A 62,079-nucleotide genomic window follows, 5' to 3' on the forward strand; every position below is an offset into this window, starting at 1 on the left:
AACTTCAAATCAAAACAAGACTGGAAGGAACAATTAGGGTCATATAGTCACTATTTAATCTGGTGTACAGAACACCCACTCTGCACAATGCTACTCACTAAGTGCTTTTGGAATCCTTTAGCAAACTAACATAAGCTGATACAGAATAAAAGCAGTCCCCAAGGGAGTGGCATAGGATGCCAAGCAAACAGAACCAGCCTCACTTTCAAGCACAGCCTTTCCTCGACCTGGTGAGGTGTCTGAATGAAAAAATGCCTGTAGCCTTCTCATCGGGTATCTGGATGTACTGCTGCCAGCCTGTCTCAGAAGCAATGTGGTGCCTGCCCCACAGAAACCTCACAGCCCTGTAATCCTTCTCACTGGAAAAACAGCTTGAAGGGACAGCCAGAACAAATCTTGTGTAGCCATGGTGACTAAATCCAGCTGGTATCTATCGAAGGGTTCATCCCCTTTCCCTTACATGTATAAGTACATAGCCCATGTAATACATTTGACACCATTAGGTATTCCTGTCTTCGTGATTTTATCCTTCCTATTTTAAATTGCTTTGGTTCCCATGTAGCCTTTTGTTACTTAAGTAACATTTAGTGTTTCCAGAATACTATCTCCATCATCTCTGGTCCGTGGAGAGGGACAGTAAAGGAATAAGACATTAAAAGGATGTTTGAAGAAGGAAGACTAAAGTTTAAATCTGAATGCAATTCATCAGGTTTAAAGAAACAAAAGCAATCAAAAATCACTTCTGATTCACCTCTATACCTCTGAAGAACAGGTACCACCTAAATTAAAAAAGGAAAAATAAATTCCTTATTTGTAAAAATCAGTTGAATTTTACAGTACTATATACATAATGTCTGCATTTCATAGCATATCCAGTGAGAGATCACTAATCTCTGTCCCATCATTTCAAATATTTCCGTCTTCAAACTGGCTTCTTTTGTAAGTAGGCTTTTGTGTCTGATATATATATATTTTAACTGGACTGATATGGCACAGTAGAGACATCCAGTGGTTTGTTAGATTATTAAACTCATGACTGTCACTGAAGATATAGCACAGAGTTATTTCCATTAGCTAATGGTAATTTTAATTTCACTTCAAACACAAATTTAAGATTTTATAATAATCAGCACTAATTTGGGAACTTGCAGCAATCTGACATCAGATATTTAATTTGCCACACATCTAGTTTCTAGTGATTTATGTGAAACACAAGCTCCATTTATACTAAGGTATAAATTTCAGTCATAGTCAAAGTAAAGATGATAAAGTCAATGGAATATTGTCAAGATACTGTCAGAGGATATGGGCCTATCTAGTTTGAAACTCATGCCTATTAGGATTCCTTTGAAGAAAACATTGGTTTGGCTTGACTTACATTCTCCATCTAGGTATGCTGGGAGACAGAACAAGAGTGTGGGTTTACCCATCTTTGTTAACTCACTAAATGGCAGCAAATACAATATAGCACTTGAGGATGGAAAGAAGATTGCTGGGAGCCAGCAAAGATCTGGCAGCTGAGAGAAAGAAGGCAGCCCAATAGACAGAGACAGAGATTTAGCAGCTGAGTGATGGGGCCAGAGCTCTGGAAACACAGAAATAAAAGAGAAATGAAATTTTGAAAGCAGATGAGGGGAAGAGACAAGCTGGATTGGAAAAAGACAACATCAGAGAATAAGAGTCAGTTCTGACTTACAATCTACAAAATTCTATTTAGGTTCAGTGAGGCTGTACAGAACATAAGTCAGGGTTGCTTGGGTAGAATAAAATCCTTAAAAAAGCAAAGAAAACCCTAAAACTAGCAGGCCATAGAGAAGCACAAAGGTATGCAGCTCATCAAAGAGGCTGCAAGACTGTGATTTATTAAAGTGCTGCCATTGCTAAGAGATTGATCTTAAATATGTTTAACCCAGTAGGAGTCTTTCCATGGACTCTGGATCAGGCTCTGAAACAGCATTGCTTAACTGGCTGATAAAGTGAATAACAGCATGTATCTTTTATATTGACAAAAGTGAAGAGGAGTTTTTTAATTGCTTTGGTTTAGACAAGTCATTTACAAACAAAAAGCAAAGCTGGCAAATGCACAGTGCCCTGTTAGAAGGACACAGAAGGAAGTTAATACCTATCAGTGTTAATTAGTAGTTGGCATATTTACACTATACTGTATTTACTATTGCCACTTTTTTCATCCTTGCAATAGATACAAATGCAGGTAGCAGAGAAGTGAACACTGGTTTAAACCAGTGTCCTCTTCCTTGTGGTGACTAAAAGCATGCAGCCAGGGAGAAGTAAGAAAAGGACCAGTATATCCCTGTGTCTCATTCTACCACATATTTTTTGGTCACTACATGCCTCCACATGAAACAATTTTTTTAATACAATTGGAAATAAGCAGCAGAGTTTCAGAGACCAAAAAGCAGAATATTACATTGTGCCAGGAGCATTCTCAGTTCTGACCCTTTTCTTATAGTTAGACCTACATGTAAATCTCTCAAGACCCTCTTACTCTGCAGATAAAGTAAAATTGCAATGTTTTTTTATTGAATGGGCTTTGGAAAGCTACATATCAGGAGAAACTGTAAATAATCTCTGCAATGTAAGAATTTGGCTTCATTCTCAGACTTGACTTGATACTATACAATTGCTTGCAAGACCTTAATTTCTGGACTTGATTTCTTAAACACAGAACTTTTCACGCAGACTTGTTAGCATAAGCCAAGAATTCTTGTATCTCTGTCAGAAATGCATTCACAGACCTGAATTTGAGGGCAAGGTAAATGGAGGGATAATTTCTTCAACTGAACAAAATAGCTCTGCCTGCACTAATGCTTTTTAACATCTGCAAAGTGAGGCCAAACTTCAATAGCTGACAGAGCATTGTGTTGAAAGAGGTGACAGGGCAACAATTTAATTTTTATTGAACCGTGTTTCAAAAAATCAGTATGGGCACAAATTATAAGCTAGTACTCACAGTGAAAATAGATCACCAGGTTTCCAGCACAATTAGCACCTACCACATTCTTCTCCAGATACAACTGAAATATTACAGGTGACATTCAGCAGCAGTTTTTCTTCAGTGTCTAGTATGTGATATAAAGAATGTATCACGGGTTTTTTAAACCTCTGCTCAGGCAAGAAATAAAACAAAACAAAACCACAGCCTTTCTCAAGCTGCCTACCAACATCTCCGTATCAGCTGGGCAAAGTATGAGCAGCTTTAGGGACACTTTAATATTCAGTATCCATGCTTATTCACATATTGCAGGTTCTTCTGATCCCATGATCCTGTGGCAAATTATTCTCTTTACTGTCACCCCTGTTATTGTGGGGAACAGAACTGCCTCATATTTCCTGGCTCATTTCACATAGATATCAAATGAAATATTGTTCAAGTAAGCACTGCTGAAGAAATCATTTGCACCTTTATTAAAAGTTAACAGAAGCTGCCAGCACAGGAATGCACATATATAACTAACTTTGTACGTGGTCAGTAAAAACAAGTACTTGAACCCCTCACAGCTCATAGTGTTTCATTACAATATGTATTTGTGTAAAGACGCCTTTTTTTCTTTTAAGGAATCTTCTCATAGGTTGTTGACCAGAACAGAGAAATGGAGTCACTTCACAGAACCTTTAGATGGATGTTCTTGATTTCTATTTCTATTCTCTTAGATTTCCACATATGCTACTCAAAAGAAAATCTGAATTCAGTAATAAAATTAGGTATTAAATGTTGAGTTAAATTTGAATACCTTTAATTATTCTGATCCATTGGGAACTTAAAATCTATTACTTATGAAACAGACCAGAAGATTTAAGACAGAATTGTATTCCTGATGGGCTTTAATCAATAAAACTAAAGACAGAGAAACAGTGATTTGACCAGTGATACTTCCACCTCAGGCTGAGCTGGCCAGCCTTTATTTTAGCCCAGTCTTCCCAGCATCAGTTTTGTGAACATTTTTAAGAGATTTCTGGTAGAGCTCTGTAGAAAAATTATTTTGGACATATGTTCTTCATTTTGATGGCTGAGCAATAAATCACTATTGTTACACTGCCAGTGTTTATGAAGTTTTTAACATTAGAGTCCATTTAAAAGTAAAATTTCATCTTGGTGAGAGAAGAAAATTTCCTGTAATCTGTGCATTTATCATGAAAACCTCAGAAGGAAAACAACCTTTTCTAAATAGATGGTCCTTCATTCTACACCAGCTACAGAAGGTGCTAACAAAAGAAAAACAGCAGTTGAATACGTACGAAATACCAGACTGCAGGGCAGCCCAGGACACAGTTGAGGCAGCAGGAGATTGCAACTAGCTTCTCTTCTGAGCTCATGGATACTTTTCAAATATCAAGGGCTTTGATCTGGATTGTTCTATCTCTTGAAAGACTACATTTTACCACCTCTGTTCTTCATAACTGTCAGTCCCATCACAAAATATAATTCCCTGGATACTTACTTAGATCTGTAAATTATATGTAGTACAGTGGGTGGTAGAGGAAAGTTGCATTCTTTGCACACTGTACCCTAAAAGGCACAAGACAGGCTAAAGTCTACCAGGATATATATGCCTGACTTTCATCAGCTCAGAAGCTGAGCACTCACTGTCATTAGTGGTACAGGATCCTTAGAGCAAAGAGAAATTCTTCTTTTGCAAATAAGGAGCCTTGAGCAGAGGGAGTGTAAGTGATTTCCCCAGGTCACAGGGAATTCATGACACTCTTACAAGAGCTCTCTCTGAGCCTCCTCAGATTTCAGTTCAGGGCACTGAGGTTCTTCCACCTAATGGCCACCTCTCTGGGACACTTGCAGTCTTTCTCACTTTTAATTCGTATGTGGCTAGTTAAGAAAAAGGCTAAGGGATTTTTCAGACAACTAAATCTGCAACATACCTAGAGTCCTTTCAAAAAGCATGTTTTGAATGGAATGGACAGCTACATCAGAAGATATATGCTATGATGAGTTGAAGTATGCAGGGCTCAGATGATTCATTTGTCATCATAATCACCTCTGGAAACAGAGGGGAAAGGGTATTTTATTTTTAAATTTAATCTAGGTAATATCTAGTGCAGCTGAAGAATGTTTGCATTGTCTTCCACTACATGTGTGAGTAGAAGAAAATTAATGTGAGGTTTCTCATGTTTTCTGTGTGACAGAAAAAGACAGAATCAAAAAATGGTTTTGAATCTATATACAGGAGACCATTTATCACAGGACTTATGTTTTGAAATTGATTTAGAAGAGCAAATGCTGACTGGAGCTTTTCCCTAAAAAAAATCTAATTTTGAGATTTGAAGGAAAACCTGGTTCAGAAGGATAGAAGAGAAACAAGCAGATTCCCTGTTCCTTTCTGCTCCTGAACAGATCAATATCAGCAATTACTACCCATTCTGACAGCTTTCACAGAACTCTCAGCCCCATGTTTCAAAATCACGAACTACACATAGCTATGAAACTTACTTGAATTAGTCCAAAACCTAAAAATAGACAGGAATAGAGGACCTTGACAGGTGTGGCACAGCACTGAATAAAGAAGTCCTAAAAGGAGTTAAAAATAAATAAATAAAAATTTAAAAATTAAAAGTTTTAAGAAGTGAAATTGGGGAAATAAATGGAGCAATTATTTACCAAAAATACTTTTCTCTACCTTTTATTTACCTAACTATAACCAAGAGCTCAGGGCTATGCTGGCTACTTAACATGTGTGAGGAGCCAATTTATTTGTCTCAACCCGGGCTGTCTGCGGGGGACGGGTTGCACGTGTGCCACGTCCCGGAGACGGCCGGGAGAAGAAGGAGGAAAGCGTTGTCTCTGGGGGTGCCTTTGCCTGGCACCATTTCATGTCCCACGGGGGCCAGGCAGTCAGCAAGGGAACCCCGAAGGCTCTGTACCCCAGGGACGCTCTCCCGCCAGACGGCAGAAGGTCTCTGCCCGCGGGCTGCGCTGGCACACCGGCCTGGGCCGTGCTCTCCCGTCCGCAGGCGGATCTGGGGAGGAGCGGGGCGCATGGAAAGGAACCGCACCCCAAGCTCCGGGGGCTGTTCTGTCCCTTGCCTTTCGACTCTCTTGGGAGGGCTTTTCGAACTCGCTTTTGGACTCCTGCCTCGCTGGCCCTCGCGTCTGTGCTGCTTCCCTGAGTCCCTGGCCAGGCCCGGTCCGCTTCGTCCCTGCGTCCGGCCCTGCCGCCTCCGAGCCTGACCAGGCCGCTCCTGGCCGCGACCCTGCCCGATCCCCTCCCCTCGTGTCCCGCCGCCCTGCCCGGGCTCCGGCCCCATCCCCTCCCCTCGTGTCCCGCCGCCCTGCCCGGGCTCCGGCCCCATCCCCTCCCCTCGTGTCCCGCCGCCCTGCCCGGGCTCCGGCCCCATCCCCTCCCCTCGTGTCCCGCCCGCAGGGGCCGTGCCCAGGCCGGCAGCTGCACAGCGCCGCCTCAGCGGGGACATGGCCCGCACCTCCGGGGCTAACGCCCTCTGTCCCTCTGCTCCTCTCGCCTTCTCTCTCTACAGCCCCGCTTCTTTCCCATTTTTCTTCCTCTTGCTCTGTCTTCTCTAGGCCTCTTAAGTAGGGTAACTCCGTTTTCTTTTTGTTTATTTGTTTGTTTGGGTTTGGGGTTTTTTGGTGGGGTTGTTTGTTTTTGTTTTTTTGTTTGTTACCAATAAACGGTTCTCAGACACAATGTTTGCCTCGTTTGGCTTAATTTCGTTCCTGACCATCTATTTTTAAAAGAACTTCTTGCGGTTCCTCACAGCGGAATGCAACAACTTGCTACATATTATACTGTAAAGTAATGTCAAGTGATACAATTCAATTTGAACTCACACAGCATGACCATCAAGGCAAGAATACTTACAGAAGAAGCAGTAACAAAATAAACAGTTACCTGATGCTGAAATTATGGTAATTTAATCTAATCTAATTTTGGGAGATTGCTAAACTTGTGTTCTTGCTCAGCAATATTTCTTATAGGAAACTGGCAGAAATATGCTTATATAATTAGCAAGTTATACCAGACTTTCCTTGCTCAGTCCACCCATGTACCCTCTACCCTGGTTTGAGCCCTTTGACAATTAATTTCAGCCCCTTTTGCTTCCATATACATCCACTGCCATTTGAACCTTGTGGTTCTCAAAACCCCTGTCTGCAAAATCAATTTTAACCCATCCTGTATGCAGAAGAGCATACAAACTTGAAGGGAGTTTTATGCCCTATTTCCCTGCTCACCAATGTGAAGACATCTGCACTCTTCTGACTGTTCTCATTCCCACCAGCTAGCCTCAGCTGCCAGGGAAAAACCTGTCCACTTTGGGAACAGAAAGGGAAACCATTCTCCAGCCAACCACTCTTTATCATTGTGTTAATAACCACGTCCCCATCTGTCCTCCATGTCCATCTGCTGTCCTCTGTCTTACACTGGGCTTGGACAGTCCTTGGTGAATGCATAGCCCTTGGTGACTATATTTTTGTCATACTTCCAAATAACTGATTAGACTGAGCCTTGATCCATGCATAACAGATAATTTAAGAGAAAGAGAAGGAAGAATATTGTTATACAAAGTCCCTTGTCCCCTGCACACCATAGTATGGTCCCAGAAAGGCCACCAGCTGTCTGCTCCTGTTCTGAGAAGGGAGCTGAAAACAGGATCTCGTCTATCCCATTCCACCTGAGCACCAAACTAAAGACCCATAGCCACTTGATGGGATGTAAGTCAAATGGATTTTAGGGATCCTGAAGGCTGCCAAGGTGGGACAGCAAAATGACTGGCCAAAATACGAGTGAAAAGAAAGAGAATATTTTGAATGAAAACAGTGTGGGATCCATAGAAGATTTCATATTTTCCCAGGGGAGGTGGTAGGTAGGAGGGAGGGATTGTGATTGATTTTTTTTTATGGATCAGTGAATGTGGCAAAAGCAAGGACCTATGTTGTACCTATAGCCAACAAGTATCAGTGTGCTGGAAGTGTTTAGATTTATGGGCATTTTTTATGCCTATTTCAGTAATGGTGTGTAAGTCTTTAGATAAATGAATTTATAAGACCCTGATACCACAGTTTTAACAATATTTTGTGTTTCAGCCCTTTCAGCATACCCACAGGACAGAGTAACATTTGCAGGACAGTGACCATGAACTACTGGAAATTCTCAGGATGACACCCTAATTTCCATTATTAAAAAAAAAAAATCTGTCATTCTAAAGAGATGAACCAGAAAAAAATAAAATACTTTTTCTCTCCATCAATTTATTCTGATAAAGTCATCCAGTTGTAATATTCTGTTACTATTTCTGAAATCTGTAAATATCACAAAATGCGCAAAGACAATCATGTGAAATGCAAAAACCACAGGCAGAGCATTGTATTGCTCAACCCATTGGAATCTGCCACTGAACAAAGGAACCCGAAAAAAAAGAAAAAACCCACTGTGTTGGAGGAGAAAATGTTCATGCAGACGCACAAACCAATAAAAGCAAAGAAGTTCTGAATCCAGGTCACTGTGGAGTCCCAAACACAGGCCTATTGTGTTTTGATGCAGCAGAAGCCCATATGGTCTTCCATTAGAGGGTCTCAAAGCAATGGGCAATGTTACCATACCATATGTGCTGATTTGAACTACTCTGATGATTTATGTTAGTGAGCATAAGGAATTTTTTTGCCTTCCCATTTTTTTTCTTATTCTTGTTCTGTTAGCAGAAGCCTACAAATGGACAACCTTGTCATTGCGGGTTTCCAGCAATAATACTATATATTTCTCTGAAAAAAAAGAGCAAAAAACTATAAGGCCAACAGAGCAGGACTTCATGTTTAAAAGCGAGTTCTCTAACCTGGAACTACAATTTTCCACCAAATGAAAGATCCCAGTTTGTACTTCAGTTTCACACTGCTTCAAATCAATTCTCTGCTAGGAAGCTACAAAAAGGCAGTGGCCAAAAATGAACCTTATGGAAATTTACCTCTCAGAATCTGAGCCCTACAATGCAGGTTTGTTTCTCAATTTCGCATGCTAAAACAAAGCAACTGGAAAGATAATCAAACATTAAAAGTATCAGTGAATTTTAAAAAAAATCTTGCTTTCTGGGAGAAAGAAACAGTAATGTAGCTAAACAAAGCAATAAAAAAGCCAGCATCATCTCTCTTTTTATCCATAGTACAAACCACTGCTATCCATGACTTTTCTACCATGGATCGGTTCAGTGTATAAAAGTCACCACACAACACCCAACAGACATTATTCATCCTGTTCTGCAGAGTATTGCATACTTTGATGTAAGATCATAAAAAAGACAAAACAGCCCACTAAACAGAGGAGCAGATTTCTTTCTCCTTTCCATGCTGTTACAGCTCTAACTACCCCACCCCACCAAATGTCATTGTCAAGTGTAACCGCTTGGTGAAGACACTGGTTGTAATCTATAGACTGAACCAGCTGAATAATTAATTCAGCTGACAATTGTTGCTTTTCCATATTTATAAAATGTCAAGACAAAAATGGCATAGAAGGAAATTTCAACAGCACAAAGATAGGAGATATTCAATCCCTTATAAAATCCTGGGCAGCTGCCAGCCAGCCATAGCAATTGCTCTCCTCCAACACAATGCAACCCTCCAACTCAATTTTCCCTACACCTTTCTCTAAATCTCAGAGAAACACCAGGTGCTCCAATGTCAGATGGTGCTCTGAGCTGTTGATTTAAGAACGTGGAGGGGGAAAATTAAGATAACTCACCCAGTTATATGTGCATGGCTTTGTGCATAGAGATGCATATGGACTGTATGGGCAAACACACTGACAAGAGGTTGTGGTAGTTTTACAGATTCTTTCTTTATCATCAGCACATTTGCAATTGCCTATATACCATGGGAGATAAATCAGAAATCAAATAAGCTGTTCATATATTTAATAGAATTTACTAGCTAAAGCAAGGCACATTCTGCCAAAAAGCCAGTTGCAAGAAGGATCCACACAATCAACCCAAGGAAAGCCCATGGGGATTTCTGTTGGGGCCAGATGAAGTGAACTGGGCAAAGCAGAACAGACAAGCCAGAAAATATGTGGTTGTCCTGAAACATATGCAAAAACAAGTGCTTGGGGCCAAAGTGCTGGCTAGAAAATCAGCTTGCTTACCACAGGCAGAAAAGCACTCATCTCATCCAGGAAATGTAAATCATGTAAATCATGTCATTCCACTAAGTTACACTGAATCTACCAAATAGTGCTTTTAACAGAATCATAAATCCTTGTGTTTTGAAGCTGTTTAAATCCTTAATCTATTGACTTCCAAGTCCCAGATCTCAGGAAGGACGGAGCTCTGTTTGGTGTGAGGGGATGGCAGGGCTGGACGAATGCAGCGTATTCAACAGAAACAGCAGAGCATCCTTCTCCTGGAGTGAAGTCCCTCCCACGGTAAATAATGATCAGTTATATACTTCATCTCTATCTCCACCCAAGTGATGTCCCTCATGGGTCCATGCTGATGCTGTTGCCTTTTCCAACCTAGAAATGAAACTCAAGATAATTTTAATATGGGAGCTAATATAAAAGTGGATCTTTATTGAAGGTCTTGAGGGGCAGTTATGGAAAGGTGTCCACAGAAGCCCGCCCACATAAGGTGAATACAGTTTTTATATGTTTAGCAAATTAGCATAATTGACCAAAAAGCACAAGTTAGGGGGACAAATGATGATGGAATTTCCCCCCAGGTCAAGCTCCTTCTCTGGAGCCCCCCACCTTGGTGCTAGCTCTACTTTGTTAATGAAGATGTTTCTTGAAGAGTTGTTCTCAGCCTTGGTCCCAGGAAGAGAGGAGAGATAGGATAGGGGTTTTGTATCTCCCAGGTCTTGGAGCTCTGGAATTTGTTTTGTCTTTCTGCCTAGGAAAAAGCCATGGAAAATTACTGAGAAAAACACTAATACAATAGGCTACAGACCTACAAATATATGTGTGAAGAATACAGAAAACAATACATATAAAAGGAAAAAGGGCAAACCAAAACAGCATCAGAACCAGTGTTATTTAAAGTCTTCATTAATGATGTAGATTAAGGTATCTAGTACACCCTCAGCAAATTTGCTGGTGACACCAAGCCAAGTGCTGATGTTGCCTGAAATACAAATGCCATCCAGAGGGACCTGGAGAGGATCAAGAAGTGGATCCATGGCAACCTCATGAGGTTTAACAAGACCAAGTGCGATGTGCAGCACCTGGGTTGGACCAACCCCTGGTTCTAACACAGGCTGGGGGATGAACAGATGCAGAGCAGCCCTGGGGAGAAGGATTTGGGGGTGCTGGGGGAGGAGAGGCTGGACATGACCCAGCCATGGGCACTCCCAGCCCAGAGAGCCAAACGTGTCCTGGGCTGCATCCAAAGCAGCGTGGGCAGCAGGACCAGGGAGGGGATTCTGCCCCTCTGCTCTGCTGAGAGCCCACCTGCAGGGCTGCATCAGCTCTGGGCTCCCAGCACAGGAAGGAAATAGAACTGATGGAGAGAGTCCAGAGAAGTGCCACAAAAAGAATTAGAGGAGCTAAATAGTTGTCCTGTGAAGAAAGGCTGAGAGAATTAGGACTGTTCATCCTGGAGAAGAAAAGACTTTGGGGTGACATAGTTGCAGCTTTCCAGTACATGAAGGGAGATGCAGGAAACATGAAGAGAGACTCTTTACAAGAGTATGTAGTGACAGGATAAGGGGTGATGGCTTCAAACTGAAAGTCGGTAGGTTCAGATCAGATATTAGGAAAAACTTTTTCACTCTGAGGGTAGTGAGGCACCGGAGCAGGTTTCCCCAAGAAGTTGTGGATGCCCCGTCCCTGTGAGTGTTCAAGGCCAGACTGAGCACTAAGCCACATGGTCTATTGGGAGGAGTCCCTGTTCATGTCAGGGAGAATGGAACTAGATAGTCTTTAAAGTCCCTTCTAACCCAAGCCATTCTATTTTTCTAAGGTTCTATGATTCCATGACTCATTGAGCAAGTCCTTGTCTTGGCAACCAAATAGATAGGATGGATGGATGGATGGATGGATGGATGGATGGATGGATGGATGGATGTCAATTGTCCACCAAGCTTCTCCATCACTTCTGTCTTCCGTAGAACATGGGGGAGAAAAATAACACAGAGAAAAATATTGTGGGTAAAAATAAATGCAACTTAATAAAGCAAAAACAAATGCAACTTAATAAAGCAAAAACAAAGATTATGCACAGAAGCAAAGGAAAAGCAAAGTTTTGTTCTTTATTTTGCATCAGCAGACAACGCCCAGTTGCTTTCCAGGAAGTAAGGCTTCCAGATGCGTAGTGGTAGCAGTAAAAGACAAATGTATTAATAACAAATGCCTGCTCTCCTCTTCTCTCTTTCTCTTAGTTTATATTGCCAAGCAGATGCCATATGGTATGGAATATCCTTTTGGTCAGTTTGGGTCAGCTGCTTTGGCTGCATTCTCCCACCATCTTGCCCATCCTCACTGGTGAGTGGAGAAATGTTGGAAAGCCTGCAGTGATGCTGTGACAGCACTGCTCAGCAGTAGCTAAAACACTGGTGTGCTATCAACACCTTTCTGACCACCCATGCAAAGCATGGCACTACAAGGGCTGCTGTGGGGAAAATTAGCTTCATCTCAGCCGGAGCCAATACAGTGGATCAGTCCAGCTGCAAATTAGTCCTTTCATTCATTTTTGCATTACGACAGAATGCCTCACAGGGAAGCCTAAATAACTCCATTTTATCAGTTCTTAAAATAGAGTCAAATGTCATGCAGAATTTAATGAACTTGGAAAAGAACAGTAATCAAGCTGCAAAAAAATCTGATTTTTTAATCTCTTTTTATTTGATCCTAATCACTGTGTGCTATAGGCGGTCAGTAGACACAGGATTGGAAGATAAATAAATGCACCCTGGCAGCTGCCTCAGCTGCCACTGCAAGTGCTTTCTGACACATAATTAGAAAACAAATGGAAGATTAGCTTAATAATATTCATTAGCATCTAGCGAAACCAAGAGCGTTTCATGTTCAAAGCATGTTGGGCTTTTAGATGAGTTTAAGAAAATTCTGTATTTCCACCCTTCAGTTATGAGAAGACTGGGGGATGGGGAAAGAAAGGGAGGGAGGAGAGGTGGGGGGAGAGAGGGGGAGAGAGAGCTTGCACAGGGTTAACTCCTTTCTTTCTTGTCCATGCTATTTATTGATGTGGGTTTTTTCCACAAGTCTTTCTGCTAATCTTCAGGGCAGGAATAGTTAACAGAAAAGCAGGGCCTCCTTTCAGGCATTGTTGTTTTTCCATGCTCCCCTTCTTTTTTTTTTTTTTTCCCTCAAATTATCCTAAGTAAGGATTTTAATGATATTCAGAAATCACGGCTGTCTTGCTGGATCGCTGTAGGACTGACCTCCCTTGACAGTTCTTAAATTATTCAGCTATCAAGGGCCTGCTAAACATTAAATTAAGCATCCTCTCTCCCCTGTCCTAAACCATTAAGTTATGCAAATGCACAGATAATGGGGCATATGACAGCTGGAGGCATTAATCAGGCAGCTCTGTCTCTGGGCTGTTGTTATGTAGAAACCGCATCTGCCAACAGACAGAAGAGACACAATTAGATCTCACTTAATGGAATAAGAAGAAACTACCAAGCTCTCTACACTCCTGTTAGGTTGTAGACCTGGGAGGGAATAAGGCACTTGGGAAATCTCACTCGCTCTCTGTTTCTCTTGCTCTCCTTTTTTTTAATACCTGTTCTTCCAATTGAAATGAAAAATTACCTGTAATTGTTATCATTTGCAAACAAAGCCTGTCAGAAGACCCACCCGTTGTTTACAATGGATGTTTTTCTTGTTCCTTGCTAAGGTTCTTTGGGGAATTTTCCTTCATTTGTTTTTTTAACTAATGCTCTGTCTTTTGCTGGAGGAGGGTGGAGGGGGGAAGGAAGAAAATAAATGGGTCTCCCTTTACACCATTCAAATTACTGCTTTGAAAATGAACTGGCATGCTCAATCATAGCGAAAAAGCATATTGCTGAGGCATGACTCAGTTTGTCATTTTTACATATGTGATGATTTCTTTCTTATTACATGCTAATTATTGGAGACCAGTCTTTGCAGGCAGATTTTTCTGGCACTTTTTAACACGTTTTCCCCCACAAAATTTCTTCTCCGTCTAATGAGGGAGGTGGGGGTGGTGCCCAGAAGTTTTGGGATGTCCTATGAATTTCTTAAAGCAGTTTGGAAAATAGTCTAAATAATTTGATGCAGCTTACTTTAAGAGTGGCTTTAAAAATCCTTGTTCAAAATTTGGGCTGTGATGAAACATGGATCAAAAAATACTGAGTTAGTGGGTAAGTGTGCACACATGACTCACTGTGTTAGAAAGGAACCTCTTTCCTATAGAGACTAACCTTATGTAATCTGCTGGAATTTCTGAAAGCCTTCATTATTAATAAAGTATATGATGGAATTTTCTTACTACAAAGATCTTTCACCCATGGTAAACTCTTCCCTCCTCTCTGAAAGAATACCTACTAAAACATTCATTCATTAAATCCTTTAGACAAAATCTTTAATATAGGTATTTTCTCATGGAGAAGTGTCTTGGTTTGAAAAGACAAGTGTCTACTAAGGAAGGCAGGAGCCTCTCTTGAAATGGAAATGTAAACCCCCTCCCTCTGAATTATTATCGTTTTGAAATTAAGGGGCTTTTAGGCAAAGATATGGGAGCAGGAATAACAGTTCTTTATTAGGAAAATAAAAATTAAAATGCAGTAATAGAAAACACCACTGACAGAGTTAGAATACCAACTGACACCCTGTTGGTCAAGATGTTGGTAGCAATCCAATTAAATGGTGGCCGCAGTCTTTTTGGAGCGACAGATGTGGCTCTGTTGAAGCAGTGAGCCTGTAGAAGGGTGTAGTTTTTCTCTGAAGGTTCAGTCATGGTGCAGATGAGCCTGGTCTTCCTCTGGTAATCCAGTGGGAAAAGGCTGCCTGTGGTATTCCAAATCTCAGATTATATCCAGGTAGGAATGCTTGGCTCCCCCCACCCCGGGAGGAGCATCTCCCAATGGGATGATGTCATTTTATCAGTCATGCAGTGAGACTCAATGGCCCATAAACAGCAGATATCTCCTTGGAGAGAGGATGGGTCATGGAAGAGATAAAGAAAACCACCCCACCTGGCTTTAACAGCTGACCTACTCACAGAAGATAACTGCCCCACCTGGTTCTAACAGATGGCAATGGAATACACACCCCCAGCCACATCTTGCATCACAACCTTAGATAAGAAGCTGATTCCCATTTTAATTCCCATTATGTGTTAACTTATTTAATAAAAGCAAAGAAATCAATCTTTACTGTTATCAACTTTGATTTTAGAAAGCAGTGACTTTTTTCTGGGACTAATGTGAGGATTAAGATGTTATTGAAGTAGTGGAACAGGTTAGTGAGCATACAACAGATTGCATACTTCTACTCAAATGAGCCCAATATGTGCTGCATGCAATTAGTAATACAGGTAGTTTTCTGCCCAGCTGCCATGATCAGAACTTCTGCCAAAGGTTTTACAAGCCAAACTGCTACCTGAACATATTGGTTGAACTTTTAAAATTGATCTCTAACCCCACACAAAAAATCGTCACTACCTCTTTCACTACTGAAAGCCTGAGACCTTATGAGCTTAACTGTCACCTACAGGTGAGCAAAGCTAGAACCCTATATCTAAGGAGGAAGAGAACAAATCTCAGAATCCCAAAACACCAGGTCTTCCTTAGGAATTCACTTTGGGGGAAAAAAGGAAGCACTAGGACAAAAATTATAGATGGTCACAGCTGCCAGATTTCCACATTTAAAAGAAGAGAGAATGATAGAAAATGGAAGTTGCTTCTCTTATTCTGTGACTGCGTCTCTGAAAAGCAGCTGGAGATCTAAGACTTTAAAACAGCACACCATGAACCAGCAGTAAATTAATGATGTGACTCTCTAATTACTTCCATTCATTTTGTTTTTTCTGTTCTTTTTATCTCAGGAGTACTGGGAATTTGGGCCAATTTACTCCATCTCTATCTCCACTTTTTATGCAGAGGACAATTTTTCCTACCGGTCCAACAACCTTCAAGGTAAGAAAAATAGAAGCCAGGTAGAACATAACATGACCAAATCTTATTACTTTCATTTTAATTTTTGACAATCATGGTATTTCCGACATTACTTCAGCTGCCCAGATTGTTTGATGTGTTTGCTCCCAGCGATCATATAGACACAGGTATCATTTCTCTTGTTTACAAAGTGCTCCCAGAGATCTGGATTATGAAGCTCTTTATAAACTTCTCAGGACCAAAAATTACATGCTAGCTTCATGTTCGTTTCTTCATTATTGAGATGTTGGATGGCTTCTGATTTGGGTTTGCAAGTCTTTGTTGAGGTATTTTACTTTGAAGTCAAGTGTGTGGTCGTTTGACAGGAAATGGGATTTCTGGGATGTTGTGGTCAGGCCAATGGGTGCTCAGATTTTAATATTGGCACCTGGTTTGGCCATTGGGACATTGGATCCACCTCTGAGAACGCAGGATTAAAAGCAGGGCTCCCCCATGTCAGGTTCTCTTTGGATTTCTGGCGAAGGCAGCCGGTGAGACCTCCCCTGCCCAGCTCTCCACTGCTGGGCGGGGGATGGGAAAGCCACTGGGCCTGGGAGAAGTGGGCCTGACCCTGAGGGCCCAAGGGTGGAAGCATCGAAGAACTACTGAGACATATTCTCCTTCTGGGAGACTGAGACAGAGAGAGAGAGAGAGACAGAGCCATGCCTGGGAGTTACCTTGAAACTTGATAAACATGTGCAGCAGCAGGCAACACGGCTGAGAAGGAGGAAAGGGGGGGAAAGTAGGCAGTGATGTATCCAGCCATCACTTGTGGGAGCTTTTAACCCCTTTGTGGACAATGAAAACTTTACAGAACATTAACCCTTCCTAGAGGAGAGATAAGAAAAGAGGATGAAGAAGAAAATGGGCAAGTGATGAAGGTCTGGGCCAGAGAGAGAGATGTTGGAGGAATGGAGAAGATGGAGTGGCATTTTTTGCTGGACTCTTTCTTGTATAGCCATGGACTGTTTCCTTGTGATACAGAGACTGCTTCCAGGGGGAGGCAAGGCCTCAGAACCAGGAGGGTTCCGTGTGGGTACCCCTCGGCCCCAGGGGGTGCAAAAAATGTGGGGGGGACAGGAGTCCCGAAGTTGAAACTGTGCCTTTTTTGGAGTGAGACAAGGCATCCTTGAAAGAGGAACCCTAAAAGCAGCTCTGGTCCATGTGCAGTGGTGAGAGCACTGGGCATGGAAGGAAGATGTCACCATGACAAATGATCTCAGGGTGGTGCCACGTGTGACAGGAAGCCCATGGCACAAGGAGGACTCCTTCTCCTCCTGATGAACTGAGGATTGATTGTTTGAAGGGTGGTGCCGGACTAAGAGTTGTTGATTTGGGGAATGTATTGTATTGGAGAGTTGGGGAGGAGGAAATGTATTTGTGAAGTTTTCCTTTTGCTTGTGTTTTTTTTTTTCCTTCTCTTGTAGTTTGGTTATTTTCTTGTAGTTTAGTTAATAAAGTCTTCTTTATTTCTAAGTGAGAGCCTGCTTTGCTTATTCCTGGACACATCTTACAGCAGAAACCAGGGAGAGGGTATTTTCATGGGGGCACAGGCATTGTGCCAGTGTCAAACAATGACAAAGTGATACACAATTAACATCTTAGCTTTTCTATAAGGCTAGAAGTATTGTGTCAAATCAACAGTATGTGTATAAATTATTGTGCACAAATTCTATATCTATAAATTGCATGAATTTCTGAATCCTTCGCTGGAGAGGATGGGACAGATGCAGATAATCAAACCCACTGTTTGTCCCATATTGTATGCTTTGAGGCATTTAACTGCTTTCTAGTTCCGGTTCTGAAATTGTGCTGACTATGAAGCAGCATGCCATTAACAGTAAATAAAGTTATTTTTGAAATTCCTCCATGCCTATGCGTAACTTTTCAGTTGTATTTTTCAGAAGAAGCTAAATAGAGGTATCTGACCAATCTGAGTGCTTGTTCAGCGTTATGACAAGATAGATATGGCATTGTAATTAAATGCCTCTATAAAAATGCCTGAATAGAGCACTTACAACTGTTCCAAAATTTATCTAAGGTAGTCTTAGCCTATGATACTACTTACAGTCTAACTACAAACTTATACTAAGATATTTGCCTTTTCTGGCCACTGGTTATATTTTGACAAATATATGTGGGGATAATTTCCTGTGTGATCCTGTGTAGCAGGTGAACTGTAAGAAGACATACATATATATTGAATTCTATTAGAAGAGATTGAGCATATCAAGAGATAAAATACTTCATGATGCAGAAAACTTTTTCTTGCATGATGGCATTATACAGAAACTAGAGATCACAGCATACATCGGTGTTTTAAGTAAGAAAGTACATGCACACGGTTGTTGTTACTGCTTTTATTGGTGGCTCTCAATTTAATAAAATGTAATAAGATATTAAATAGGTTGCAGTAGCCATTCATGTTCATTCCTGTAATCACCTTGCTGTTTATTTGTTTCTGGCAGACTTGCAACCATACAGGCTGCTTTAGAAAGGAGCGTGGCAGCACTATCTTCACAGTCTCTCTTAGGGAAAAGTGTGTGTTCAGCAACACTTCCTTAAGTGAGACAATAGTGGAGAGAGCAGCACCGAAATTGTTGATTTGTGGAACAGCTATCTCAATCTTGTTCAAGAAAGCTTGTCCTGAAATGTTATTTTAAATTGATTTCTAAGCACCATAATTGATAAGCACCACTACAATAAGGTATTCTGCCAGCATATTTAAACATTTGGCATTTTTAGTATTTGGAATCCAAAAAAAAACTACTGCCATCTTCATATGTGTTTTACACCATATATATAGGTACATTTATTTTGAGATTTACTGGGAGTTTAAAATGTGCAAGAGCAGTCCTATGCTGAATTTCTAAATTTGAAAAGAGAATTTGCAACATGTTCTTCGTCTTGAATGTGCAAGTGCTTTTTCATATATTCTGAGTGGTAATATATCAAGCTAGGACTGAATATGCAGATTACTTTTTGAATGTAAGTTGACTATAAAGTTGACTTTTGAATGTATGTTGACTATGCATACATACATGCAAATAGACTCTTTGTTTTGTAATTTATCCATCCATCCAAACCCTATTACAATGTAATGACTGAACTGTTGTTTATATTTGCCCCTCCTTCAAAGACAATTTTTTGCTACTTTATTACCTGGGACATAGCCCAGACTGGGATGTTTCTCTAAAATTTAGTGCTAACTTTCAGAAATTCAAACCTTCTCTCACAGCTTTTCCACCAATTTCATGACAATAAGACTGTACCTAGTGTAGTAATTTGACACAAAATTACATTGGTTTAGCCTATTAAGGCAGTAAACAACAGCTTTCACTACTATACAGTGAGAAACAGTCACAAATATGTCACAATTTAAGTCATCTACATCAGCAGAGTTACTATATTGGTCATTCATGCTAAGCTTATTTCTGATATTAGCTGTTTTTTACTCACTGGCTCCAAAGCATAACCTGATAATTTCCTGCTCTGATGCTTTCCTTGATTGCTTTGACTGATTACCTTTTTCTCTATTCAGTACAACTTTTCTCCTCAAAATTAAGAATTGTGCCTGTGTCTTTACTTATTTCATATGTTTTCAGGTCTGGAACATTATAGTTTTCGAGCTGCACTTATTTTCTATTGAAGGATATTTTATACACGTCAACATTTCATACAGATTGCTATCTCTATTAGTAATCTCTGGTATGTTTGGATTTTATTGTTCTGAAAGGACATACATGCTTTTGCACACATTATTTGTCTGTGGACACCATTAGACCTTACTTACTGTTGCTCAGATACTGTATTTTCTTTTCAGGTCTGCTTTTTGCTTGGTTTTACAAAAAGCCAGTTGTTGAAATCCTGGTCTCTGGTGACTTCAGCCTACACTTTGATAAAGGATTTTCTCACTGTCACTTACCAGTTCCCTGAATTTCCCTTGCCACTGCTCGCCTTTGTCCTCACCTTTACACATTCTATCAAGGCTTGTCTTTCCAAAGCTGTAGGGACAGGCCACGTTTCTCCATTCACTCTCCTTTGGGAGTCAGCCTCCACCTGAGTACTCATGGCCCACCTGCTTCCAAATGCATCCAAAGATCAAGCAGATCCCCAGTTTACTGTCCAGAGAAATACAGTATTGGGCAGTTGCCTGTCTGGACAGGAGGAACAAAATTACCACTTGTGCTCATGGCCTATACACACAGGAAAATACTGCTGGCAGGTTTGCCTCAAGACTTCCTCAGTGTGAGTGCTTCCTGGACACTCACCAGCAGAATCCTCATCACATCAACAGATGCATCCTTCTCAAACTTGTCTCTGGTTGCCTCTGATCATTTTGCTTTTCACTGCCATCAGTCAACAGAAATGAATGCAAATCCACTGGTCTTCCACAAACTGATGATCCTTCATCAGTCATTCAGATCCACCCCAACAGATCAAGCAAGACCAGCTTCTTATCAGGCAAGAAATTTGGCCCTTTAATTAACAAAACTTTGCCGTACCTAATTTCACCATGACAAGGGAGTTTTTTTTCCACCTTATGCAGAGTATCATGGCACCCTCTCTTTTGTACTCACTCCTCACACTGCACTACAGTGAGAACTCTCACCCTGCACATCCTGGGCTACAGGGGACTTTCAAAACAGTCTGTCAGTCTGCTAAAAGTGTAATTTTCTAGGATGCAATCTGTGAATCTTTTAGTAGTTTGCATGTGAATTTACACAGAATTCTTTTCTGGGTTTCCATGTTTTCTATGAGACTTTTACAAATTTGTTAAACCATCCATTGGTCATTCACTTTCTATTTTCACCTGGGTGATTGATTTTTATAATGTCCCAGGCAGCAGGAGATTTCCAGTAAACACAAACTGGCTCACATCATTTATTTCACTCCCTTCCACCAGACCACTTACTCATTGCTTTTCTCAGATTGTTTTATTTCTGATAATATTAGACATTGAGATATCCCCCCCCCAATTTTTTTAGTCTATGTTCCATAATCACTGTAATGTATTATCTATATAGTTTGTATATACAAGGAGATATAAGATATTCACAGAATAAGATTTATGAGATAAAAGATAGCTTCTTTGTATTTTGTATAAAATCTGTCAGATATACACTTCTATTATGTATCTCATATATAATACATTTTTATGTCTTGACACCCATGTTCATTATAGATATCAGCATTTCCTGAGTGGAGAGAAGCTGAACTCTGAGCCCTCCGGCCTCCCTAAGTCCAGGGGCATACTGAAAATGATAATAATCCATGGTTTGTTTTGCCATATTACTTAATTAATCCAGCAGCTCTTGAATTGCATTCTTCTTTCACTGGATATTAAACCAACTTGTCAATTGTAATTGCAGAACTCCTTTTACCTTTTTTATCTCATTCAGGCCAGGCCTACTGAATCCATCTTTTCTTGCATGATATTGCTTTAGTTCAGTCATTTTTAGTCCAAAGCAAATATATGCTATAGAGAATTGAAATAAAAAGAAAATGGCCAGCAAGTGCATGAAATAATACTTGTAATTCATATATAAAATCAATTCATATTTCAAAATATTTTCATTATAAAGCTGTATCTGTTAGAAACATAATAAAACTTGTACAGATTGTTCTAATACATCAGTAGTCAATAACTTCAAGTTTTTAGGAAGTTTCCACTCTGATGTGTTAAAGGTGTATGAGTCTGTTAAAATGGAATGCCACTTGTACAGGAAAACAAGTACTTCCAAGGAATACCAGGTAACATTCAGTACCTGTAAAGTTGCTTCTTTCTCTGTACAAGCACACAAAGTTACTTTTAAAAATTAGTTGCATAGCTTTCTTGTCATCATTTAATTTTTGCCTTCCCTCTTCTATTGATGCTGAACAGGAAAACATATGCAGACACAAAGAAAACACAAGCAAAGCATTAACAAATTAGGGTAAATTAATGACATTAGATCCATCACTACTTGAACCGCAGGAATACCCACCTGGACATGGATATTCCTGGCCTTCAGAGAGACATAACCTTTGTGTTATCATTTGTGTTATTTTGCCCACCAAATATTCTAAAATCAAGACCTGTGAGTAGCTCCCTTGAGTACACAGAACTTCAACTTTTATCATAACTGTGAGTGAGATCAGGCTCAAACAAGCAGATGTGTAGTCACATAGTTTTGCCAGCTAGAGTCTGTAAGTGAGCATTATCCTTTTTTGTCCTTTTTACAGAACAGTCCCCATTTTCACTCCTTCTTGAAAGATGTGGTCTTCACAAATCTTTTCTCTTCAAGTATCTATGTGTCTGATGTTTAACACCAGTAAAGTTTTTTCATTTCCCAGGGAGCTGAAACCTAAAACCTACTGAATCAATGCTAACATGCGATCTGCTCATCTTGTTTATCTCTCTGTGCATTAGTTTTATTTATTTTCTCAAGCATATTTAATGTGCAGTCTTGGTGGAGAATTATGTATTTCTAAATGATGCCATATTGCTGACAGAATTTACATGACGGAATCACCGATATTGATGTGACAGCCTTAATGTCTCTCTGTTTATTATTATGAAGTATCTTTGCTACAATGCAGAAAGTAGTATTCCTAATGCCCTCTTCACTCTACATGATTATTTGTGGTGCCCTAAAATAAAATCGTAATTCATTCTGAATAGTGACAGTGATCTTGACAATCAGTAACACTCATCCTCAGTGTGATATCCATTCACTGACTATTCCTTTCGTTCCCCTTTCTATGAAGCAAAATCCCAGACTAGGCAGGTACCTCCAGTGCTCACTTGAGTCATCCGCATGAACCGCTGGCAGGCAGGGTGCCCCAGCCACGCAGGAAGCATGCTGCCACAAGGCACTAAAGATACTGTTACAGACAAGAAAAGGAAACCTGAACATCATAAAAGGGAGAAACTCAAGTGCTTATGTTACCCAAAGTGAGTTTTTTAGCATTTCTTAAGTGTTGTCTCAGCTAGAGCTCAGCATCATCATCTCATGTAGGCAGGAAGGCAGGCGGGAACTGTCTACAGTTACCTTTTCTTAAAATTTCTCACTGGTGCAATTGTTTTCTTGTAGTTCTGCCTGCCTGTTTATGGCTAAGTTTTTTAGATGCACAGAACTCAGCTGTCTAAAATTCCAGGAGATGGTGCTATGCTAATCACTATTGCCAGCAAAGATCTAATGCAGAACTGACATAGCAGTTGCTTCATTTTAGAAAATGGATTGTAGAGAGAGCAGTACTGGCTCTGCCACTTACCCCAAGTAGCTATTCCCAGACTGCCTGAGAGCTCATTTTGCTGTATATGTTAAAGGTATGGGCTCTGTTATGCGCTGTTTCAGCAACAGTAAATAAATAATAATAATAATAAATAGCTCCAACAGCTCCACCATCAATTTACAGTCAATATTGTTCTTGTTTAAGGAACAATTCCCAGTGCTGCCTCTCTTACCCAGCTGCAGATTCCCCATCCCTGGAAGTGTTCAGGATCTTGAATGGGCCTCTGACCAGTCTTGCTCATGACAGGAGGGTTAGAAAAAAATGATCTTTATGTCCCTTTCAGGCCAAACCATTCAATGATTCTATGATTTTATAATCCTATGATTCTGCTAGAGTACAGTGAATTTCTCTACACTAAAAAAAAAAAATTAATTTTAGTTTGGTTTGTTGATCTAAAAGTCACAGAGATGCTGCATTTGTGTAGTCCAAAATAAGCCACAAACTTACACTAAACATCTGGCTTGCGTTTTCTTTTCAATAGCATAAAAGTTAGCCACATTTCAAGAGGTTTTAATTGCCCAGTAGAGTAGTCCTTTACTTTATTTCTGTATATTTCTTGTCACTATGAATTGCTTTCATGTGTGGAAGTAAGACAGCTCTTTGATTCAGTCTGGAAATGTTGATTTCCTGGTTACAATTCATAACAAGACAAAACAGGCTGGGTGATTATGGATCTGAGAGAAGGATGTAAAATCATCCAGAATTTAACTGGTATCTAGAGTATGGAGTGGTACTGATGAATCTACCCAAATCATCACCCCCTGAATTTAATTTTACTTTGAAGTCTTTGGAATTATTTTTACACAATTTTACTATACCAAAATGTAAAGATTAATTGGTGTTATCATTTTAAAATGCCATAAGCAGATATAAAGCACAAAAGCAGTATTACAAGGATGGTAACCAACTTGGTAAAGCCCACATAGAAAACAACTCCTACCATTCAGAAGTTTGTCCACATTATCACTTTTTTGCCTTATCATATCCAGCTCTTTTCCACCATCTCTAAGTCAATTGATAGGATTCACTGCCAGTCAGTTTTGTTTTCTTTACTATATTGCTGCAATGAAAAGTCCATCCTGTAACTCTTGGTTGCCCAGTGTAAGAAGTCTCAGTTCAACTCTCAGCAAGTAGGAAAACATATAAGCAATCAGAAAAATGAGCTGACCTTCAATCTCAGCAGACAGACCTTGTGTGTACGAAACGAGGAAAATGAATTCAGAATGGGCTTCTTCAGAGATATGGCTAGCTCACACTGGCAAAGCCAGGCGTGTCGTTGTGCTTCTGCTGCAGGGAAAGAGGGCTTAGCTTTCCCAGGTAGCAAACATCCAACATTCCTCGGCTCTGCTCTCACTGCAAACTACAGAAGACTGTAAAAGTTGTGCAGTCATGCTGGCTAATTGTTTTATGCCAAGAGGCTTTGAAAGAAAACGGTTTATAATCTTTATCATATCAGTTCTTTGCTAAGAGTTCTCAAACAAAAGAAAGCACTGCAAACACTACATGCTCATGGCAAATGGTGCTCAATTAAAAAAAAATAAGTGCATCTTCCTTCAAATATTAGTGGCACAATCTGCAGGGGAAATATAACTTTTATGTGATTCAATGTAATTTTTCTATTGGCAAACATACCTCAATGTCAGCTGTAGGCAGAGACAAGGGAAGTCTATCCATGATATCAGTTCCAGAAATAGGCTAAGAAATTATCACATTTGAAGCAATTAATAAAGGAAAAAGATGTAGGGTGAACTATTTCTCAACAAATAATGTTAGGGGGAAATTTAGAAAGCAATATGATATATGATAAAAATATTATTTTAAATCAAACACACTACTTGTAAATCACTCTACCCATTTTTTTCCCGAAGTTTAGCTTTTAAACACGTTTCTGCATCTATCTTAACCAAGTCTTTGTCTCCCTCCTGTGTTCAGACTGTTATTAACATGACTTTGACAGAAACAAAGATCTCTTTCAAGTATTTACAGTCACTGCTTTAAAATAATTCTTTTTTAACTCAAGTCATATGTAAAGCCACTTTCATCTGAGAAATTAATATTTCTCAGATGAAGCAAATACTTCACAGATAAAGGCAAATTCACATCTGATAAAAACAGGTCAGAAAAAATTGCAAACAACTTAACAAAATAAATGTCATCCCTTTGCAATTTATGATTGATTATTTTCCCCCCTGCTAAGATACTGCATCTAAAATTTCTTGGTACTTGCAATATACTAATTTTCAAAAACTTGTCCAAGACCTCTAAACCTTTCTTTTAACTGTCAGACTGCTGAATTTACATGGTGTCATCAAGCAATGACTTTCAAAAGCATTAACATCAGAAGGGGAGAAATGATTAATGCATAGATGAAACATATCATTAAATCTTAAACTAATCAATTATTAAATTCTGCAATATGTAAGTAAAGTTGCTTGTTTTTATTTCCAAGGGATTATATGGAGCTAAGGTGGATATATCATACATTTTTGATGCACACACACATCTATGCTTCACTCATTAAGTAGTGTGAGACTGCTTTAAAATAAATATACTGCTACATGGGAAAGACCCTTAAACATGTCATATAAAATCTACCCATTGATTTTTCCTTTATTTCCCCTTTATTTTCCTTTTTCTCATATTTTCAACAGCCAGGACAACTGTCTTTGTGAAATCAGTATGTATGAACTAGTATGTATGTAGTTTGTTGCTGTATTTTTATATTTCTAGTGCTGAATGTGTTCCCCTTTCTAAGAGAATCTGCAGAGCAGAGTCTTTCTCTTTTGGTGTAAGAGAACAAGTTCCCAAGTCAAATCACATTATTTGGAAGGCACTGCATCTGATATTTGAATATTTGAACCTCCAGGGCAGTAGGAAAAGAGTTTCCAAATAATAAACACCGTTTCATACAAACCTTTAGAAACTTGTAGAAAAATGCTCCAAATATATATTAAAAAAAAAGAAAAAATATATACACATGAACAACTACTGTCCATGTATTTGGTGTAAAAAGATGTTTAAGAAAAGCTATAATTTCAATCTATTGGAAGTGTGGGATAAACCCACAACATGACACCTGTCTAGTTACTTGTCTCTTACTTGCTGTAAGTCTATTCCATCAGCAATGGCTTTTAGTCTTCCATTTCTCTTTGCTGCTATGTGTCTATCTCTTTCCAAAAGGAGAATGAAGACCTTAGGCCAAATCTTTTACTCATATCTGCTTTAGCCACACACACGCACCTCAAAGTCGAGCCTGGTAGATTCCTTTCCAATAAGCTGAGGCTGATGATCCAATTTTAAAAGTATTTAAAGCATTAAAAAATACCTTTTAAAATGAAAATTACTTTTGTAGCCCTTTTGTCAAGCTTGGATATATTTGTTATCATTTCTCTTCCCACTTCTTGACTGCCCATGAGATCACAAAAACTTCTAGATCATTCTTGGTTTGGTTTGGTAAAATAAGAAGGAACTGAACAAAAAGGTCTTTAGGCAAAGAATCTTTTATTTTAACCACCAGACTGTAAATAATTTGGTATAACATAGCCAATAATTATCTAAAATTTGCACATTCTTGTTATTATTGTGAATTACTTAGCATACATTAAATCATTGCAAACCTCTTGGGGATTGTACTCTAAAATGCTACCTCATGCTTACATTTTTGACCCAAAGGAGAAGTCAAAATTTTTCCCCTGTGTCTAACTCTCAGTTGCTCTACCAGAAAATATTAGCAGTTTTCAAATCCTTCTATTTTTTTCAGTCACTGGAATTCTCTCTTATTCAGCTATCTGTGATCTGATTTTCTATAAACCTCTACCTTCACTGACCCCTACAGAACAGTACACATCTCTCTGAAGTTGTAACCCATCACCCTGGTATGTTATCACCATTCCTGTTTCAAGAAGAAATGAAATAGTTGTTAGTTTTATGGCTTTGAAAATCCCTCCAATAGGGGAATAGAGAGTACATTGAAGTGTTTCTCACTATAACCTTTTCTCACCTAGCTAAAGAGAAAGGCAGTCTAGTAGAGCTAGAGTATGTCCTGTTCACAGAGATTTTTCAGCACTTATCTTCTATAGCATACCTGCATTTAAATATATTTTGTCTCCCTGAATCTTTGCTTTCCCCCTTTTCCATTTTCTACAATTCAGAAGGTAAACACAACCGCAATAATGTGTAAATTGGATTTGTAACCCATCCCGAGGGGGTCAACATTAAGTAGGTCACAAGAACACAGATACTGATGGGGTGAGGAAGAGCTCCTGCGCTTCTGTCACACACCTCTTCTAATGCAATGTGATAGAATGATCTTAGACTCAAAATATGAGTCAAGTAGGTTTTTCTTTGGCCTTCGGAGATGATTTTGCTTAAGTGTTGACGTACTTAATCCACCACTCAATAATAGTCTTGAGTAGTAACATTACTGAAAATTAGCTTTGAAATAAGCAGTAATATGAGTGCTTTGTTTGGCAATAGATGTTGCACAAATTCTGCTGCACTTAGACAAGCCAAGGTTTCAATTACTGCAGACGCCGTGGTGGAAAGAGGACCAGCATTTGGGCAGTAATTTTCATTGTTTGCTTTACTCCTGTATCCTTCGATAGCCAGCTGGTGATGGATGGGAGCAGTGTAATGATGCAGACTCTCTCCTCTGAAAGCCATTTTGTACAGCAATCCAGATATAATAAAACCCCATGAAATACCACATTTTTATGAACTGCTAAAGTGATGTGACTGTTATATGTTGATAATGATGAATTGAAGGAGTAATTGGCAATAATTTATTACCCTTTTCCTTGTGAGGAAATTACTCATACAGCTAAATTATACCAGTATATTATGAAAATGAAGTCATTCTCTTTCCAGGCAACTCCTCTTACAGCTAGAAGCCATGTCTGCTATTTTTATATCTTTCACTACTGTTCAGTTCTGAACTCCATGCAAAAAGAACTGCTCTTTCTCTTCTTTTTGTGGTACACAGAATGCTGTGATCTAGACAAGGATCACAGGATTAAAATCTTTTAACAGAAATAATAGCTCCAGAATAATTTTGTAGCCTAAGGATATTGAAAGAAAATATTTCTTTATACAGCATATAATGATACAGTCTAATTTCCTGAACAAGTAACTGATTCAAGATAGTAAAGCAACAAATATCCTACTGAGGAAAAAAGTTGAAAATTAATTTAAGAGGCAGAAAGAAATTATCTGAATAATTAAAAAGTCATCTCTAGTTGTTCAAAGTGAGATAAGCATACAGGAATATCTCTTTAGTTCTCATCTCTGAAAACAGATCAAAGATTACCTCCTTGGGATGAGAAAGAAATTCAATAGATCCTTAGTCATTCACTGGAATCATTCACTTCAACAAAATTTGTCTTCGGTCAAGTTTGTAATTGCAGAGATGTAATAAATACACAAATACCATGGAACATCTTTCAAAGAGCCAAAGGAAAGCTTTTGAGAGCCACATTGACAGTGGCATGAGGTCTCCTGAGCATTCTTTTTTATAAGAAATGTTTAATTGCTTTTTATTGAGCAGAACCTTTCCTTCTGCTTGTAAAAGAAATTATTGCTTTCTGCCTCTGGTTTAGTCAGAGGAAGTTAATAGTCCCAGTTTCCTCTGGCAAAAGACACAGTTAATGACTGGAAGACTATCATAAACAGGGTTTATTGCCCAAATTACAATCCAGTTCCTAACCAGCCTTCTCATTTCAAATTGCCCTCCTGGCATTTTGGTGATTTTGTGTCTTATTATCTGGTACACAGATAATAAGTTCTCTGATATTTTAAAACTTTACGTGCTTCTTTTTCTTCTTTTAAATTTTTTTAAATTGTATTCACATTGCTGGAAATTGTTAAGTTCAGTGTGAAAGGTATATTTATTGACTTCACAACACCAAAGTGCTTCTCAACAGAAGTGATTCTTCAGCATGCAACAAAACCTGTGTCCAAATACAAAAAAGAAATTATTCCTTCTCTGCCCTGAAGCTGTTCCTTCTGGTGTAATATCTAAGGGCAATTATTAGGGCATGTATAAAAAATATGATTGTATAGGAAAATACTTGTGAAATCTTTAAGGTAAAAAAGTTAATAGAATACTACATATGTGATAATTTTATTCTTACTATGACATCATGAATGTACAGAGAGATTTGCAGTTAAACTAAAATCCCTGCTTTGTAGTGCTATCAAAGAAGTCAAACATATTGACTAGGTGTAGCTGGTACTATGGTTGGAACATATTGTGAAATGACGAGACTTAAAGAAAAATTAAGTCAGATTTTCTGTAATTTACCAATTTAGCAATGAGAAGTTATACAAAGCAAAAGCTAAAAATTGTGTTTCTTTGAAGGGGATTTCAGAAAGGAAGATTTTGGGATTGCACACTAGACAATTTCTTTGCCATTACACCTCATACCTAGGTGTCAGATTTTCTAAATAGATAGATACATCCAAGACAGACATTAACTCAGAGTGAAATACAGTAGCAAGAAATGTAAAAGCCACCTTCCTGCCAGGACAAAGATATAATTACAAACACTGCATAAACCTAATCAATAAGTTGTATTGTCACAGATTGTCACAGAAATAACAAAAGTCTACAAAGAAAATAGGTTTGAAATGTGATCAAGTCTCATCATGAACTCTAAAAGCCATTACTGCATTTATATCAAACAAGTCTCTAGAATTTTACATTATTAAAAAATAAAAAAACAAAACAAACAGGATAGAGGGAAAAAATCTTAAATTGTGGGAGAAAACAGTGATTATTTTAATTATATCACCCACTCCCTAAACTTCTGAAGCATCTGAAGACTTCCAGTGCTGTCATGGCACTTCAATGATGCTGTCCTTTATAATTCAGACTGGTTATCTTTTAAATTTAAGTGTTGTGTAACCATCAACATTGCAATTCTGAAAATATTTACTATCATTGCATCAGGATTTTTATATCTTATATTGGCATTTTTATACTCTAAATAAAAATAAATATGTAACTTCTAATTTTTCATTGAAAATGAAGCGTCTGTAAAGGATTTCAAGACTTACAGGAAAAAACCCATCTATGTAGAATAGAGATAACATCTAGTTTGCTCATGGCTAAGGATTCATTCAAGGATATATCTATGTCTCTGTAAGAGGTGTTTAAACAGATGTAATAAAGATAGTAAATATTTTGAACAATCAGGCTAATCTATTAGAACACCTAATTAATATTAATAGAGCATTTCAACGTCACTAACTGTAGCATACTACAGGATTGAATTAGAAATCAACAGTAGCAACTGACAGAGGACTGTGTAACCAGGACATAAATAGAGAGTCTTCCAAATATTGCTTATTTTTAGCTATAGTAAAGATGGTAAAAATGTATTTATTATTTCTAAAAAGCAAAGAGTGCTTTGAAGCACAGAATTTTGTTTAAGTCCAGTTTCAGCCGCACTATATTCTTTCCTTACTGTGTCAGTATTCTCTTTGGCTCAGAAGCTATTTTGTGCAGGGGAGATACAGAATAATAATGCAGAAGACTGCCGCTGATGACCAATCCCTTAACATTTTTATTTTGTGTTATAGCTGTGACATATAATCAGTGATTTCCTGAGTCTGGTACCACACCAGAGAGTCATGGAGCATAGTACATGTACAGATTCTCCAGAAAAGCTGTCCCACTCCCTGGTTTCTGCCTGGGAATTGGAAGCTCTTCCACAACATCAGCAACAGCTGCAGCACAAACATACTACAAGAGTTGCATCAATCTGTGAGAAAAAGCCACTCTAAATTAACCCTGCTGAGCAGTGCCACTTTCAAGAGAGCTGTCCTTCAAATAAAAGCCATCAGACATTAAATTTGTCACTCTGTGTCTTTCAGTAATCAAGTGCCATCATTTCACTTTGACAGCAGAGAGAGGAATTAATCTCTATAAAAAATATCAAACAGACATACCTTGAGTAGTCCATGAAAGTGAAGTTGAGGGCTGGGTTGTTTTCTGCAGCAGGTACTTATTTCAACAATTCCAGCAAATGGAGAGAAAAAGGAAATCTAAAACCAAACCAGAGCCTTACAACAGTAACGGAATGGCCACTTCTACAGCATTTCTACTCCAACATGTCCATTTTAAGACTCTCAGTCTATATTTCAACCTGACTAAATCCTGAAAACCTTCTCTGAGTGACAGGTAGACAATCAGAGGACTCGGAAATCATAGCCTCACATGGGAAGAAGCATGATACAAAGATAGCACATTGCAGAGCACCCCTCAGGACAAAACTGCACCCTGATTTTTTCAGATCCCACAGTCTGCATAACACTTTAACAGCCCCATCTTATGTCTGCCCTACTCACAAAAAATGTCCCAGCACTCCATGCACCTACAATGCAGGCAATCTGATGATTGTCTCACAGCAAAAACCTGCAAAACAGGAGATGGATAACATGAGGTTGTGGGAAAATAGGAGAAGAATAACCTGGGCTTGGTCTCTCTAAGAGGAGATAATCCCTAGAACAGATTAGTTCTACATACTCTGGCACTTGAGCTCCCTCCTCTCATCCGGGACACAACAGATTGGCATTATGGTAAACTCAGTAGCCTGTACCTCTGTTGGTAAGAAAGGCAGAATGTGTGTCACAACTCCTACACTCTACAATTACTTTATGCATACCTGTTATGGGACCTTTATTTTTTAAGTGAAACAAAATCCGAACAGATTAATCTGATTTATCAGCCTTATAGCTACCATATGTTGGATAAGAAGATAACTGGTTTGGAGTTCTAAGAGTCATAAAGATCCAATTTATATCCACTTATTCCTGAACTAAAAGGATATATGTGGTAAGACAGTATAAAGTATGGTCTAATGGACTATTAACAGAAGCATGCTAAAACTGTGTGGCAGACAGCCTTTACTTTTTATCACTAAACACTTCATTAATGACCAATTAAAGAATCCCCCTGAATTAGCTCATTTGGTGCTAGAGGTAAGTTTTTAAAAAATATTTCAGAAAACTAAGTTGTTACCATGCAGCATATTGGAAAACATGGTGCATCAGAAAGACGTGCACCATTATTAATAACATGTCAATAAAGTCCATTATCATCCACCCAGTTACGCTTCCAGCAGTACTGAACATTACCTTGGGAAAATCAGATCTGGAACATTAAACACTCCCCTTAGTGACAGGAGTGGTGCAGCTGCATCTAACAGGGACACCACAGAGCAGGCTGTTGCTATCTCTCATAAGGAAGGAACTGAAATAACTTTCAGTGACTGCAACAAAATACACTGTCTTGTCTAAAGCCTTGCTTCACTGAAATATTTACAGATATCTTACATCAATGCCCATATGCTCAGTCTCAAGACTTCAGGTGATTTCATGGCATATTTTCAATTATTGTCTAAGGGAAAAAAGCACAAGGTGGGCATCACAGTTTCAATGCAGGACAGAGAGATTCATCCCCCTCTCTACAAAACAGCAGTCACAGCCATAAAAAGCCCTCAGCTGTGAATCTGAGCTATCTGCCCTTTGGCCAGTTTATCCCCAGTTGTCACAGATAAGGAAATAATTAAGAGAACAAAATAAAAAATGCATGTATCAGCAAGAGAATAATCAGGTCATTTGCTCCACAGCTCTTGCTAAAAGTGCAGGGCTACAGTCTTCTGAAGAGCAGTTTTTTCCTACAGGAGCATCCCACAGCCTGCTGCTACCTGAGCTGTGAAGAGACTGGTCCAAAGCATACGGCTGGAGCCTGTCTCTCACCCCTTGACTGATGGCAGATGCACTCTGTCTTTATACAGCACTATGATGAAATATACCTAAATTTTTGGCCTTTAAAGCAGCACCTCCCCAAGAGCACTGAACTTGAGAGCACCTGGCTGACCAATCATCAGCAGCAATGGCATTTGCTTACACTGGCACCCAAGCCATGACTTCTCACCCACTCCACTCATTCCTTCTCTTTTGCACTTCATATCAGTCTCCGTGTTCCCACACTGCAGCCACCTAGCCTTGTATCTCCTGCACAATTTTGATCTATCTCCCTGCAAAGGGAACACTCTCTGGGGACCTAAGCCATCAATGTGACTTCTGAAAAATTCACAGCATGCCCAAGTTTAGGGAAGGAGCTTCAGCATTTCGTTGTAAGGACTTTTACAACTCCTGCACCAGAATATGAGAAGTTGCCATACCATGTCAGTTAAGTAACACTGGTCATCTCTTCTTTTTCCTTACTGGCAACAGATCTACTTTCTTTCTGGAATTCAGAAACAGCTTAAGAATTCCTCTCATCTTTGCTACTCTTTCCAGCTCAGTTTCTGAGTCTCTTATCTTCTCTTGCTCAAAATATTGTCTCAAGTGTGAATTGTAACCACCTCTGTCTTAAATACCTGTTATTGAATAATGGTTTTTGTAATAGGATAATAAAACACTGCACCATATTTTGTCATAGGCAGCACAGCTGTAATTTATAGTGTGTTTTATGCTTATTGTCCCTCAAACAATAGAAACTGCTTTTCATTCTCCTTTACCCTAGCATGGGACATAGTGTGTGTCCAGCCAAGTTCAGATTGTGTTGCCCTCTCTTCTTTAATCCTCATGTATTCCACTCAATATAACCAAAAGTGGCAGCGGCAGTGTTGAGAGCAGCTGCAAGGTTTTTGGGATCCTTGTTATGGCTGTGATGAACTGCAAAGTATCCTGCAATAAACTGTAATCAGTAGCACGCCACCTTCAGCCAGCTAACATGCCTGACTGAATGTGTGAATGGGGAAAGAGATTCAAGAAGTGCCATGACTCAGAATATGCCTGGAGTAGGACATATCAAGGCCCACTGCTAGTGAGGTCTCTGTCTTCTCCACTAGATCTTCACATCTTGTTGCTAAAACTTACGATCTGGTATCAGTTCTCTAATAGCAATGTAAAATAGATGTAATCCAAATAATTTAAATGAGCATAAGTAATGGAATGAGGGACATAAAATTCTCTTTTATCCTACATTTTCACAGTAATTAATTTTTTTCAGAGAATAATCACCACTTTCTAGAACTGAGCTTTTAAAAGTATTGCAGTAATTTAATATAGGGACTGTAATTTTTGAGACTTCATTTTAGACAACATAATACCCCTTTCAGATATAAAAAAAAATTTGCAACATAAACATCACTCTAAGAACAAGCTCCAAGCAATGCCCACACTCAGCAGTCTGGGACATTTTAGTTCCTTTATATCACAGGTTTTAAGATGGGTTGCTAGATTAATATATTCTGTAAAACAGCCTAAAGATAATCCAAATGTAGTCAGACATGTAACAACCAATTCTGTAACTGCCATTTGAATACTTAGATGAAATAAATTGCTCTTTCACAGTTCCATGCTGCAGTACCAGGAGCTCATGGTTTCTCAGGGATGTACAGCAAATTGTCCACCAATTGCCTGTGGTGACTGGAATCTTTTCCATTAGTGAGCCACACCAGTAAACTGAGAAAAGAGATTCAGGCCTTGCAAGTCACATCAGAACTGTGGCCATCTCTGGTGATGCCCTGATTCAAGCAAAGCACTGCTTATCTGGCTCTTCACTCTTGTGCAACTTATGAACTCTGTGTTCCTGGACCTCTGCTCTACACAGAGCTGAATTGGGCTAAGCTATTAATTGTCCACAAAAGAAGATTTCTTCCCAACCTGAACTATGATTTGCTCCAAAACATTTAAGTTTGAAATGTGCACTAAGCCTTGAAATGTGCATTTTCTGACCTTTTCTGACCTTGCCTGGAATTGAATTTTCCAAATTCACTCATACCTAAGCACTGATCATTTGCTTTATACTGAGCAGGGCTCCATCCCAATGTCTTTCACACAGACAGGCACACGGAGTGTTTGCAAGCACTTGAGCAGAGAGCAAGAGGAAGCATGATACTGTAAATCAGTGACCCCCTTCTGCTCTTGTGGATCTTAACCATGAGTATCTCCTGAGACAGAGAACTTCCCAGCCTTTCACAGATTTCTTTCACAATTTTCTAAATGGTTAGCCTGTTTCTTTGGTTTGACCTGACTGAGATCAGACTGATATACAAGGTTATTCTTTGTGTGAAAGGACATTACAAGGAGCCTTTCAGATTCTCTGGGAGTTAACACAGAGGATAATGGGTATCAACACTCCAGACTGTTTATGCTGTCTTCTAGCATCTTTCTCTGTGAATACCATTTTATTATTTACTACATCTATTTCTGGCCCAGTCTTATTCCAGAACTAAACTGCTTTAAAATGCTTTTTTGCAAAATATCCTTCCTTTCACAGACATGTGAGAGACACACAAAGTGTGTGCTGCTTCATATCTCATCCACAGATATCTGATCCTTTAAGTAAACTCCTCAATGCTTTCCATTCTACATTGACCATTCTTAATATAATAAGCTCTGTATTTCCTACAGTCAGGAATGAGAATATTAAGTGAATTGCTTAAACAAAGTTTTTAGGAAAGTGAGAACTGGAAGCAAATATACTGAGCACAAGAGTTTTCCACTGCTGTTTGTTTTCTTTCAGTAAGGATTTAGCAATGCTCAGTAACATTTTAGCTCAATATTTAAAAGCATTATTTCAGTATTGCCGAGCAATACTGAATTGGCAATTCTATGCTGTGAACTTCCCCTATTATTGATTTTTCCCATTCCGAACATCAATTGTCACACAAACATCTATCATTTTGCCAGGTTTCACACTGATTGTGGTATGAATCTTGAACTGAGATTTACACTAGCATTTCTCCAAAGTAAAATGCTTGCTTCATCACAGAGTGGTTTGTGTTGTAAGGCACCTTCAAAGATAGTCTATTCCAAATCCTATCCCTAGTCCTACCCCTGCTGTGGGTAGGGACTCCTTCCACTAGAACACGTTGTTCAGAGCTCCATCCAAACCTGAACACTTGAACTTCTTCCAGGGATGGGAGATCCACAGCTTCTCTGGGCAGCCCGTTCTAGTGCCTCACCATCCTCACTATAAAAAATTTTTCTTTATGTTCTATCTAAACCTAGCATTTTCAGTTTAAAGTTTAAAACCGTTATCCCCTTGTCCTCTAAGTACAGATCGTTATAAAAAGTCTTGCTCCATATTTGTTATAAGCTCCCTTTATATACTGAAAGACCACAGTAAGGTCTCCCCAAATCTCTTCAGCATCAATGGAGTAACTGTAGAACTATTTCCATATTGGATAAATAAGTCACATTTAAGGGTATATATAAAATCATGGGAATCAGCACGATCAGAACACAAACTAAAACATCATAAAACAAGGGTATCTAGTATTCATCTAGACATGGTATATTTTGAAATTTAAAGGATCTGTGGTTGAGTTTTGAATGCATTTCCTTGCATGCGTATCACTGAATGGATACGACTGGAATGCATCAGGGTAGGTCATCTGTTTCAACCTTCCCACTCAAACAGGGTCATCCTAGAGTACAAGGCACAGAATTGTGTCCAGATAATTCTTGAACGTTTCCAGTGGAGGAGACCCCACAACCTCTGTGTGCAATGTGTTCTAGGGCTCAGTCGAGTTCTTCTTTATAGTCGAAGGAAAGGTCCTGTGCATCCATTTGTGCTCATTGCCTCTTGTCCTATTGCTCAGCACCACCAAGCAGAGCCTGAATCCACCCTCTTGACACTCTCCCTTCAGATACTGATTGACATTGATCAGGTCCCATTCAGTCATTTCCCCTCTGGGCTGAACAGGCCCAGCTCCCTCAGCCTTTCCTTGTGAGAGGCATGCTCCAGTCCCCTTGTCACCTTTGCTGCCATCCACTGAACTTGCTTCAGAAGCTCCATGTCTTTGTTGTGCTGAGAAGCTCAGAAGTGGACACAGCACTCCAAACGTGTCTAACCAGGGCTGAGCAGAAGAGCAGGATGATCTCCCTTGACCTGCTGGCACTGTTTTTCCTTGGACACACCAGGACACCATTGGCCTTCTTGGCCACAAGGGCAAAATTTGGGGTTTTTTTTCCATTCAGGAGCAGTTCAGAGCATCTAACAACCAGCACTGAGATGTCAAATCAATCAAAACTTGGCAGAGAGCTACCATCAGCATTCCAGATGTGGTTGTCTTCTCTGTGTCAAATGTAGTAGGGACAGAAATAATATTCTGGCTTTACACATACAAATGTGTGAATTTTGCATGAAAAAGCTAAAAGTTTGATGTTAATACAGTGGATTATTTTTCACTAACAAAAATGTACACTCTATTGTCACTTAAAGATTCTGACTAGGGCTGTCAAACAAGCAATTTGATTTCAAAGTAATGCTGTAATTAAAACTACTGCTGGTGGGCATCTGGAACACAATGGGACTGCTTCTCTCGTCATAACAGAGACGTAAAGAAGTAATTGAACAGAGAATTTTGTTCATCTGCAGCTATCGCTACAATACGGATCAAGTAAATTATACATTGGGGATACATTGTGTGCTTGTACAGGGGAAGTGAGAGTGTAGTTCCTTCATTTAACTGACATAAAAAGTATGTTCTGCCTTGCTTCCCCATCTAGCCTGCTCATACCCCACCACTAACATCCGATGCTTCCTTCAGAAGTCACAGAGCACATAGCTCTGGGGTCAGCATCACCCTTTCTCTTGCCACACCTGAGGATCCTTCACAGCACCATAGCAATGTCCTGTCTTGCACCAAACTACTTCATATCACCAGACAGGTTTAGGAAACTGACGACAAGCTTCCATGATGTACCAATCAAGAAGAGGTACCATTTAGGTGACTTAGTAAAATACCTCCACAGACAAAATAATCTATTTCAGTACTGGGAGACTAGAGCTGACAATACAACTCACATTACTGTCACATGTACTGTGACATCAGACAAAGCACAATCACAACTGAGTCAAGTACTAACATTTCTAACACTAAGGCCAAAGGGTATGTCTTCACAATAAAAATGTGCCCAAAAGCAGCATGACTGGGGCTGTCCTGGAAAGAAAGAAAAGCCATAAGCCAGTGTGACCCTATCATACTGGCAGGGCACTAGCAGCTCAGAGGCTTTCCAGCTTTTATAATTCTTTAGGTCTGGTTTGCCAAGCTTCAAAACTTAGCACCAGAGTGTGAAACTTCCAAATTGTTTCAATTCCAAAGACTACTGCTTACTCTATGGAAGAATATTTACTAAGTTTTACAGTAGAGAGTTTGTTACTACCATCCCTAATTCTATCAATACGTCTCCCAGATCTCTTCAGATTACATCATGGAACTATAATATAGAATTATATCCAGACTGGTTTGTTACATTAAAAATTCTAAGCAGTTTAATGGCAATTTCTCTTATAATAGTTTAGCAAATTTCCACTTTCTCACATGATTTCTTTACATCTCTTTTGTAATTAATCCATTTACCAAAATATACAATTTTTTCATTTTATGCATAGTGTAAAGGTACGAGATACAATTCAAATTTTCTCAGATTTCAGAAGATGTACAGCTTTTGGTTTCCTTACATCAAATACACATTTATTCTTCAGCTACTTACAGAAAAATAAATCTATCCTTGCATCTCTTTGATCACTCTCCTCCAACCATTCAGTAATCCATCAGTAATTATAACTTCTTAATTTCTTTAGTCTAAAAGAGTGTTATTTATCACAGATTGTCATGAATCCTGGTTTTAAATTATCAAGAGTCCAATTTCTGACTGGAATGGGGAATCTTCTTTCTAATTAAATGGACTGATTTAATGTAAAAACTTACAACACTTTAATTAGGTATATCATTATTAAGTACAAAAAAGATCCTCCTCATTTTATTTTCTACCCAGACAAGGAAATACAGTGAAAATTAAACATATACCAATATAGTGCCAGACCTAGTAACACTTTCAGCATACCTTTGCAACTACTAATACATCAGTATATGATGTCTTTAATTCCTGTTTCATTCCAAACACTTACTTGAATGTCAGGAATAGGCTTAAGCTTTTTATATCCAAACATCCCTAGGTATATTGAAAAATATTAAGTTACGAGTTGAAAAGAAAAAAATGGGATTAATTTAACAGAAACAGGAAAATATAGAGCATCAGCTTACAGAAGAGCAGGACTCCCACACACTGCTGCATGTATGAATCATTCCTCTCCACTGGAATTACTAGTTAAACAAGGATGTGGCAATCCAGACTTCCAGTTCTTATTTAAGTCTTGCCTGGTTTACAGATGTTAACTACTGAAATAAACAAAAGGGCCAGGAGACTTCTTCTCCTGTTTAATGCCTTTATTAAAAGTGATCAGCTCAGGATTGGGTAGCTCGGCGGGGCTGCAGTCTCCCGTCGTCTCTCCCAGGGCGACTCGGAGGAGGAGGATATGCACAGCTCTGTCCACCAGGGGCAGAGCTGGGGATCAGATCCTCTTGGGAGCCTTTAGGGCCTCCTGATCCCATAAGATGGTGCTCGGTCCGGGTCTCCAGACCCCCCCAGTCCTGGCTCGGGGGATCTCGAGGACAGGGTGAGGAACGATGAAGGTTTCTCGCATCTCTGCAGGCTCAGCACTTGGTTCCTCACGTCCAGACATCACTCCAGTCTCTTAACTCTTAGGTGGCTCGTTGTTTTTGGGGTTTCTCCACGAGTTTGGAGATGGGGGTCCCACAAAGCATTCTGGTCTTGCGAGTCACTTTGCATAACCCCCCCCACCTTCTCAGGTATCTTCCCTATTCTGAGAAAGGTAAAACTTAGCCTTGGGCAAGGTCCCCACCCAGGAGAAGGGCCATTACCTCGCCCCAGCCAGGGCTTTTACTAATACAAAGACAACCATTAACGACAACGACCCGTGATTACAATAACAAAACACACAGAACTTGGGCAGGGCCAGTGGTCTGGCTGCCTTTTTGAAACTTTTTCTCATAAAAAATATTAACCGAGTTTTTGTTCATAACAACTACCATAGGAAGTTCTTATTGTAGGCGACTGACAGGAATCTCTGGGACATTATACACTCCTGAAGGACAGTCAACACCAGGACTAAAGCATCCCTCACTGAACACTGCAGATACAGAGGGAGCATGCAGCTTTCTCCTTTTAGGCCAGGTCTGGGAAAGACAGTGGCCAGAGACTTTTTTACAACAAAGGAGAATGCTAGAACGTGCTTTTGTGAAATCAAACACAAGAGCTAGGAGATAGAGATGATTCATTAGAAAAGGAATTCAAAGAATTGTTCATTGAAGAACTTGTCTTATGATTCCCTCTCCATTTGGGCCAACTCAGGTGAGACCAGTATTTTCTTTATTTTTTAACACCTTTTAATGTCTTCAGAGTATTCATATCACACCAAAAGAGCCCTGCTTCCAAACACTGAAATTACTAACCCAGTTTGTAAGTGCTGATGAAAAAAAAAGACCAGGAGTCTCAGCAACAGGTTGCTGAAATTCCTCCTACAAATCTGATATGGGAGAATCAGGATTTAGCTGTCCAGAAGGGCTCAAAACCCCAAATACAGACAAACAGCTTGGAAGGCTAGAATTGCTGTATGGGTAAGTCTGAAACAAACCTCAAGTAAATAATTTATTCAGAACGTGCTTCTGTATTCCCTGTATGCCCCTCCCTTGATATTCAATCTACCATTGTCTGCTTAATGCAGTCTTCACTCTGTATTTTATTTCTACAAGATTTTTGCCTTACTGAGTTAAAAAAAATTGACAAGATGCTAGGCACAATTCAGAAGTAGCAAGAACTTCCTTGTCAGACTCACAAATCAGCTGCACAAATCAGCGCAAGCTTTTCTTGTAAACACACACAAAAGCATGCTTGCTAAGAGGAATGCAAGGCTACTACAAAATGCAAAGGTTGGCCATTTTTTAGAAAGAGATAAGCCAGAGTTACAGCTGCAAGCAAGTACAAAAACTCAGAAAAATAAATTTATGAAATTAAAAAGCTTAATATGGAATCCAAATTAGATATTTGTAATTGGCAGGGCAAAAAGGGTTCTTTAAGCATTCATAATAATACTTTTGTTTCTATGGCTCCTATAGGAAAGACTCTTCTTGCACAGAAATAAAACAGACAGGAGGGAAGCTTGCTTTTTAGGGAAAAGGAGTATACCAGAATCTAAAATTCTAACACACATTAGTCTTGATTTTCATCCTGAAAATGAAAAAAAATCAAAAAGTTTCAAACACAAAGGTACTTCACATCATGACATGATTAGATTTTATTTTTTTCACATAATTTACTTACTTTGAGTAAGACTAAGTTGACAGAAATCTCCAAGTAAGTAGTCTTAAAATGATGATTTTTCACATAGGAATGTAACTCAACCCTAGCACATTCCATTGACTTGTTCTGAGATTCCATCAACAAAGGGATAGTACATCATTATCATTAATAAATTGTTACCACTGTACTGACATTACACAAAAATTAAAAAAAAAAAAAGAAATCCCCATTGTGTGCCAAAGAGTTTAGTCTGAAACCAGCTGTAGCAATACTAAACACTCTGACAATAGCAGATAGCTTCTACACTAGTTAAAGTAGGAGATTAAAGTCAATATATGGACATTGGCAGTAAAGTCACAAGCTGAGATAAAAGAATAACTCAAGGGTTCTACAAGAGGAGATCCTCTGAAAATCTTTGTATAACCACAGTGACCTCTCTAGCCCAGGGTATCAAAGTGTGCAATAAGCTACAAGGACCAAGTGAGAAAGTGGGACCAAAATTACACTGCAGTGTCAGGAAAAGGCAGAGCAGACTATTATTTACTCCAGCTGGACAAACTTCCACGTAAAAAAGGCTACACAACTGAAAGAATGAAAAGGTAGAACAAACACTGGAGCAAGTAGAGAGGAAAAACACTTAAGAAGTCTGCTGCACTTTGGGCTCAAAGTCAGTGCACAGAAAGTCACAGGCTCATTAAGTGGAATACAGCAATTCAGTCTGGCACTAGGTTAACAAATTAAAAGAAACTTTTTTGCAGCAGCAAATATGCATGCCCAAAAGTAACAATAACAACCTAGGAGTTTAATATACAAAATGCATAGAGAAATAAAAAACATCTTAGAAATTGATTTAATCAGACTCATGAATCTTAGGTTTAAACTAATAAATGTTAGTAGGAAAAAAGGCCCAGTCCTGCAGACCTTAACCACAACTAATTGCAATGGTTATGAAAGTACTTGTAGCAATGGAGCAGTAGTTGAAAGGCCAGATTCTCAAGTTAGGCATGCTGGTGTTAACTCCTAAGTACTACTGGTGTTACACTGTTGGAATATATCCCATAAATCAATTAGATGTCCCTAGAGGCTGTGTCAGTTTACCTTCATTATGCAGTCAGAGAGTATTTGTAAAGCATTACAGAGAGCTTATGACAAATTTAGCTTCCTGAATTTTACTAAAAAGGAGGCATTGCTGAAGTCACTCGTAACTAGAATTGAGAAAGACTCAGATCCATACCATCTTAAAATGTTATTCATGTTTTAACCACACATTTTCAAATTTTGCAATCAATCATGATCAGTCTGGGGATCCTCAGCAAAGCCAAAGTTGCCACATCACTGCAAGACTGGGCCTCTGTTCCATTCAGTTAATTAATATTGCTACAGGAACTAAAAGAAAATAAAACTTGTGCGCTACAGCTTGCAGTACCACAGACATGTTAAAACCCTTTAGCTTTTATTTCATAGATGTGCAGCATGGCTCTAACCCATGGGCATTTATGACTGATGCATCTGCATGAAGCTTCTCATGAATGTTGCAAGCTTCTGAACATCTTCTACAGTCACTGCATTATATAAAGAGGCACGGATTCCTCCCACAGACCTGAATTGCAAATAGGAGAGAAAAAAAAAAGAACCAGAAAAGTTTTGTATATTCTAAAAAAAGACATTAGTAGCAGTCATAGACATTTAAATCTATTCCTACTCTAAAATTATAAAATTCACATTTATGTGCATGGGAAGCAATATTTAATTCTTCAAGGCAGGCTTGCAGCCTAGGGAAGCTTAGTATTTATTAGTTATTTACTGCTCCAAAGCTGTAGCCCAATACCATCAAAAAACTAATCCCACAAACACTACTGAACATTGGAAAGAACTCTTGCAAGCAGGCAGACAAGCCATCTGAGACATTTTATACACTGATACAATCTGACCTCAAAAGATATCTTTGGCATCTGCACAGAGACAGATTTGCAGAAGAGAGCAGAATTAACGATAAAGCTCTCTGAAGCCCCCCACTTCACCTAAGCAGTAGCTGAGCCACCAGCAATCTCTGATTACAATCTCTAGACTGCTCATCTCAAGTGTTGCCAAACCAGTATGAGGAGCAGCTTATGTGTGAGAAAGGCCAGTAAGTCAATGCACAATGCCTGATGCTGTACCACTGCAGTAACAGATTGCTCTGCACAGCACAGAGACTACTTGACTAATACTTACCGATGTCCTTTCAGAGATATCATGTTAAGTTCCACAGCCTTCTCAAGGAATTTCTTTTCCAGGGCTTCATCGCCCTTGGCACTGCCAATGCGGAAAGGTACATTCATTCTGCTTCGGCTCTTTCTCTCCACCGGACATCTAGAAAGGTTGCAGAACGTAATGCTTAACCCACTTTGTGCTAAATTTGTATTTCAGCTATATGCAGTTTGAGAAATGAATAATCACACCTGTTTAAAACCATAATCAATCCTTCATAATCAAAACTGTCATTACTGTCTGTGAAAGACAGCAACCTTCCTTTTTTAACCAAGTACAATAATGGAAGTGGTAAAGTGGAAGGCTTATTAACCCTTCCTGACACACTCAGAATTGTGCCAGAGAAATGGACACAAGGCTTGTATACAGAAAAAATTAAATTTTAAATAAATAAATAAAAATTAATAAACAGTTACTTTGGCTAGGTGAGGTAATTACAGGGAATTTTGACTAAGTCTAAAGCAGTTTCTTCTCTTCCTCTTCAAAGATTGACTTCTCAACTAGCCAAAAGTGCTGCCAGAATTACACTCAGCTAAACAGAACTAAAGGAAATACAAGAACACAGCATAAAAAAATTTTCATAGATATTAGAAACTTCTGTTAGTGACTTCAGTGCACCTTCTAAATTAACATTACTCAGAATCATGAAGCAAAGAAGAGGTATCTCTAGAACAAATCTTGCAGTGCATACATGGCCACAGCATTACAGGAGATGCATCACAACTCCTTAATTTCCTAAAAATTTATCTGAAGTGGAAAACTCAAGATCTGTGTAATTTCTCTTCAACTATTTTGTGAAGCTAAGAAATAACAGGGGAGGAAAAGAAGATTTAAATATCTTTTTTAGTATTTCTGCTTATAAAGGAGATCTGAAGCCTTCAGGTTTATTTTTTTCTAAGTCTGATGATGTAGATTCTTGCAGACATTCAATATAAATGAGTGTTCATAAACTGCAGGTGGATTTCATACCTATTATTATGCTAAATGGAAATAGCATAGTGAGAGAGAATGAGTATCATTCTTTTTAGTTCCTCTCTTGTACCTTTGTCCAGATGTCTCCATGATGAAAAGAAAAGAAAAATCCATCATAACACCTGCTGGTGCAAATCTTCTACTTCAGGTTCAACCAGGAAAAAAATGTTCCAAAAGGCCTATGCTTCTGAGCACTCCTATATCGGAATTACTGCAGCCATGCTTTAGTTTTAGAATATACAGTTGCTACTAGGCAATCTGACGTAATTCAGTGCACAGACATTGAAAAACAAACTACAAATGGCACAGAGCACTTCATGGAAGAAAGGTTCCATTTGCTAAATGGCTTGTCACATGGCTTACTCAGGGAAGCACGCCACAGATTAAGTGCCACGTTACAGCTGGGAAGGCAGCTTCAAATTAAACCTTCCTTTAAGTTATAGACACAATTTAAAAATTCACAGTCTTAACTGTATTGCTTAGGAAGCTGCATACAGCTCAGTTAGTGAAGCTTGTTCTGCTTTCCCAACTGACTATTTACCATCCCATTTGCATTGCATTTCCCACTCATTGCCTTACAGACCAACTTGCCAGATACAGATTTCTGTTTGTCACAAAACGTTTTTTTCAAGGCTTCATTTGCTTACTGACGTCTGTGAAAAACCCCCAGAATTTCCACGGAGTAGGATCACAATCCTGATCATGGTGATACTAAAGGGAAAGCTGTTTTCATTAACTAAATTAATAAGAAGAGTGTATTAAATATTATGATGAAACTTTATCCCTGACAATTATGACTGCAGATAGCTTTAATTTAAAATCCAAATTTAATTTGCTCTATCCTAACTTGGACTTGAAAGTAAATTAGGTCCCCACACTGTTGCTTTTACCCTGAAGGTGAAAGAAAATATTTTGCAGTTTCATGGTCAATTAGTAGTCTGAACTTGGCAAATAATAAAATTATTACAGTACCAGCTTTTAACTATGCACAGGTCCTAGGAGCTCAAAAGTACCTTGCTATTCTATGTAAAAGTCAAGAGGGTTAAATCTGCTTTGGAAAGCCAGCAAAAATAACTGAAGAAAATCAACTGTGCATAAAGTACATAAAGAAAATGTATTCCATTTTGAGGTCTGATCTTTCTATTTTACTTCAGGAAGTGTTTCAGAACTTAACATAATTAGCAATAAAAATGTCCTGCTTACCAGAGACAAAGCAGAGTCTTTGACTCCTGGAAGGTGGTAGGCAAAATACAAGGCAAAGGGGTCTCTACAATTTCTTACAGCCAATTTTCTCTGTTTTGGTCTATGTGCCACCAAGAGATTCCGTAAGCATACAAACCAGCATCTGCCTATCTATTCTTTGTATACTCTTCTCCACACTCCTGTTTTATTCAGTTTAGAATATGTTTTTAGTAGGGTTCACTACTAATCAACATTGATAAGTTGAAATAACTTCCTACTGGAATGAGACTTACCCTTGGACAGTTACCAAGCGAATGGTTCGCTCAAATGGTATCTCTAGGAGTCCTCAAAAAAGGTGACTTCAAAAATACAATTAAACTCTCAAAATTTATGAATGTTTGGTTATGTAGCAAATATTGAAGCAAAGAGGAAAAGCATAGGAACTTACGAATAAAATCCATTAGATTTGTCTATAATATCATAAATCATCCGTGACTTGATTAAACTGTGTTTATCCATAGCTGCAGCTCCACCATTATTCTTTATCCATTCCAGTACCAATCCCATGATATAAATACTGCAAAAGGAAAGAACATTTTTCAGTGAAATTATTCAAACAGGAAAAAAATAAGTCTTGTCTAATAGTTCACAAAATCTTTCAGTAACACGATGCCGTGTTTGATTTAAGGGCACTTAAGACTAACAAATCAAAACCTAGACTATTTTACAAATTATGACAACTCAGATAATGTTTTCTGTACACAAGATAAAATATCCTGAAATTCAAATGTCACACATATCTGTTGGACCCATTTTAATCCTTTGCACCACAGAAGGACATGTCCTGCAGGCTTTCTGCAGCCCAGCAGGGCTCCCAAAGACACCCCCAGACACGCTGCATGCGCTGCCAATTCATTGCCTACACAACTGCCTCTCAGGTCCTGCCCAGAAGGACTACACAACTGCCTAGTGGGAGCCAGATTCAGCAAAAAAGTTAATAGCATTTGCCCTGTGCAGCTGCTCTAGCAAAAATGCAGGAGTAAATCTCAAATACATGTACATTAATATGCCAGAAATGTAACCATATTTTCACAAATGTTAAAAATAAAAACTCTAATCCCATTTCTGTCTACAAAGACCTTTTGCCCACATGAACAGTGAAGTTTGGTGAAACAAATTATGATGTATCACACTTGACTGTTACCAGCCAAGTTCTTAGTAGAGATCTGGAAGCCTACTGGCATCACATGGCTTGAGACCAAGAATTTCAATGCTAGTCACTAAGTGCAACACAAAAAATCCTTAATGCCTTTTGCCTTTGTGCTTTTGCTACAAAACTCAGCTTGTTCAAGTTCAGACATTTCCCACGACTGCAACAATTTACATAAAAACCTGCTCACAAGTTTTTATGGCCTATATCCAACAAGTTCATTCTTATGAATCCCTTCATTATTGATTCCAAGGGAGTGCTCAGAGAACATTACCTTACAAGTTTCCCTAACACATATCTTGTAGGAGGCTGTTTAAAATTTCACTGCTTTTTATTTCTAAAGGGATGCCAGTACCAAATCCTTGAACAGTTCCAAAAAGCTGCAGAATAACCAAGACTACAGACTGCCATTTATAGGAAGTACCTTACTGCACTGAGAGCACAATCTTGCCACATTTATGACAGGACACTATCAACTATTTCAGTGTAAATTATTTAAGTGAAGTATAGACTATGCCCTTGGCAAATATACAGAGCCACATTCACATCTTGCTCTCACTTCCTTGAGCAAAACTTTTTGGACAAGTGAACTCCTGGAAGTCAGCCTTAGAATCATTCACAAAACCCCAGACAGCTGAAACCCTTTATCCTTCTTTTACATCAATCAAAATAACGTTTCTGGAACAACTTTAAGCACAAAATGCATTTCAGAGCTTGCAAATGAGATTTTTATAGCAAATTCATTGTTAATTTTAGCTAAACAGATTAGGGTCAAAGAGTCAACTATGTAGTGCCATGAGGTTAAAGCCATTAGCATCACCTTAATTTAATTTAATATTTTGCTGAAATAGCTTTTGCAAATTCAGTTAATATTTCCTGCCTGTTTGCCAGTAAACCATTAACAAGTGCAAGGAAAAGAGTACAGAAAAAGAGAACTAAGAAGCTTTGCCAGTTCCTTAAACTGGAACAGGCAGCTAGGGCCAAGCCAAACAGATGTGCATCCTGCCAACATTTCAGTCTGTTACATTCTGGATTCTGGAGCGTACTCCAATCTGAGTCTGTAGCATGAAGCGAAATCCGGCAAGACAGCGATGAGAAAGGAGAAACTGTTAGTTCAACTTTATTTTCAGTTCCCTTTACCACCCACTACTCTGTTAAGGCTAGTGTCAGATACTGAGTAACAACTAAAGCAGCACTTTTTTTTCAGAGGTTCTTTGCAACGGCTAAAATAAGGCTGCAGAATTTGATTTGTTTTGCTTTTCAAATCAGAGGAACAACACTGTGTCCAAGTACTGAGATTAAGCAGAACTTCAGTTTTTCAAATGGAAATAGCTTTGCACTTGGAAAACATGAATGGCTGGAATTAAAACCTGGCATATTCAAGCATACAGTGTCCAAAAACAGTATGTGTGACTTGGCAGTCAGGCACATAATCGATCATGAAATAGAGGTTTCATCAAGCACTGGAAAAGACATACAACCTGCCTATGCTACAAAGCTACACTGAGCAGACCAAAATCTGGAAATATTGAATAGCTAATTCTTACTGGTGTACCCAGCCAACACGGCAGACAGGCTGCCAGTAAGAAATGCATAATTACAGCACTACATACTGTAGAGTATGCACACAGTTTGGGGGAACAAGTTCTGCACTGTAACATCTGGCATAAACAAATGTTCACAAGATTTAGTGTTCTGTTGAGAGAGATAGCTGCTCCTATGTCATGGCAATGGTAGACTGCAGTGACAATCAGCAGATTCAGAGATACCTAAATTGAGTAAAATTTGAAGTGATACTAATTGTAATGATGGAATTAAGTTACAGGGTTTATGTATGGGAATCACAGAACTTTGGGCCTGTACAGTAAGTGCATTTAACTTGTGCTGGAGATCATTGCAACCTAACTTTGCCATTCTGGAACATGCAAACAAACTATAAGAGCTGAGACTAATTATCAGTATAAAATTTCATTATGAAAATATTCTGAAAAGGGAATCTTTATTTTCAAAGTAATTTTAAAAGCTTCTGGGAAAAAAATGATAATTAGATAGAAGATTTTCTTTAAATACTCATTTCAGAGGATGCTGGCATAAAAACTCTTCAGGATAAGAATGGGTAGATACTACTAGCTCAACAGCTAAGCATGCTAGTAGCAAAGCACCATTTCACCAGTTATCAGAAGCTACAAGATAGTTACAACTTAAAAAAGCAAGGTATAGTCTGATCTGCTTCTTGCATAATGAAATCATCAACCACATGGCAATTTTATGATTTTGATTGCTAGCAATGTTTATAAAGCTAGATAAATTTTATCTTTGGATGTCAAACCAAACACTGAGATGGCGTCAAAGAATTATGCAAAACTTTACAAGAGTAAAAGCAAAGCAGCTACTAAAATGGCTTTTAAAAAGTTCTTATACAGTTTAATTTCAAAACCAACAGTAGTGAAAGATGTAGAAATAACAAGAAATATTTTAAAATATTAAAAGAATACATATTCTTGTAATATCATATACTATTTAAAACTTGAATCACAATATTATTTACCATTTTCCAGTAAAGAAAGTCAGTGGGGATCTGGAGGTTCAAATGCTCAGAACAATGTCAAGAAGAAATTAAATCAAACTATATTTGGATCAAGAAGCAAGTCTAAGTGCCAAATTACCTCCTTGCAACTGACTAGTGCTGTACTCGTGTAAACCAGAACTGCATCCCGAAACTTCTACAATGGAGCTATGACATATAATATTAACTTTGAAAAAGGCTACATCTTCTGTGGCTGAGTCGCAGCAGGCAATGCAAAGCCTACTGTCGCACAGCTGGACATTTCCCATGTTCTCACAGGAATCACGTGAAACACTCCAAGGTATCAGTGGCTTGAGGGCAAACACGGAACTTTGGAAGCTTTTCTAGACAAGAGCGGCAGGTGGCAGTGCGGCAGCTTTCTGGTAAAGGATATCACACAGCGGGGTGAGTTACCTGTAGCATGGTGGAGTGTTATACAATGAGCTATTTGCTGCCTGTGTTTTGTAATCCAGTACAACAGGGCATTCCTTCAGTGCAAATCCCAGCAAGTCCTCACGTACTATTACAACAGTAACTCCAGCACAGCCAACATTCTTCTGAGCACCAGCGAAAATCACACCAAACTTTAAAAGGAAGAAGAAAAGAACTTGGTACATGCATTCACTTGTAGATCTCATTACTGAGTAATACCCCAGGCACACTAGCTGAACAGAGAACGTGTTAAAAATTAGCAAGTTGTAGGTTAAAAGAAGAGTTAGCAGAAGTTCTGATTTGAAAGTGCACTTACACCTACTCAGCTGAGGAAGATAATCACAAATTTCACAACAATTTGCTAAATGTTTATTTAATAGCTGCAAATAATTCTCAAGACAGCCTGTTGCAATTTCACACTACTCCAAGCAAATTTACTAAAAACAAATTCCTACACAGTTCACACAATTTTCAATCCATCTGGAGTTTCAGAACAATCATCATAAAATTCACCTGTACAAAGAGGCAGATCAGGAAAGGCCAAGTTGAATGCATTAACAACTACTCCATTTTGCTACACACAGGTAAGAAAGGTCAAACATGCTGTTTCACTAGTCAGTAACACTTCTACAAATAGTATACTTTACAAACATAGTAACTGCCTATGTTCTGCTCCTGTACTATCTGTGAAACAGACACCATAATCATGAGGCAGAGGAAGCTTTAGGAGCTTAAAAGAGGTTACAGATTTTTCATGACAGAGGCAGGATTCAAAAACTTATTAACAGTACCCTGCTGTAGCCATACACTATCTGCAGGCTAAATATTATTTAGAAAACATTTATTTTATCTGTTATTTTCTTTTAGCAGGTATTTTCTTCATCAGTGAAGATCACACAGGAGATAAATAATCTTGGGCAACTACTTACATGAACAATGTCAACGTAGTTCAGTATGTTTTTATGAGAAAAAGGAAAACAGACATTGAAACCTCAAACCTGAAATGTCAACACTTCTATCATCAGACACTCAATTAACAAAGCACGACTTCCTTAATTTCACCGCTCAGCATCTCTAGCTGAGATGCCAAGACATTCAAATCCAGACATTTCAAAGTGCTTCACTATATGCATTAAATTTTGAAAATGCTTTGTGCAGTCACTATGTCCAATTGTTTACCTTGGAAACATCCACAGGTTTGGACAGGAAGTTTGATGACATATCACAAACCAAGACTGCTCCTTTGACATCAGGTACAAAGTCAAACTCCACACCATGAACAGTTTCATTAGCACAATAATACACATAAGATGCATCCGGATTAAGATTCCAAGTGCTTGGGTCAGGAATGCCTAAGAGCCAAAAAAGAAACCCAGAGGTCACAAGTAACTTTCTTGGCATGCAGTTTTACCTGAACATGAAACTTAAGTGGAAACCAAGAACAATTTTGCCATATAGACTATTAATCATGTTGTTCCCAGGAAGATAACGTATCTGCAAAGTCAATACATCAGTGCATTCCCAAAATTCCCTGGTGAGACATCATTAAGTTTGCAAAACTTTTTTATTTTCACCCCTTATTCTTCAAATTATTTTCCTCCCATTGCAATTGCAGACTACAAACTACTGGCCTAGGGATTTAAAACAGCACTTCAGAGGAATTCAGACACTACGTCCAAGAATCTCCCTGCTGCCTCTGGAACCACTGAAACATCCAAATTCTCACTGACAAAAGTTCTCTAAAATTCTGTTTCTGTGCAATCCCAGAAGCATTTAAGTCTTGCCCAAGCTCAACAAACACAAGGTCACCCACCTTTCTCCCATTTTAAGCTTTGCAACTGATTTACAAAGCTAAGATCTCCTCTGTCAACAGGCAATATACAGGCATGTCCTGACAGCACAGAACAGGTTTGGCATAAACCTTTTCTCCTCCAGGACGTGATGGGAGGTGGAGGGAAGGGTGGGAGATGGTACCATTGCCTCCATCATTATTTACTGGCTCTCCTCTTATCTACAGCTATGAAACGATGAATTACACTCCCCCAGACTGGAAAGTTGTAGCTTCAATTCTTTCCTGTGCCTCACAGAATATAAACTTACTTTCCAAGTTAGTGCCCTAATTGCCAGTTAATACACTAACTTGTATGGGAATATTCTTTGTCTTCTTGCCATTCTTTTTAGTTCAAGTGCTGTAATTAGGACCAGAGGGAAGAAAAGTGAGCAAAAGTAGCAGGAATAGAAACTAGATCTCATATTCCTGCTCCAAGAATTAATTATGTATATTCAGTGACACATTGGTGGGAAAGATAATAATTTAGGAATCCTTAAAAGCAGGTAAGAGAATTCAGGTCTCCCATGTCCTGGGTCAACAAAGTTAAAATCTCAGACCTGCTTCTGAATTTTAGAGCATTCTTGTACATGAAATTGAAATATCTCACAATATCCCTGTGAATAGCTTAAGAACTCGGTTAAATATTAAAAAAAAAACCTGAGTGAGCCCAGACAATTTCCCTACTTAGACACTTTTGTCTTGACACTTATTTTCTGGCATCTGCTCAGCCCCACTTCACCATTTTTTTCTGGTGGAAAATGTTAAGCCATTAAATAAATCTCCCAGTGTTGAACAAAGAGGGGCATGGCAGACATTCTTTCAAGTGCCAGGCAGTCAACTCTAGTTAACATTCAACAGCCCAACAGCAACATTGGATCCATTTTTAGAACGATTCTAAAAGCTACACATTCACATGGAGAGATGCAATCATCAACTTACTTGTATAGGCTCCTAGTTTGGGATGAACAATATTTACTTTGGCATACTTCTCTGCTTCTTTAGCTGCTTTTGCTGACCAGCCTCCAGTAACCACATAATCTGCCTGTCTTGCCTCCTTTAAACCAATAAGGTTAAGCGGGACTGCACTGAACTGAGCAGAACCACCTCCTTGAAGGAAAATAACTTTGTAGTTGTCCGGTATATTTCTGCATAAAAGAAATAACATTTATGTTATTCCCAGGTTACACAGGATGCATACAACTTGATATTATGCATTTAACTGTAACTGAGGAAGAATGCTGCCATTTCAGAAGACTCTTTGCCTAGAGGTTAGATCAATCCCACTAACTTACCTCAGCACTGGTCTTGAGAAACAGCTTATTTAATAAATATTAAATATTTAAATATTTAAGAGTACATGCTATGAATTTTAGTGATTCCTGAAAAAAAGCTTCCAGCCCTGGCACTGCATGAAACAAACTCACTCCTGAGTAGCTGTACACACAGACTTGAGAGATATTCCATCACAATTAATGCTGACTTTTAATTTATCTATTGGAAGCTTCATGACTTTTCTGTCATGAAGTCACCAAAGTGCTTACAGTAGCACTCAGCTCTGAGACCCTTCAATTTGAAAGTGCAACAGTACAGTGAAGTATACATGCAGAGCAAGTGCAATAGAGAGTTGCTCATACAATCACAAAAATTAGATATCCAAATTATTCATTAAAATCCCTTTGTCAATGATTCTGGCTGGACTGAGGGTCAAGCATTTGTGTTAAATGGCCGACATTATTAACTACTATGAGAACAGTAATTCTAATCCATTATATATTTATTTCAATTTTTTAAAAATGTGTCATGCTACGAATAAGAAAAGGGCTCTTGCCTGGTGATTCTAACACTGATCCAAAGAGCTTTGTTAATAAAATAGGACTTATGGACAACGTTCAGATCGCACTTATAGCACCAGAGAACTGATTTTTATTGTTTGCACTTATTTCTTTTAGTTCATTTCCTTCATTAATTCTATGAAGGTGACAAAAATCAAAATTTCAAAACAAACTCAGCTAGACATGTAAAACACATCATAACCTAATTAAAATCCATTGTCACATTCAAAAACATAAGCATCAAATTTACATATAAGAAGATGGATATCCTCCTCAAAGTTATTACTCTACAACACACTCATGAAAAACACCACCAAAGAGGTGCTTTCAAGAACAGGTCTCCATATTAGACATTAGTGATGCAACTAGCACACGCATAACATAAAAATAAGCAGAAAGTAATTCACTTACAGCAATTCGCGCATGAGATTTTCAGTTGTATTTAGAATTCTTGTGAAATCTGAAGACCGATGGCTCATTTCTTTGGTGGAATAGAGAGAAGAAATAACATGAAGAGAGTAATACATGAATTTGATTTTAAAATCATGTTAAGCTTTAAACCTTTTACACTACAGACCCAAAATGTCTGAAGGTTGTCCTTCCCAGTTCCTACTCTCTTTAAGTACATAAAAACTACTAAACACCCACAGTAGACTCATACCTGCAGTCTTGTCCAGATACAGGCAAATCCCATATGACCTTATTACCAATAGGAACAACCATATGTGTCAGTAAAAAAATAGTCTCTAGAAAGATTTCATTCTTCCTCATGCTAAGAACCTTCTCTGCTGCTAATGCTGTAAGAAGTATATAATAAAGCACAGGAAAAGTACAGGTTTTGTTTTCTTACCTTTAGCAAGGCTTCTTCACACAGTAAAGCTAATTAAACATTAAGGACAATTACACAGTAATTCCTTCTAAATCCATAGGCTGTCTTCCACATGTAAGTGTACAATTCAAACATTAATCTGAATTGTGCAGAGACAGCTGCACGTTCTACTTTTAGCAAGTAATAATATGTTCACCATCTTGATGATAAATCTTTTGTGCAACTGGGCTGAAAAACCAGCCAGCAGGAGAGCACTGCTTTCCTAATGGGAAGGATGCTATACATCTACGTGGTATCTATACACCCATATGGTATCTATACACATCTGTACAGATACACAGGTATTAGAAACTGAGCCAAAAAGACCAGGAAGTCTTATTAAACAATTCAGTTAAACAACAAAATAATGAAAAATGTAGATTTTTTTTAAGTCTTACCAAGAACACTTATACCAAGTCCTTTGTAGTCCACCAATTCTTTCTGTGCTTCTAATAACACCTATCAAAATAAAAAAAAAATCCAGAAATAAATTAAGGGAATTTTCCACTATCTGGAGTCTCTGATGCATCATTCCTATGCCAGCTGCCCCATATTGCAATAACCTGACACTTGTCAAGTGAGAGTAACAGAAGTATAGTTACCAATACAATTTTGCTGTACCTCCTAGCAGCTTAAGGCTTTTCATAAGATAGCAAATTTAATTAATATGCTTGTTGTGGAGACCATGTTGTAAGTTATTATTTCAAATGCTACATTTCCAGATTTGTGAATGATTTCTAGCAGTTGAATGGAACTCTTGGAACTCTTACATCTAATGTTTGCATACATACTCTTTCTAAGCGTGCATCCTAAACACCCACTCCCACCACTCCATCCTGTGTCCTTTCACTTGACTTGTGCAAATAGGACAACCAAAGTATTGAAGAAAACATAACAAGAAAGATCAGCTTGGGGAATTGGATATCTCAAACTGAGCCAGCATGACAATGACTGATTTCACCAAACGAAGTTCCATACTTTCTGAAGACAAGCCTCCATCTTATTAAGAGTTAAGAAAGAAATTAAGCAAAATTTTGAGACAACCAAAAAAACCAGGTCACCAACCAAGCAGTGCTTCAGCCATCCTTTTTTTTTTTTCTGCCTTCTCCCCTAGCTTTTAAATATGAACAAAGTAGCATGAGATTCTAACCACTGGATTTGCAGCTTCTGATTTTGGTAAATTCTTGTCTGAGAGCCAGAACAGTCTTGGCTGCTCTTAAAGGAAGCAGGAGAAGAGGGAGCCCCAGTAGAACCAAACAAATGCTGCACGCATGCACCCTGACAAGAAACTGCACACTCTGGGCAATTTCAGGAATAAGAAATCTACCTTGCTGACCCGGTATCTGCATGGCCTGTCAACTGTAACAGCTGGCTACCAAAAGGTCAACTAAAAGATTCTAAAGTTTTAACCACCACATTTTACAAGCAAACTTATCCATGCCAGAGAAGGAAAGGAAAAAAGTAAGGGAGAACACACAGACTGCTATAGTGCTGGCTAAACTGCTTGATAAAACCCAATTCTGTCAGTAACGCTCTTAATCTGAAAACCTGCACATGCCTCACAACAGACATCTATGACACACATTATAATCTATGAATTGCTCCCTTTTTTGCTTTACTGAGTCTGTGTGCTTCATGGGCATCAGCCCACAATCAAGAGGAATAAATCATCGAGGTGATACAGCAGTCCACACAAGAGCGCTGCATTTTCAAGACGGTAAACAGATTAATAATAGGGAGCTCAGCTGTGCCCACCTGCACTCCTCCAAACTTAAATCCAGTTTTTAATCATCTCTGTCAGAGAGCTGGGTATGGAGGCAGTGCTGTGAGAGCCCCTTTGGAATCTAGAACTTGACACAGAACAACAAATTTCTTTGCAACAAAATTTTTTGCAACCTTATCCAGAAAGGGCATTTCCTCGAGAAAAGAGATGGGAGGGGAAAGAAACACAAACAAATAAAAAAAAAGAAAGTTGCTCCGCAGCAAATCTGTTAATCTAAAGAATTTTTTAAAAGAATTAACACATAAAATAACAAAGAATACTATGAAGGATACTAAGAGAAGAACAACAACAACAAAAATTCCACAGCAGATAACCCTTAAACTGAGAGTGAGGTACGTACAGTTCGGCAGAAACCACCCCTCTCCGTATGTAACTGTATAATCCATGGCTGCTGATGCAACTTTCCAGAGGGTTGAGTGTACATTATAACTTCTTATAAAAAGGCGTCTCAGGGAATTACCATGCTATTTATCAACTGACAAATTTCACACTCCACAGAGAGATCTTTGCGCGCTTAGGTCCTACTTCCCATCCCAAAACTAACGATATAGGTACTGGTGCCGTATCATCCAGCACTAAAAAAACCCCAAAAACAAAACCCTAGAGAGTATTCGAAGAACCACACTCGAGCTCGTTTGCAAAAATCCGAGTTTATCAGGGAAGCTCGTTGTAGAATGGAAGACAAGAGGTTTTGGCGCTGCGCGGGTAAACTCCAGTAATTACAATTATCCCCCTATCCCTCGCTTTGCAGCCGGAGCCCCGCGGGGAGCCGGGGGAACGAGGACATCCAGCCCCGCCGTGCCCCTACTCACGGAGCGCGGCAGCTTCGCCGGCCCGGCGCCGAAGTTCGCGACCTGCCGCCCGCCCTCCGTCGCTGCCATGCTGCCACTCCTGCTCCGCCTGCCGCGGCCGCGCCACTAGCCCCTCCGCTATAAACCCGCGGCCGCCGGGGCAGGCACTTTCCACCCCTGTCCCGGCCGCCCATTGGCAGCGCTGCCGCGGTGAGGCGGCGTGAGGGGAGGCGGTGCGAGGGGAGGGGAGGCGGTGCGAGGGCGGGGCCGGGCCGGGCGGGGAGGGCCAGGGGGCGCCCGCGGCCCTCCGCGGGGTCCCCACAGTGGCGCGCCCCCCGCGGGCAGCGCAGCGAGCCTTGGCTGATGCAGCCGCCCACGCTGGGTGGGCGTGCGGACAGACAGGCACAAAGACACAGACACACACACAGAGAAACACACACACGCACACGCACGGTGAATGCACATGCTACTGTAACTTCCTGCCTATGCTTTTCCCCCACGCGGGTGCTGTAGCAGCGCTGGGATGCTTGTTCCCAAAGCAGTCTGGGTGAATGCGTGAGGACTTAAAAAGCAGCGACCCACAGTTACAGTGAATTTTAGGAGATCCTTCATATTTCATATGAAATGGCAAGAGGCAACGGACAGAACCTGATGTACAGAAGTTCCACCCTACTTACCTTAAGAAAGAACTTAATTGTACAAGTGACCATGCACTAGAACACGTTGCCCAGAGAGGTTGTGGAGTCTCCCTCACTGGAGACACTTAATCACCCAGGTACAATCCTGTGCAATGTATTCTAGTACGTCCCTGATAAAGCTGTGAAGCTGGAGATCACTCACTTTATCCAACCAGACCGTTTCTGTGATTCGTCTTGAAAGAGATGGGTTTACAGCACCCAGATCTATTATTTTGTGTGAACTACTTGCCTTGTAGAGGAGGAGGATCCTAGGCTTCTATAAGCCAACAAGTGTCCGCATGTTGAGCAGTTTCCCCAGAAAGTCTGTTGCAGGTAAATTGCTATTTGAATTTCTTCAGAGAGTAAAACCAGGAGGGCTGTGAAACTTGATCACCTTCACATAATGGATAGCATAGCCTGGACTTGCCTTGAGGTTTGCCAAATCCTAGGTTAATATCCCTGAGTACTAAAGCATTCCTCCCTCAGGTATCTATGGAACAGATCTGCAGCATCTTGATTATTTGAAAATACAGAGGTAATACAACTGAACTGTTGTAATTGAGAGAAAGAGACTTTTAACTCATTCCGTTTTCCAATTGTTTCAGGCAGAGATATTCTGCCCGGGTCAGTTTTCAAAGTTATTTTAAAGGCAGTAGCAGTAAACCAATTTTGATAAAGCAAGCCATGAAGTATGACTGAAAAGAGATGGGCATTGCAGAGCCCCATAATTTCCAAGTATCTTGGGCAAGATTCGCAATTCTCATGTGTAGCTGTACAAAGCACAGCTCTTGAACACATCAGATTGCCCAGTCCTTTCCTGTAACGCTGGCCCTATTTTAGTCTCATGGGTGTTCACCAAGCTAATCATCAACATTAATAATCTGTAGAGAAAACTGCAAGTATCTGTGTGTTATTTTGTGAATTCTGAGATGTATATAAAATACAATCTTTCATTACCAATTGTTTCACTGAAGAAATACTGACTATGTGAATTTGTTCCTTTTCCTGTCAAGCCAGGTAATACCTGGAACCACATAAAGAATTTATAGACCACAGCCTGATCTGGTATTTAGTTGAAAGATTTTCATCTTAAGGAAGTTGTTTTGTTCAAAAAATTGTAAACAGAAACATTGATATTAGAGCAAAGATAACTTTCATTTCAATGATAGCTACAGCTTAAGAAAAATCTATCAAAATTGCTTTCAGACACCAGAATTCTTAAGAGATAATAGCAAACTTCACAGACGACACAGGATGGATACATTATCTTAAAACACCAAGGTATTTTTAAAGTATGTCTCACACCACAATACCAAGAACAACTGTGTTACTTCTTAGTTATAATTAAACAGAAACTGCTACTGAGATGCATAACAACATAGATGTGAAAATAACTAAAATTTTAGTTATTTTTACTAGTATCTGTAGGTAGAAGCAAGATCAAAAGATACAGGTGTCTCATATAGGCTTTTTTCAGTATTAAATCTGAAGTACCTGTGTAGGCCCTAGACAGGCAATTTAAAACTCCAGTTTGGCTAGGAAAATGGTATCCAAGGTAGTAAGGAGTAGTGGAAGCAGTCAGAAATAGTGTAGGTTGGGGATTCAGGTCAGGAAGCCTGCCTACTACTACAGAAAGTGCTTCACCATCCTGCCAGATCAGTCTTGAATCCTAACTGTGTGGCAAAAGGGAAATTAAAACTTTGGAGTTAAAAATGTACTTCAAATGCTGACACAAAGAGCTAGAACATGAAAATAGAAACACGGCAAGCTACTGCTGGTATCAGCTCAGAGCACTGGTGGAAATACCAGTATTGGAGTTTTCAGTTCACAGAAGTCCTATCCTGACCAGAAGGGTCAAAAATAGCAGCTCCCACGAGATCAGAGGACAACTCCACTGGAAGCCTTGTCACCGGGAAGCTTTAGAAAACCCTCTTCGTACCATGCATTGATGGGAAGTATATAAAATTGGAAAGAATGTATAAATGTGAAATTTTTGCTGTGAACAAGGAATCATTATGCTTTTGCAGATGGAAAGATTAAAGAGAAATAGTACAGATCTCATTACAGTTTTGTTTGTATTGGATTGAGACTTCTCCTATTTTAGCATTTTGCCAGCAGCAATTATGATTTCATGTTTCAATTACATCAAAACCCATGAATTCCATCATGGAATCATACCAATATTCATAGTCACTCAATATAAGCTTTCAAAACCATGATTTCCAGGAATGCTTCTGATTTCTACCATTTGACTGAGAATTTCAAGTGCCACAATTTCAAGTGCCATCACGCCGTGCAGATGAACCTGGATTTGTGTAATTAACACAAAAGCAAAGAGAGCAGTATTTATTATGACACATAACTGGAAAAATAAGACAGATTAAAAGTGTAAATAAGTCTTCAGAGTTTTCAGTGAACTTTTATTAAGTTCATTGTGACTTCATGTTATGCTGGACGGCAAAAACTTGATCAACTACTGCTGGAAAAGAATCAGCTCGCTCAAGGAGAGCATACGTACACGAGTTCTCTGTCTGGTACCACAAATGGACGTCATTATTAAAAGATAAACAATGCTGACTACATAGCAACCTGGCAAGCGTTTCAGGAGGCAGCTGGGATGTCTGGTCCAGCAAACTAGTGAGATGAGCAAATTTTGGTGAAACCTTACTTTGGTGGTTCAAACAATGGTTTGGGACTATTTATTTTGTTTTTCAGAGATCGAAGTCCTGAACTGTGAAGAGTAAGTGTGTAAGTAACTGAAGTGAACTTCAGAAGACTAAGTGAAAAGTGAAAAAATATTGAGCTTTATGAGTAAACAGTAACATGTTCTCTAGCAAATAGTTGGCCTATTGATTTCAAGCTTTTAGGTCAAACAAGAACACAGACAATTATGTAAAACATTAACTAATAGCAAGAGAATGAAACTGTTTCTATTCCAAAACTCTGGGTAGGAAATGGTTTCCTAAAAATTTAAAATAAAAATATTTTTACTTTTCATTAGAATACCTTATTGTTAAATATATATAGAATACATATGTTTATATGTGTAAAATACTTTTTGTAAATGACTTTTTAAATTGTTAGAAAATCCTTGGAAGTTCTGATGTATTCATGACAACCTCAAAAAGAATACTTCTCCCCAGGCAGCTTCAATCCACTGTCTCTGCCAATTTCAGATCCAACTATATATAAAGTATGCAGTACAGATTCTTACAGTGAAAATGCAATACCATAGCAGCAGTAACATGAAGAATCCTTCATGTTTCTGATTTGACAGGAAAAAAAACCATTAAGTTAAAAAACAAAAAAGGTTAATCCACTGAAAAAAACTATGCCCATCTAAATTGCAAACTGCCTGGTCAATTTTGCTTTAAAAGATGATTTTTGATGTAATTCACACTCTAAATGCAAATATTGAAAAGCAAGTACGAGACAGAGTAGAGATCCATTCTGAATTAGGAGAAGTGTCTAGGAGAGGTGAAAAGTCTGTGAGGCCAAAGCTGAAGGAAAAGTCGGATGCCGGAGACAGCGAGACGACAGAAAAAGAAAAACAGAAATGACCACAAGGTCAATTTGCCCCCGACCTAGGAATTCCTTTGATAAAGAAGAACTGGCAATAAATGTCATGCGGAATGAATATGTATGAACCTACTGTGAAACTGTATGCATATGCATTTGGAAAAATATGTGAAAAATAACAGATTAATATATTACCTTCTAATATTCCGAAATGACAAAGTCTGTACAAAGAACATACTTTCATTGTGCAATTACTTGTGCAATACTGCAATAGCTAAGGTAATCTTGTGCTATTTGCTCTGTAGGATGGAATTTGAGGATTCATGGGTTTTTTTCATATTTGTCATGCAACTGGAGTCAGTAACTTCTACAGAGCCTGTGTGTTCCAGAAATCACATAGCAGATGACTGAGTAAAAAATAGTTACGGGCTGCTTTTTCTCCCAGTTCAGGCTAAATCATCCTGTCTAGTTCCTGTATGTAATAAGTATATTCTAGTTCAGAAGCAGCAAACCAGCTGCCTGTGCACAAGGACAAGAACAAGATGCCGGGACTAAATCCCAGAGTTTTAAAACAGTGATAATTCTCTTAGTTTT

At 39.0% G+C, this 62,079-nt stretch overlaps 1 protein-coding gene across 1 annotated transcript; it reads right to left on the reverse strand.

Annotated features, from left to right (window-relative positions):
• Positions 1-41,540: 41,540 nt before the first annotated feature.
• Positions 41,541-57,430, reverse strand: PSAT1 (phosphoserine aminotransferase 1). Its single transcript, XM_058823703.1, has 9 exons — positions 57,311-57,430; positions 55,114-55,174; positions 54,259-54,328; positions 52,955-53,160; positions 51,364-51,536; positions 50,167-50,336; positions 46,425-46,553; positions 43,787-43,924; positions 41,541-43,172 (listed from the first exon to the last, which is right to left on the reverse strand). The coding sequence occupies exons 1-9, from the start codon at positions 57,377-57,379 to the stop codon at positions 43,067-43,069; spliced, it is 1,122 nt and encodes a 373-aa protein (XP_058679686.1). The 5' UTR covers positions 57,380-57,430; the 3' UTR covers positions 41,541-43,066.
• Between the last annotated feature and the right edge of the window lie 4,649 nt (positions 57,431-62,079).

This window comes from Ammospiza caudacuta, chromosome Z, assembly GCF_027887145.1.
Source record: "Ammospiza caudacuta isolate bAmmCau1 chromosome Z, bAmmCau1.pri, whole genome shotgun sequence".
Classification (NCBI taxonomy): domain Eukaryota; kingdom Metazoa; phylum Chordata; class Aves; order Passeriformes; family Passerellidae; genus Ammospiza; species Ammospiza caudacuta.

Bases quoted from the DNA above. Each gene is read 5' to 3' on its own strand.
- PSAT1 (XM_058823703.1), bottom strand. From the start codon at position 57,379: ATGGCAGCGACGGAGGGCGGGCGGCAGGTCGCGAACTTCGGCGCCGGG. The intron at 51,537-52,954 runs GTAAGTTGATGA...TTTGGCTCTTAG, and splicing joins CAAACTAGGAGCCTATACAA to GCATTCCTGACCCAAGCACT. The intron at 46,554-50,166 runs GTAACTCACCCC...TTCCTTTTGCAG, and splicing joins AACACTCCACCATGCTACAG to TATTTATATCATGGGATTGG.